This window comes from Solanum tuberosum, unplaced genomic scaffold (genome assembly GCF_000226075.1).
Source record: "Solanum tuberosum cultivar DM 1-3 516 R44 unplaced genomic scaffold, SolTub_3.0 scf00116, whole genome shotgun sequence".
NCBI classification, from domain to species: Eukaryota; Viridiplantae; Streptophyta; class Magnoliopsida; order Solanales; family Solanaceae; genus Solanum; species Solanum tuberosum.
In genome coordinates this window covers 1,171,814-1,236,245 of record NW_006239040.1, presented here as the reverse complement: position 1 = coordinate 1,236,245, position 64,432 = coordinate 1,171,814, and the positions used below count along the sequence as shown (strand labels likewise).

The following is a 64,432-nucleotide window of genomic DNA, read 5'->3' as shown; positions in this document are numbered from 1 at the left end:
TAATGAAATTGCGTAAAACAAATATTGCAAATTAACAAGTCATAATGAAAATGATCATAATTTAAAAGTACTAAATCATGCTAAAATTAAGTTTAATAAGTATTAGTTACATGACTAAATATTAAAGAAAATTAAAATTAGATTATGTATTTTAATTGTCTAAACCAATGTAAAACTAAAGAACAAATATTCAATATTATTGTCATTCTTAGTGTTGAATTGATTTTCTTTTTGCATTAGTATTAATTTGATTTTGATTTAAGCTTTATTATAATTACCAACATATGTGGACTATAATCTTTATTGGCCCATTTATAATTCTAAGTTTCAAACTTGAAATAATATATTAAAAGATAAAAACTATGGACAAGTATAAGAAATATTTAAAAATTATATCAAAGTAAATATTTTTATGTATAAAATAAAATTTTAAAATTATATATATAAATTCGGGTTGGTTTGGTCTCGGGTTGGTTTTTTTTAGTTAAAACCAAACCAACCCAAATATAGTCGGGTTTTTTTTTTCAAAACCAAACCAAGTCAAACCAAACCACTAGTCGGGTTTTTTTTCCGGGTTGACTCGGTTTGCGGTTTGGTTCGGTTCTCGATTCGGTTTTGTACACCCCTAGTTCCACCATCCAGTAACAGTAACAATAACATGGGTCTTTTTCAAATTGTTTGGCTTTTATCAAATCGCCCTTTTCAGTGTGCAGCAAGTTTGCTAATATGGTAAGGGAGTTTTTTTCTTTGATTGTTGGATTTAAGAAATCCCCAACCCCCTTACCCCCTTCTCCTCCTCCTCCTTTCCCAAATCTTCTTATTATCGTACACCGCACTACGCCCCTGATTTCTTCTTTGCTTGAGGTTTTTGTTGCATGTATCGATATCGTGAAACAATCAACTTTTTTCCCGAAATTGAAACCCCCAAACTATTTGGAACTCATCTTATCATTTCCCGATAGTAGGCAAGTGTCTTTGATAACATGGAGAGGCTTTTATCATTCAATAAAATATTATTACTTTATAATGTTGATTCAAAAGAACATACATGACATTTCTAATGAGTTTGTGGTTCCTGAACAAAATCCGACTAGATGTTATAATTCTCGCATCTTTTTAAAGCTTTTTTTGCGTATGGTCCATCGTACTAAGACGGAAAACTGGTACTCATCCATACAAGATATAGTTGTTTCTCATACTAGGAACGGTTTGCATGTTATGATGGAAGAATTGCCTGGTCATGCTGGTGATTGTGTTGAATTAAGAGGAAGAGGTAGAAAGTGGATGATGAATATTGTTAGAAAACCGCAGAAGAATGTTGAACTTAACGGAGTCACTTTGGTTATTTTTAAGGGTGAAGATTGTGCGGTTGAAGATAGGATTGATCATTCGACACACTTTTGAGGAAGATCCCATCCTGTTTGAAGCTACGTTGAGGGCTTATGATAGTATTCACACTGTGTTTTAGATATATAGTATTCTCTTCTTGTTGAAGGTTTTAGACTTGGTGAAGCTGCTACCTATGTTTTCCTATCTTTTTTGTTTTTGAGATTAATTAGGCTCTTAATTAATAATATGTTTTAGTTAGTCTTTTTGTTTGAATGCTGTTGTAAATACTTTCTGAAGTTTATATTTTAATATGTCATTTATTTTTTTGCTATAAAATAAAGTTTATGAAATTTGTAGTAAAGTTTATATTTTAATATGTCATTGTTTCTTATATTTATGTTTGGCTACTGATCATTCCATGCAAAAATCTAAAAGGGTCATTCACACACACACACACACACACATATATATATATATATATATATATATATATATATATTTATATATATTTGTCTCGTGGGATAGAGAGTAAAATATGGAGATTTTCTTTTCTGGTATTTGATTGATTATTTCGAAATTAATAATATATAGATTATATTATATTTATGATATTTTTTATACCCCTTTCAACATGGTATAACAACTTCCATTTTAATTATGGGGAACCAAAACACTACCAAATTGGGTTGTTTTAATTAATTAAGTAAAAGAAATGAGTCCACAAGAAAGAATTGACAAAAGGAGAGTGTGTGTGTAAGGAGTCGTTTGATAAGGTGTATAAAACTAGTGATCAATATGAGGAATTAATAATAATATTGATGAAATTATTTATTTAAAAGAGAAATTTAGAGCTTTGCATGCATGGAGCTATTTTTTGAACGTGGAAATCACTTTATTGCATGGAAATTATAAGTGGTTTGGATTGAATTATTTTTATGTGGTTTTTAACTTTTCTGCTATAAGCCACTTTAAAAAAAAGTCGGTTTAATTGCCACAAATTAATACTATATAGTAATAAGGAGTGGGACATTGGGGAATATTCAGTTTAATTATTGTTTGTGGTCCCACAACAAATCGGAATAATTAATTTTTTTCCAGATACAACAGGTGTATGTCTCCCTCACAGCACTCTGTTGCACAAAAACCCAATTTGATAGTACGGAAAAGGGCCTAAAATATCCATGAACTATTGAAAATGATATAAAATTACCCTCCATCGATCTATTGGCCCTAAAATACCCTTAACATCTAACTTTAGGTCCTATATTGCCCTTTTTTTTAACAGAATCCAATTTAAACCCAATTAATAAATTAATTAATGACGTGGCATTCATATATTGGTCATCCTATAATTAATCTAAACTAATTTAAAAATCCACCCATTCCCAAATCAAATCGACCCGCCCCAAATTTATTTAACCCATCTGTCCTTTCCCGTTTGAGTTCTCGCGAAAATTAAAGCATCTTCAACTTTCTGCATTATTTTTGCAGCTTCGAAACATTATCTAGATCATCAATATCATCGTAATTAAAAGCCAAAACTAAAAATTATCGTAATAATGATTTTCCGTGAACATCACGTGTATTATCGGATAATTCATCTAATTCCTCCAAATCTGCGAAGAATGAATCAATCAGAGTTGCCATTATGCGATTTATATTACTTTTGCTGCAAATTAAATAATATTGATTAACAATCTGCTCCGATAATCTGCAAGCAACTTAACCACTAAATGCTATAGATTAAAAATGGCTAATAATCTGAGATTTTGGTACGCATTGTGCCTCCACTCTTCCTTCATAATATGGAAATTCACTAAAAGAAAAAGGACTAACACCATTGAAAAGTTAATCTACAATAAAAATTCAGTATAAACCTTGACATAAAATATACCAAACAATTCAGAAAAGTTGAGCAGTGTTTGCCGGTTTCTTCCTCCAGATTTGGGTTATGAAATTGAAATGGCCAAATGAAAGTGAAGTGTTTGATGATATGTTCGCCGGATGCTTCTACCAGAGTTGTAAAATTCTCATTTTTCTGTCACACGCAAGTGGCCGGTGCAAGACGAGCCATGATCGTGAAGTGTGGGGACTTTTAAATTGGAATTTGATTTGGGGCGGGTCGATTTGATTTGGGAATGGTTGGATTTTTAAATTAGTTTAGATTAATTATAGGATGACCAATATATGAATGCCACGTCATTAATTAATTTATTAATTGGGTTTAAATTGGGGTCCGTTAAAAAGAAGGGCAATATAGGACCGGTAGATGTTAAGGGTATTTTGGGGCCAATAGATGGACGGAGGGTAATTTTGTACCATTTCCAATAGTTCAGGGGTATTTTAGGCCCTTTTCCATTGATAGTATTTGGTTTCGCCATTATTAATATGGAAGTTGTTATCCCTAAAAATAATATCATAATTATAATATATAATTTATAATTTATTAGTTTCCAAATATTCTTAAGTATTATATTATATTATTAGGCTGTAATGTTTGAGTTAAAGTTTTAGGACTATATCTTTAAACTTCTTTTAGTTATGCAGGCAAAATTATTTAATCATGTGAGTATGCTAGCAAAACAAAAGACGGCAAAATAATGTTTTTGTGCAAAATGAAAAGTTACCTATTAAGTATAATAGCTGTAAAACACAAACATAATATAATACCAAAAATGCCCTCATAGTGAAGAAACCATGTTGATCGGAAGTTATATGTTTATTCACATTTCTTAGATAAAAATATAACATTTCACTTGTGAGATCTTGTGATAAATAGCTAAAAATCACTTATTTTTTTAATCTCTGTTGAAAGATGAATAGATATCCTATAATTTTCAGCTTACTTCATGGATCAAAAGGTGGTCCCAACTCCCATGCATTCTTAAATAGTCTATTGATTTTTTTATTTTTTTTGTCTAACTTCAATTTAACAAGAAAAAGTAAAAGGAGTAATAATTTACGTCTTGTGATACTTAATTAATGGTAGAATATATTAAAATAAACATTATTACTAAAAAGTGGAATTACCAACCTGGAAGTATGTCCTTCTGATTCCATGCAAAAATCTAAAAGGGTCATTTCACATTTGTCTTGTGGGATAAAGAATATTACAAGAATAAGGTATGGGCATTCCCCCCCTCCCCCGGCTTTTGGTTGAATATTTGGAAACTAATAATATTATTTTTAGGGATAACAATTTACATTTTAATAATGGCGAAACAAAACACTAGTAAATTGGGTTTATTTAATTAATTAAAAGAAATGAGTCCACAAGAAACTGCAGAAGCGGAGCTAGGTGGGGGTTCATGAGTTCGGGCGAACCCACTAACTTTTTCGTAGACCTTATATTTGTATTAAAAAATTAAATAAATATATGTATATTAAGACATTGGGTCCATTCATAAAGTATTTATCCAGATTGCTTGATTAAAGTATTTATCAAATCTCATACTCTGGTTTTCCTTTGAGCACATCTGTGAGCTCAACTCCAGCATTTTGTTTCCACATTTGTAGTTATAATTTAAATAATTATTATGGGACAAATGATTTGAAGAATAGCAAAAAAAAAACCTGTAGAAGTTTTCAGAACCCCCAATAGCAACCAAAGAGTATGCATTGGTCAGCTTTGAAAAAACTCCAACTTCACATGAATTCTCAAATTGAAGCCCTGCAATAACATAAAAAGGTCATTAGAGAAATCACCCAATTTGACAATGAAGTAATTACTCACTAATAGCCATTGCAAGTGCTAGCTAGGTGCTTGTAAGATCTGTAAAAGCCAAAATGATATATCCTGTTTTCAATAATCAAACAATTCCCACAGTACAAAACGTCTGTCTCAAACCCACATCAGAAGCTACAAGTTTCGTTCTTGCCACCATAATGAAGCCCTATGCATAAAATTAACATGTTTAAAATTACTCCTTCCTTTGTTTTTTTTTATCGTTTTGCTTCCATTCGGATCGAAAAATAAATAACCACGAGTCAGACAAAAAAATCATAAGAAAAAAAAATACTATACACCAGATAATATTAAAGAATGAAGACAAAAACATGTTAAGAAATCATTATTTTTACACAGAAATTAGGGTTTCACGCGGACAGAGAAACTTTACCGAGTTTCGCGGCAGAGGTAGGTGTATTTAGTGAAAGTTTAGGTTATATATATGAGAGGATATAATTTGAGTTGGACTTGGGTTTGGTTTTAATGGACTATGAGATTTGGGCCTTACGTTCGAAACACTCATATTTTTCACTAGTAAAATTTTATAAGACGAGAAAGAGAGAAAGGTAAAAGAAAACTGGACAGGAAAATATGTGTATTGTATAATTATAAGTAGATAGGACGAAGATATATATATTTTTGTATGTGTTAATACAATTTTCTCTCGCTTTATACAAACAGAAGCGCAATTTATACATTTCGTTTCTGTTTGTATGGGCAAGAGAGGCGAGGGTGGCGAGCGAGATTTGGGAGAATGGCGAGCGAGATCTGGGAGAGGGGAACGAAAATATGTGTATATATACAATTTCCTTTCGCTTTATACAAACACAAACGCATTTTATACATTTGTGTTTGTATAAAATCGAGAGAGGTGAGCGAGACTGCCACCAAACGAGAGTGGCGAGCGAGATTCCACCAGGGAGAGTGGCGAAAATAGCAATAGTTTGCTATAGGGTGCAATTAAATCAAAGTATATTTATAACATTTAATTTGAATTAATAATTTGTCATTATATATAATTTTCCCTATATTATATACATGAGAGAGAATATAATTTGAGTTGGACTTGGATTTGGTTCTAATGGACTTTGAGATTTGGGCCTTACGTCTGAAACACTCTTATTTGCCATTATGTGAAATTTTATAAAAACACTACATAATAAGATATACTTCACTACCATATACTTTGTTTAAGAATTCATATAGTAAGACCAAGATGGTAAGATTATCCATCATATGAATATTTTTTTTGCTAAGGTCATCATATAAAAGTTCAGCTCCTTATCAAACATCAACCAATCTGAAAGCAAGGTCAACATGTCCAATAACATTGCTATGCAATCCAACACACTAGTCTTCAAGTCTCTATGAATATAACACTCCAACACACTAATCTTCAAGTCTCTATGAATTTAACACTTGATCTTCAGCATAATACGCTATGACACGTAGTGTATTCATTATAGTTAAGCAATCAGGATATATTCTGGCTTTCATTTATTCCGTATTGTTTATTGCTCTCTAGATTGACCAAAAACATGATGTAATAATATATTCTCAAACATTGTTCAACAAATTCAGAATTTTAATCTAATGGAACAATGGTTCAATTATAGTTAATACGTAATAATAATAATAGTAATAATTATACTGTTTTTAACTAATTCAAAGTCTTGTTGTATATTTGATTATTTATCAACTACTATTGGTTCTCAACGTTTTTATATGTAAAAACAATGTAGCAACAAAGCAAAGTTAATCGATTAAGAAAAGAAACACACCATCATAATCAAACTAATTAAAGTTCACATTTTAATATATAAAAAAAGAAGATATTTCACCAATATGGGTTGTGGTGCACTAGTGAGAGTGTTTCACCCTTAACCAGAGGTCTCGAGTTCAAACCCTAAGTATGGAGAAAATTCTGTTGAGAGAGTCACCCCCGAATGGATCCCGCGTGCAAGGATTTTAAGGAGATATTCACCAGGGGAGGCCCAGGCTTAAGGGCTAAGGTGAATAAGATGAACTAAAGCCCTTTGAAGGAAATTTGGTTTGGGCCAATGTACAAATTTCCCAATAAATTTCGAAGATTTTGCACAATTTTTTTAAATTTGGGGGTGATCTTTAATCTTTGCTCTAAAATATACTAATCTATATTTTTTCTTTTTGTTGTTAATTTAGTGGAAATTTGTGGGCCAAAATAGCCTTATTTATGACTTAGTTTTGTTTGGCATAAGTTTAGAAAACTTTCGCCTCATCCGATAAAAGTTTGGTAAAAATTAAGTTATCTTGCACAAGTTTGGTAGTATCGAATTTGCCCGGTAAAATTTAGAGAACTTTCGTCTTGTTCAACTCACGTTCTGTACAAATTAAATTATTTGGCATAAGTTGTATAATATCTAATTCACTCGACATAAAGGTTAGAATTTTTATCTCACTTGACATAATTAAGTTCCATATGAATGAGCTATGACTCTTATGACATAAACTTGTGAATTTTGAAATTGAACTTTTGTTTCACATTACGCAAGTCTTGTAGGAACTATCTATTTTTTTTTACATTATAACTTGTGAGTTTTGAACTGAATTTGTTCTCGATAAGCATAAATTCTACAGGAATAAAGCATAATTTGTTATGCATTTTAAGATATAACTTGTGTTATATTATGATATAAAAATATAAATTATGTCGAACAAAAAATATTTGTTATTTTAATGTTAGAGATATTTTTTACCACTTATTATTTTTCTTAAAATGTTGAAGAACAAAAAATTTAAAATCATCAAATCGGTAAAGACTAGGTTGTTCTAAATCGAACCTTTTTTTTTGGTAATTGGTTTTTGGTTCAGCGATTTTGGTAACAATTTAAACTTTTTTTTTTATATCGGATTATCAATTCTAAAAGGTTTGAAGTTTTTTCTTAACGGGTTAACAAATAACCCGATAGTAAATTAATAAATTATATTTATATCATTAGATATATAAAGTCAAGGTTTAGTTTCATACTTTCATTTCTAGCTGTGTCAAACTCTCGGCTATTCTATTCTCTTTAGAGCAAGATTCAGTTTGTCAACACATATGCACGATTCATTTTTTTTGTAGTCTTGTTTATAAGTGTTTTTCAATGTATAAAATCTTAACGGTTAAATCAAATAACCGAACCGATAACGACCGATACATAGCCCAACCAAAATAGTGGGATTGACCCATGAAATCCCTAGCTGGGCTCAGCCCATAAAATAATAAGCCCAACATCTCAACCCAAAGCAAGTCGGCCGAAGTCTTCTCCGGCAACCAACTTTGTTCTGAGAAAATACTTCATTGCTAGCTGTAGCTCGACGGACGGCGGTAAGCAGAACGGCCAGCGGTGACTCCATTTGCGGTAGAAAATCACAAAGTTCGTCTTTTGTAATCTCCATTTCTATATTTGCTTTTCTATTTATTTTGGGAATTTCGGCTTTTGATCATAACTTGTTTGATGAAATGCCTATGATGTGAGTATTAGAGGACTTTAATTTTTTACTTGTTTTGTGATACTGTATCTGTTAGATTGAATTGAAAAACTTGAAAATTGGTAGAACGATGATTGTTTGGATTTAGATGTGTAGTTAAGGATTGTATGCTGAATGATTGTTATTGAATTCATAGGTATTGCTGGCTTTTAGTTAAGGTGTATGTACTCTCTACCGTTTCCAGACGCCACTTTGTTGTTGTTAATCCCTATGTTTCAATTTATGTGAGGTGTTTGTGTGGGCACAAAGTTTATTTAAGAAATTGGAAACTTTTGGGAACGACTAAAAAGGAAAAAACGTGACATAAATTGGGATATAGGATCACAATTTGTATCCTTTGAGTGCATTCCACTCAATGCTGTAGATTTTACAGAGAGTTTTGAATCATTTGGAATGTTAAGGGAAAAGTGAAACCTTTTATTTCACTTTCGTCGGTCTAATTTCCATGTGAATGCTTTGTTCATCGAGATAAATTACTTTTCCTGTTATGGTAGAAAGTTGTTGCATTCAGTTACCATATTTTTGTCTAATGCAGAAGGTAAGTCTTACCCGTATCTTGTTATTCATGAATTAATGTCGCTATACACACTTTTTTCCAAGAAGGGAAGTGAAGTAAAAGTAATCCCAGGTATTGTATGCAAAAAGAACTTTCAATGCCATAAATGCAGACTGCAATTTTATCTTCCCAAATGTCATTCAGCTGGCTAGCATGTGAACTTGATTTTTCTGGTAATATGTTTTGATTACTAAGAGAAGTATTAAAGGAGCATTTGGACCAAGTAACGGGACGGAAAACAAGCTCTCTAAACTACTACTACTATTTAATTCATTCATGTCTTTTTTGAAGTACAGTCTCTCAATCTAAGATTTTCTTTTACTTTATGTAACAAAAATTATATGTTAGCCTCAATTGAAGAGGAAATGACTAAGTCTAATTCTGCTAAGAGGGGGCCTCTCTATTGTCATAAAGTTCTGAGATTTTCTGATGTGAGCTTTGACTTTAGATGCCAAGAATTTGTATCCTAGTCTCAGTAGTTTAAAAAAAAGAAAGAATTTATATCTTTTAGTCTCAGTAGAAGAGGAGTATGATTGCTCAGGTTCTCCTTTTCTTGATTTTTTTCTTTTCTTTTAAATCTTTCAAATCTAATGCTTCGAAGAATGATTCTTGTAGAATTAAATTTTCTTGTAAAAGTTGTTGTTCATTCAACTTAATAGCTTTTCTGCCGATGCCATGTTACAGTGTAACTGCTGTCAAGTTTCAAGTCGGTTAACGTTGTCTTACTTTGCACGGTATCTGCACTTTGCAGGACACCTTTATCGATTGTAATCTGAGAAAAATATGATTAGAGGCCTCCTTTTCTTTACCTTGTTTTCGGTGATACACATGAGCGACATTTAAGAAAATATAACAATTCTTGATGGTCCTTCTGGTTTAAGTGGAGAACTAGAAATTAGGATGATGTGGATTGCCCTTGCCAATAAAATAAACTTTTTATATGATTTTGGTTGTTCGAGGGATAGGGGAGCTATGAGGAGGATGTGGAGCAAAGATTTTTCAGTTTCTCTAAATGTGCTTCTATGACAAGAAATTACATATGAGGGAAATTCAGTGACTTAGTAGCATTATAGAGTGTTGCAAATAGCAAACGAACGAGAAATATCATGGATGTCTTTCCTCTTTCATCTTCTTCTTTTTTCCTTTTCTGTTTTTGGTTCTTCATAGTTTGTATAAAACATATGAGTAGATTTGATTGTGCTGCTTTCATGCCTGATTCGAAGTTCCAAATGATGTTATTTGCATGTTTAACCAATTTGTATCAGCAAGTAAACTTTGATTTGGCACAATTTGTTTCTATTGTGAACTGACTGGATACATTCAGTCACTGTAACTTGTGGATTTTCCTACTTTTGCTTTTAATTTTCAGATATTATATCTCTTATAACTTCTTCTCAGCTCCAAGCAAAGATTTGAAAGAGCATCGTCTGCCTTTTATTATCCGTTGCTCAATCAAGGAAGTGTTGTATCTACTACTAATCTTGGTCCTTCATTCACTTGAAATGTCTTTGCGTAGACCTCCACTTCCTCGACTTCTGCTGAACAATGTCTCGTGTATGAGAAATGCTCAACAAATTTTGCGCCACGTAAATGCTTCCCTCCATGATGGTGGTGCACTTGTACTAACAGGCACCAATGGCTCTGGTAAATCCACATTCTTGCGCATGTTGGCTGGTTTCTCAAAACCATCAGCTGGTGAGATACTCTGGAATGGCCATGACATTACTGATTCAGGTGTTTTTCAACAGTACAAACTTCAACTCAATTGGCTGTCTCTTAAGGACGCCATCAAAGAGAAGTTCACGGTCCTTGACAATGTTCAATGGTTTGAAGTTCTTGAAGGCAAGCAAGGAAAGTCTCTGCCAGCTTTGGAGCTTATGGGGCTTGGAAGATTAGTAAACGATAAAGCACGGATGCTTTCTATGGGTCAAAGGAAAAGGGTACAGCTCGCCAGATTGTTAGCAATTGATCGACCTATTTGGTTGCTCGATGAACCTTCAGTAGCATTGGATGACGATGGTGTGAAATTGCTCGAATATATCATTGCAGAGCACAGGAAGAAAGGTGGCATCGTCATTGTCGCCACCCATCTGCCTATTCAGATTGAGGATGCAATGTTTTTAAGGTTGCCACCAAGGTTCCCAAGAAGGATGACGTTAGTAGACATGCTCGATAGAGGCGGCCTCGACTGATCTTTAAGAAGATAAGAGTCCAATCTAAAGAAAGCTCTCCAATGAATTCAAAAGGGAGCACATGATGTTACAGAAACAACAAAAGTGTGTATGCAAGTTTTCTTGTAGTGGAATCAAAGTTTCCACTTTTCTTTCATTCTTGATGATTGCAAGAATTTCTCTATCTTTACTTTGTTAGTTCCTCCTCATTTTGCACTTCAGTTTGCCGCTAAAATGTGCCGACAACACATGCCCTCAGGCGTTGGTCTAATGGTAAGAGCCGCAACATTGGATGTGTGGATTAGACGTACATCACGAGTTTGAATTTGTTGCGGACAAAAACTTGGAATTTAAGCAGCAAAGGATAGAGGGGTAAGTCTATTATTCGTCGAGTTTCGACCCGTGTCGGCTGGCACTCGGGGATTTCTTGTTTTTTGTAAAAGAAATTTGTAGATAACACCTTGCATCAGATTATCAGATGTAGTGTTTCTCTTATACAACATTCCAAATAGCTTAATTGTTTGTATGCTAGTTTGAAGCAGAGAATTTAACACATTCAGTACTTATTTGGCTTTTGTAACAACTTTAGACATTACAACATAATATAAGTTTCAGCTTTGTTTCGTCAGCAAACTGGGTACAGATTGGATTAGTATTTTTTTTGTGAGAGTTCGATTTCCAATCTTGTAATCTCCTCCCTGTTTCACTTCCTATCCACATTTTTTGATATATAAAACTTAAAGTATTTATTCTTGATGCAATTATCGAACAAGCATGGTAGCGACCTACATAGTCTAATTCGTGATTGCAACAGTGCAATTACGAAACAAGAACATGTTAGTGAGTTTACTCAACACAAATTCAAATTAGTTATTTTTTCTAAACTTCAAAATTTAGGAATATACGAGGAGAAAGAAAGAAATTCAGGTTATGAATTAATAATCGGGAATTCATATTTATTTATTTATATATATATGGAAAAGTCCGATCAACACATGTATTAGATAATTGAATTCAAAAATGGATCAATAATACACTACTCCGTGACTTTTTATATAGCTCCATCTAGTTAACCATTAGTTTTATGAGCATTTTAATGCCAGAAAATAAAGTTGATGGCATTTTTGTTTCAAATAAATAGAGATAATAGTAGTATTTTCTTTTAGCCAAATTCAATAGATTTATTTTTAAGTTAAAAATAAATAAATTCCATTTTAGAAAAATCACGTGGTTACCATGTGCTTACACTAATTCCACAACATCTCTGAGTGGTTCAAAATTTTATTTCAAAATACAAATTTTCTGGGATTTTAGTATATAATCTGCCAAAAAAGAAAAATATCTGAATCTTGGGTTTACTGAAAAATGATGAAGAAATCATGGGTTTGTACTTTTATTACTCAATTTTGTTTATGTTTATCTCTTTTTCTTGTTCTCAACTTGTGTCAAAATCAGAAGCCAATGATAAGGAATGGAAATGTGAATAATCTTCCTATGGATATATGTTTTATAAGTGTTACAGGAGGTATTAGGACTCTTGAAGAACAGACCCTTCTTCTCAAACAGGTCAGTTTTTCAACCAATCTTGAAAAAAAAAAGTTTTTTTTTGGTTATTTGTGTAAAGGAATGATTTTTATTTGAATATTCCTTGTTGGAGCATGGAATCTTGAACTGTATTTTGGTTTGGTGAAGATTGGTAGTGTTAGTTCAGTCTGTAGTAGAAGAATGTCAACAATCAATCTTGAAAAAAAGAATGTTTTATTTGGTTATTTGTGTAAAGGAATGATTTTTACTTGAGTGTTCCTAGTTGGGGCATGGAATCTTGAACTGCATGGTTTGGTGAAGATTGTCAGTGTTAGTTCAGTCTGTAGTTGAAGAATGTACACTTAATAATCAATCTTGAAAAAAAATATCTATTGTTATTTGTGTAAAGGAATGATTTTTATTTGAATGTATGTTGTTGGGATATGTGTTTTGAGCTGAATTTTGGTTTGGTGAAGATTGTAAGTTAGTTCAGTCTATAGTAGAAGAATTAAGCAACTCTGGATTTCTATTTGGCATTAGTTAGTTAGATTTGCTACACTTGAGCCAAGGGTCTTTCGGAAATAGTCTTTCTTTCTCCACGAGGTAGTGGTAAGGTCTGCGTACACTCTACCCTTCCCAGACCCAACTTGTGGAATTCTACTGGGTATGTTGTTGTTGTTAGCATTAGTTGGTTGAGGAAAAGTAATCAGTTTCAGTATATAGTTTGGAGGTGTACTCATCCAAGATTGGATAAGATTTAAAATGATTAAAACATTTGGTAGAAGGTGCAAGTAGCACATGTTGATAAAATGAGAGAAAGTCACTTGAAATGGTTTAGCCATGTTATGCATCTACCTCCTACGTGTGGGTCAGTTGGTGTGAAATTATGGCGAGTGAAGGTGTTAAAAAGGGACGAGTTAGAGATAAAGTCACATGGAAGAAAGTGGAGAAATTCTGATGTTCAAATGAAATTGTTACCCGTGATGAAATTCATCTCCTTTGTATCATGTTCATTTTTGGCTGATTCAGTTTTGATGGAATCTGATATTGAATGAAGGTGGAGAAGGTAGCAAAAAAGTTCAATGCAAGATTCGTTATCAACATAAGCGAACTTGGGGAAGATGATCCTCTTATGCAAAATGTAAGCCCTCCAATGACTTTTATAAGTGCATAATCCAGTGGTTATATGAATTTGAGTACAATGATGCTAGTGTAGGATGTAACACATAGATACTTAATGAATTGTGTTCAAATTAGATAATTTACTAAGTTTTCTTGGTCACCTGCTTACCGACCAATGTTTGGTTTTGATTCATATTTTCAAGATACCTAAAGTTCTAAAGACATCTCGTTTTTTGTGTTGATTACATCTTGTTGCAAAAATTGGGTACTGATTGTATCACTCCGGCTTCACACAAGTTGTTTAAACCATGTGATTTAGACATTATGTAGCACACTAACTTGTCAACTTCTCTTCTTGTGCAAAAGATGTTTGGCTTGTGAACTTGCTTCTCTTTCAAGTGGCAAGCTCCCGGTAGTATTTACTACAAAAACATGTTCACTACTTTGTCTGATAAAAAGGAATCAATCGTAAATTTCCGATGAGGATTCAACGAAATGATAATCTTACATATCCACCGGTCCCTTCCTTGGCAGGCTACTTGGCATTTTCCTTCCGTGAAGATCCCATGGTATGCTCCTCTATGAATAAGCAGTTTGTTCCTCTTGGACTAACTTTTTTACTTTTAGATCTCGGTTTCATCATTTGAAATGATTTGTCTTTGCGGTTTCCCTTCAGCCATCCTCAACTTGTAGGTACTCTACTCGAGCTCTCAAAGGACAAGGGGTGAATCACTACCTTAAACAATTCAAATTTGCCCATGGAAGCTTAGATATTATAGTTGTGGATACAGGATTATATGAGGTAAATGTTTCTTTCTTTTATCTGATTAAATTGGCCTTTTACGCACGTTACCTAGATGGTGTCACTTCAGCTTTCTGCTCACTTGATTATCGCCTATCGTCTTTGTAAGATAGGCTTCTGTTTTCAGACTTTCCACCAGCTGATTACATATCGTGCTTTGTTTCTTTCTTTTAATATTGTAAGTTGGTTTGTGAAAAAAAGAATGGATCTTCCTGAAAACAGTTCTTATCATTCTGCCTATATTTGACAAAGACTTACGATTATATAAATGAGTTTCAATTATAGATGTAATTCTCCCATGTCATCCTTAATCTCAACCGGTCCTAGAGAAACAGTTCTCTTCTTCCCAGATAGGGATATCATTCTCATTCTTATTTACAAATTTCAAAATTTACTTTTTGCTTTTGCTGTAGATCACTTTCGACGTTTAACTTTGTTCTTCTTGTTTCTAGGTTGCTTCAAATGGTGCTGGAGATAGGCAGTCACAATGGCTGATAGACACGCTTGAAAACAGTGAAAGCAAATGGTACCTTCAGATTGCAATCTTTTACTCCAAAGAGAAAATATGTGACAAAAGTGATATCGTGTGACTAAAGTGATAGTGTAAATGCAGGTGCATTGCTATGGGACTTCATCCATTGGTAGCTTACGAAGAAGATACTCCTCAAACGAAACTAAAACACGAATTCCAGTCTTTACATGGCGTATTTCTGAAGTACGGGGTGGTAAGTCAAAATCTTAACGCTACATCTCCATTTCTTCAGCAACTTTTGAGAGCAAGGGACCTGAGGAATACCTGAACACCAGATACCATTTTTTCTGCAAAACCAGCTTTCTATATCTAAAATTTGATAACTTATAGCCCCCAAGGCTTTGGTGTAGTGGTAGAGCGCAGCACATGCTATGTGGGTTAGGCGCACGTCACGGGTTCAAATGTTGTTGTAGACAAAAAACTTGATACACAAGTGGAAAAGGATAGACGGACAGACCCATTATCCACCAAGTTTCTAACCGTGTGCTGTTGGTCCTAGAGAATTTCTCCGATATGAAAACGAAGATTTTTTACTGACATATGTTGTTTTTGTTTTGCTTTTTCCTGTTTAGGATGCATATATAAGTGCCCCTGCTTGTGCTGACAATGTTGAGGAAAGACATTGCAAAATCCAAAATTAGTATTGCCAGATATAAAGGACCTTTGCTGACTAAAGTGAATCAGAACTTGCCTTACTCTATGTGAGTAGTTTTCTTGAACATCAGTCAACTTTCAAGATTCAAGCGATGTTGCTCGGAACCTCCAAAAATGCTGCTCCACCCGTGTTGGATCCTCCAAAAATGAATTACAATTAGAGGATCCAACACACACCCGAGAACATTTTTGAAGGATCTGAACAACATAGGACTCAAGTGAACACGTTCCAACTGTCATTATTCATTTTTTTTCTAGGGAAAAAGTAAATGGATTCCTACTTCACAAAGTCGGTGCTCTAGAGATTGTGAGTTTTTTTTTTAAATCTTGTTTAATATTATACACAAGCCCCTTTATATTATGTTCTTGATGTTTTAACAATTATTATTTCTAACAGGTTTCCTATTTAGTCACCTTGGAAGGTGATGTTGTGCAGAAATTTTTTCTCCATCAAAGAGGCAAAGAAGTTATGTAGATATTCCTATAGCTTCAGACATCATTTAGGGGGAGCCATTTTCTTCCGATCGCCTTTTTTTCGTTCTAGTTATCGTCGTGGAAAAGAATGAAGAAGATCATAGATTCGATCAAATATTAGTGATGAATTGCCGTTCTCGTCTTTTTCTCCTTTTTATTTGCGGAGTAAGGGAAGAAAAAGAGAATGAATTACAAGAAAAGTAGATTCAACATTCATGCTTAAGTTCGGATTAACATATTCAACGTTCGTGCTCAAGTTGAAATTAGATCTTTTGCAAGATACTGATATTTATTTTGAATATAACTGGATCCTTTCCATGTTTTCTTGAGATGTTAATGGAAGCGGGATTGTTTGAGATTATAAGTTTTATGCACTGACGATAGAATTTATTTATTTATTTTTAAATATCATTAGATTACTATACAAACATTAATTGGTAACCTTAAAACTATACATTAAAGGATAGTATAAGAAAATTTAATACCATTAACTTAAATTCTTTGGACATATACTTCTACAAATACATTAATAAATAACTTATGTACTTTTTAGCGTTTCACATATCTAAGTGATAAGCAAGATATTATCTATTACAAGCTAAGCATCCGAAAGAAGGGTAACGATCGAAAGTTATCGAAATTAGTATACTAAAAGATAGTACCAAAATAAATATGGCCAATTTGTTATCGAGTGCAAGCAAGCAGTCAGCTGATGACCGATTAGTCTTATTCAAAACACATTCCTTGTTGTTACTATAGGTAGTAAACCACACATAGTCGTTCACTTCTTCGAAAAAGGAGTAATAGTTGAGCAAATGTGTTATCTTATATTATCGCAGATTTTATTGTACCCTCGTTAAGTTCTTCACAAAAATAGATTTGGGCAAAGAATATTAAAACAAATATCATTATTGCTATTTATTATATTTATAGTTATATATAAATAAAAATTGAAAAAAATTATTTTGTACCACGTTTTCAATGTACATTCAACTACACTAAATTGTGATTTTAGAAGGAAAAAAAGAATTAGATTTTAATATTAAAAGTGTAAGAAGTTGATGTTCATATTTTCACTAAAATATAAATCAAATTGTATCATTCTACTTATTTAGACCAAAATACCCTTCCATTTCGACACACACGAGGCTAAGCAACCGCATTAACAAACCGTAAATAAGTATTCACACGAGGGCAAAATTAGAAACATTGCTGCTTTTAAGATACTGAACTTCCATTGATGAACCAGAAGAAGAAAACTAAAGCTCAGAAAGAAAGAGAAGAATATAGCAGAGAAGAGGAATTTTTCTAAGGGTGGTTTACCTTTCTCTGCAACTCCAATGAAAAAAAAATTCAAACAACCCTTGAAGGTATAGACTAAAATGGTCCTTAATGTACGTAGTTGAGCTAAATTCATCTCTCAACGAAGAGATAGAGAGAGAAAGAGAGAATTTTGAGGCTGTAATTTGATACTTGCAAGAGAAACTAAGAGACCCATATCTTGGCGGGGCGACCCGGAACGTAACCCGATGTTAGCAGCCATGGTGATTGTCTTTATTTCTCTTGTTTTTATCAACAGATCTGAGCTTCAATTTTACTCTTGTAGCTTTAATTGTATTGTTATTCTAAAAGGGTGTGTTTGGTATGAAGAAAAATGTGATCTTTTTGTGATGAATTTCATCAGTTTAAACTAAGGGCCTGTTTGGACATGCGATATGGAATCATGAGGTTAATAGAGAGAAGGGATTTTTTTTTGTTAAGGGTGGTTGCTCCTCTCTATTGTGCCCATGATTTTCTTTCATAGCAATTAAAGCAACAGCCCTTGTTAATGAAATACTCAAACCAACAATAGTTCAGTGTGTGTGTCTATGTTGCTTTTTCGCCCTTTCGGTGTAATTGTGCAAAATAGGCTGTGATCATGACAATGTTCAACTTTCTGTGCTAACAAAATTGGGCATTGAAGATAGTCTGACCCCGTATCTTGGCTTGGCAAATCCCAGGATGGCCTGTAACTGAAGCTCAGTCTTTTGCATGCAACTGGTGTTTTGCAGCCATGGCGGGGTTGCCTTCTCTTTCTCCGAGCAAAAATATATTATCTGAGCCTCAAATTTCTGAAAATTGAACTGGGGAACTCATGTGCTTACATTTAAGTTTGCTCCAAGTAGAATGATGTATAGTTGCACACTGGTCATTTGCACTTTTGTCCTTATTTTGTTCCTAGTTTATATTTGCATATCATAATATCCCACTAGTTTTGCACTTACATGAGTTCATATCATAGTATCCCACAAGTGGGGCATAAGTTCGGTTGCTAAAGGGAAAAACATGCAATTTCATGTTGTACACTATCACAAAGATGGGTACTTTATCTACTTCTTAGATCTAAGCCTATGAAATCAGGGAGAGTTTAGCGGAAGAGACCCCAGTAAGTCTGCATTTAAACCAAAAGCACTTTGCTTTTTCAGTGAATGTTGTCGATAGATAGATATATAGATAGAGAATATGATGCTATGATGATAGTCTCTTCCCTTTTTCTTTTGAGCAACTCAATAGGGCACGAGACTAAAGGGACTGCATCTTGGCGGGGCAATCCGAATGGCTATGATTTTGTGTCATGCTAACAGTGTTTGCAGCCATGGTGTCGCCTTCACTCTCTTGTCTTGTCAACAGATCTGATCCTCAACCTTACTCTTAGGGTGTCTTTGGTATGATGGAAAACATTTTTCATGATGAAATCAGCACTTGGTTACCATCGTATCCCTATGAGAAGAGAAAAGTTGCGAAATTTTCAGGTGACAGCCAAGAATCCTAAAAGAAATCAACCAGAAAATGAAATGAGGTTAATAGAGAGAAGGGATTTCTTCTAAGGGTGGTTGCCCCTCTCTGTTGTGCCAATGATTTTTTATGGCTACTAAACCAATAGCCCTTCTTCATGCAATATTCAGAAGCAGAATATGATCCATAAATGATAATAGTTGTACTTTCTGGGTTAACAAAATGAGGCATTGAAGACAATCCGGCCTGTACCTTGGCCTGGCAAATCCCAGGATGCCAGCAACTGAGGCTCTTTCTTTTGCATGCAACCAGTGATTTTGCGGCCATGGCGTGGTGACATTCTCTTTAAGGGATTGTTTGGTTGCTGGTTAGGAAAGGAGTTGTTCATGTTAGGAGGTTTTTTTGAAGGGTGGTTGCCCCTATCTGCAACTCCAGTGATTTCTCATATGAAAAGAAAATGAAAAAAAAAATCAAACAATCCTTTAAATCTCAGGAATAATTATCCACACCCTGTTGAGATTTTTGAATCAAATTGTCGTTTATGTTATGGAGTTGAACTAAGTTCATCTCACAAAGAAGAGATAGAGATAGAGATGAATTTTGAGGCTTCAATGATACTTGACATGAGAAATTAAGAGACCGTATCTTGGTGGGCTGACCCAGAATGCAACCCGAGGTTTGCAGCCATGTCAATGTCTTCATTCTCTTGTTTTATCAACAGATTGAGCTACAATTCTACTCTTGTAGCTTGTTTGGATGGTTACCTATTGTGTTGTATTGTTATTCTAAAAGGGTGTGTTTGGTACAAAGGAAAATGTTTTTTATGATGAATTTCATCAGTAATTGGTTTCTAATGTAGCCTCTGAAAAGAAGAAAGTCGGGAAATTTTCTGGAGAAAATTTAGTATTTTCCTAAAGAAAGTTAGCACAGGAAGAAAAATGAGGAATAGAGAGAAGGGATTTTTGTTAAGGGTGGTTGCCCCTCTCTGTTGTGCCAATGATTTTCTTTTTAACAACTATAGCAACAGCCCTTGTTAATGAAATACTCAGACAAACAACAGCTTAGCCGTAGATCTCAGTGTGTGTGTGTATTGCCTTTCCCCCTTTGAAGTAATTGTGCAAAAGAGGCTGTGATGATGACAATGTTTTACTTTCTGGGCTAACAAAATTGGGCATTGAGGACAGTCCTACCCGTATCTTGGCTTGGCGAATCCCAGGATGGCCTGCAACTGAGGCTCACTCTTTTGAATGCAACTGGTGATTTTGCAGCCATGGTGTAGTTGCCTTCTCTTTGTCCAAGCAAAACTGCAGTATCTGAGCCTCAAATTTCTGTAAATTGAACTGTGGACCTCTTGTGTTTACATTTAAGTTTGCTCCAATTAGAATGATGCCGGGGGGTGCTTGTGGGAGGGGGTTGTGCCACGACGAAACAAGGGAATGAAAGGCCGCTTTGTGTTTGTACAGTTGTACACTGGGTCATTTGCACTTTTCCCTTATATTGTGCTGGTCTTTAATTTATGCCCCTCGTAACCAAAAATATTTTTGGCAGGGCAAGCTTATATTTTCTTGTCATTTTATCCGACAAGTTTTGCTAACATGACTTCAGTTTAAAAGAACTTCTGAGTTCTGCCTCACTAGGCATAAGTTCAGTTGCTAAAGGGCAAATTGTGCAATTTTATGTTGCACACTATCACAAAAAGATGGATACTGTATTTGCTTCTTAGATATAAGCCCATGATATCAGGGAGAACCATGAAGGTCCTTCAGATATAAAGGGAATAGGTGGTTGACTGGTTGTGTGTGGTTATGAAACTTCTCTTATTACTAGACACAATATTTTTAGGAATTTAAAGTTTCAAGGTATTGCAAGTCCGTGGTTCCATGCATTGGGGTTCCAATTTTAGTGTATAGGTCAAATCTAATTGATTTTTTTTTTTGTTTTGTTCTTGCAGCAGCTGACCATCTCAGACAAGTAAGGCTTTTGGTAAATTATTGTTAGGCTATTCTTTGATTTAATTATAATTATTAATTTTTTCTTGGGCCGAGCTAAGTTGCTCGGACTTGGGTGTTCAATACGGGTGTGGATGTCCAATACGGGTGCAGATCTAATTTTTAAGATTCGGGGATATGGATCCATGTGTGGACACGGGTGCGGGGATTCGCCTAAAAGTAATTAAAAAATTCTAATTTTTTGTTGGTTTTTCTCTGTAACTAACACTTTTGGAGGTGGCCAGCATAGCCCTTAATGCTGAGGAATACAATGTTACCAGTTTCAAAAAAAAAAAACCTAATTTACGAGATATTATGTGGAGAGCTTGAGGAGAATCCTGGAAGGAGATTAAAGGAGACGGAGTGACATAGAAATTTCTATATAAAAGGTATTCCATTTTCTTCAATTTCACCTTAACTTTTGTATTGATTACAGAAATTATTAAAACTGTCCCGACTTTCCCCATCGATTTTGGTCAAAGTACCCAAAATCGGTTGACCAAATCGGACATGGATCCCACACCCACTCCCATGTCGTATCGACACGGGTGCGGCACCAAAAGTGAAGAGTCCGAGCAACTTAGGGGCGAGGATCTATCGAGAGCAACCTTTTATCACACATAAATAGTAATAATAGAATAGGGATAAGTTCTACGTATACGTATGTTATGGTTGTTGTAACAGATATTAGATGTGCTTGTAGGCTGCTATAGTGGCTAGGGTTTTGCTTGAATGTCCATGTGCATATTCACCAACATTGAAAAGTGAAAGGTAGGCATCTTATATTTTTTTCCCAATATATGCACCTTGATTGACTCCATTAATTTATGTTATATCTTACATTTATAAACTAATTTTAGATGATCATTTATTGGGCAGGACATATAGCTTCTTTGTTTTTCAAATCAAATTCTAATTCTTTCCTTTTTGGGAGCTGATATATTTTCTTTCTTTTGTAATCTGTGCATCTGGTTGATGCTTTGTTAATGACATTCTTCTTACTTCATCAAAAAAAATAAAAAATTCTAATAAGTATTAATATTAGTAAGTGAAACTAAAGAAGTGAATGTAATTTACTCTAAATATCGAAATGCAAAAAGTAAACAAATAATAACATAATATGTCATCATCTAAAGAAAATTCAAGTGACTCATGGGACACAATATTTCTGGATGGAAATATCCATGAACAAATATTATTTTCGTATTGATTCATGTGATAGTTTAATCATGCAACCGGTTTTTGCATCCATGATGTTGCCTTCATTCTCTTGTCTTATCAACAGAGCTGAGCCTCAACTTTACTCTTAAAGCGTATTTGGTATGATGGAAAACCTTTTTCATGATAAAGTCAGCACTTCCTTACCATTGTATCCTCATGAGGAGAAATTTTAAGGTGAGAGCCAAGTATTCCTAAAAGAAGTCAGCCGGAAGGAGAAATGAGGTTAATTTCTTCTAAGGGTGGTTGTTCCTCTCTGTTGTGCCAATGATTTTCTGTAGCTACTACACCAACAGCCCTTGTTGATGCAATACTCAGAAGCAGAAGATGATCCATATATCTCAGTGAGTGTGTATTCTTAAGGAATTTGCACTGATGACCTTGTTTGAGGTAGTGATGATAATAATAGCACTTTCTGGGTTAACAAAATGGGGCATTGAATACAATCGGAGCCGTATCTTGGCCTGGAAAATCCCAAGGATGACCACTGACGTTCTCTCTTTTGCACCACCGGTGATTTTGCAGCCATGGTGTGGTTGCATTCTCTTTAAGGGGGTTGTTTGGTCATTGGATAGGAAATGAGTTGTTCCTGTTAGGAGGTTTTTTCGAAGGTGGTTGCCCCTCTCTGCAACTCTAGTGATTTCTCATATGAAAAGAAAATGAAATAAAAATCAAACCCCTTAATTCCCAGGGAAAAATTATCCACACCCTGTTGAGATTTTTGAATCAAATAGTCTTGCTATGTTATGGAGTTGAACTAAATTTTTCTCTCAAAGAAGAGAGAGAGAGAGAATTATGAGGCTTCAATGATACTTGACAAGAGAAATTACGAGACCCGTATCTTGGCGGGGCGAGCCGGAATGCAACCCGAGGTCTGCAGCCATGGCGATGTCTTCATTCTCTTGTTTTATCAACTGATGTCAGCTTCAGTGCTCTTGTTTGGATGGTTGTTACTAAAGTATTGTATTGTTATTAAGGGTGTCTTTGGTATGAAGGAAACTGTTTGTTTCATGAAGAATTTCATCAGTGTTTGGTTACTAATGTATCCCTCTGAGAAGAGGAAAGTTGGGAAATTTTCTGGTGAAAACTATGATTTTTCCTAAAGAAGTGTTGGCCCAGAAAGAAAATATAAGGTTATAGAGAGATGGGACTTTTCGTTAAGGGTGGTTGCCCCCTCTCTGTTGTACCAATGATTTTATGTTTAGCAACTAAACCAACAGCCCTTGTTCCTCAGACAAACATTAATCAACAACTATGATTATTGAAACATGTGCATGGGCCATGCAGTTTCTTGAATCTACAACTTAAGCCGTAGATCTCAGTGTGTGTGTGTATTTTTCCCTCCTTTTTGAGTAATTGTGCAATAGAGGCTGTGACGATGACAATGTTTTACTCTCTGGGCTACCAAAATTGGGCATTGAGGACAGTGTGACCCGTATCTTGGCTTGGCAAATTCCAGGTTGGTCTTCAATTGAGGCTCTCTCTCTTCCATGCAACTGGTGATTTTGCAGCCATAGCGTGGTTGCATCTCTTTGTCCAAATGCATTATCTGAGCCTCAAGTTTCTCAGAATCGAACTGGAGACCTCTTGTGCTTTGAAATACATTAAAGTTTGCTCTAACTACAAATAAAAAGAATGATGTATGACAGAAAGATGAGTACTTTATCTTCTTGATATAAGCCCATGATTTTATAGACAATAACCGAAGAGAGAAGGCTTGCAGAGAGGAGGAGTTTTTGAAGGGTGGTTGTCCCACTCTGTAACTTCTGTGATTTCTCATATGAAAAAGAAAAATCAAGCAACCTTTTATATCTCAGGGAATTATTGTTGACACCCAATTTTCGACTCAAATGGTCCTTTGTCTTATGGAGTTGAGCTAATTTTTTCTCACGAGGGAGAGGGAGGGAGGGAGAGAGAGAGAGAATTCCAAGGCTGTGATGATACTTTCTTCTTTGGGGCAAGACAAATTAAGAGATCCGTATCTTGGTGTGGCAACCCGGATGGCGACCCACTTTGTGTCATGCAACCGTTGGTTGCAGCCATGGCAATGTCTTCATTTTCTTGTCTCAACAACCGATCTGACCCTCAATTTTACTCTTATTCACATGTTTGGATGGTTGTTGCCTATTGTATTGTATTGCTATTCTAAAATGGTGTCTTTGGTATTAAGGAAAATGTTTTTCATGATGAAATCAGTGTTGGTTACTAAGGTGGCCCTCTGAGAAGAAGAAAGTTGGGAAATTTTCCAGTGAGTTCAAAAAGAGAAATGAGGTTAATTGAGAGAAGGGATTTTTTGTTAAGGGTGGTTGCCCCTCTCTGTTGTGCCAATGACTTTCCTTTTAGCAACTAAACCAACAGCCCTTGTTCATGAAATACTGAGACAAACATCAGTCAGCAGCTATGACAATTGAAACATATGCATGGATTTTCTTCAGTCTACAGCTTCAGCTGTAGATCTCAGTGTGGGTGTGATGATATTGCTGATCTGGGCTGATGTTTAGGGCATGGAGACAATATGACCCGTATCTTGGCATGGCAAACCCAGGTGGTTTGTGATTGAATCTTCTCTTTCACATGCTATTGGTTCCTTTGCAGCCATGGCGTTGTCGCATTCTCTTTGTTCCATTTACTGCAGATCTGAGCCTCAATTTCCTACTAGTCCTTCTGGACAGTCCAGGATACGAACCCAGGACCTGTGGTTTGGTGAACATCAATTGGGTTGTTCAGTTTTTCTTGAACACCTGATGGTGTTCTCCGTCAAATTTTTAGCTAAAAGAATGAGGCAGTTGGAGAAACCATCTTCATCACGCCTATGATTTCTATTATCTTTTAGCTCTAATCTATATTGAGGACCATTTTTGATCATTTTCTCTCCGTTTTCTGTTACTTCCGTACTCTGTTCCTCAGAGGCTGTGTTTTCCTGGTAAAGCAACAGCAAAAGCCTACAACAATCAATTGAAAAGGAAAATAATGGGGCTGTGATGATAATTTTAATGAGCAAATGGAATCAGGTATTGTTGATTCAGGCCCGTATCTTGGCAGGGCGACCCGTATTATAGGGTTTGCAGTCATGTCGGTTTCTAATAACCCAATACCTCAGATAAATTAAAGATCTGAGCCCCAGAAAGATGTACAAGGCCAATTAATAACCTTTTTTTTTCATAGGTATATTTTGGGGTGTTCATAGTTCGGTTTAGTTTTGACCAAAAAGAAGGCATTCTATTGCCATTGATGTGATGCTGATGTCAATCGTACTCCCCCTGTATCATTTTATTTGTCGTGTAACTGTCCGAATTGCTATGAAAAAAATTCCATCTTTCCAAAGCGGCTGTGATGATGTTGCTAATCTGGGTTGTTATTTGGGCGTAGAGAAAACTATCATGGCGGGGCAAACCCGGATCATGCAACCGGTTCAGTTTGCAGCCATGGTGTTGTCGTCTTCTCTAGGATCCAAGCCCAGAACCTCATTTGATGGAAACCCAGTTCACTTTATTTGCTCAAAAGGGTGAGGATTTTCCCTCCGATATGTCAATCATTTCTTCTCAGTTCTAACCAACAACCCTTTTAGTATTTGTATGTGGACGGAGTGCACAAATGCACATTTAAGACCATTTCCAAGGTCATTGGTGTGATTCCCTGGATTTTAGGGACTTACTACTTTACAGAGTACAGAGTAATGGAAGCTCAGCCCAGCATGAAGAATTAGGCCAACAGAGAGAAAACGGGAATTTCTTTGGAGGGTGATTGCCCCTTCTGGTTGGTTAATGATTTCTCCTTTAACCATACGAACAACCCTCTGCAAAAGTGGAAACAAGAAACAATATTTGTTGCCATCACCTTCAATGGTGGCTATTTGATGTTGAAGGCAAGTACTATTCAATTTTCTGATCATTCTGACCCAAGGTCTCATTTGTTTAATTATTTTTTCTTGTTAAAGTTGTTCAAACGGGCTCTTCTGGAAAAGTTCCCTTTTTTTTTCCGGAAGGGGCAGTATGATATTGCTAATACAGGCTGATGTTTGGGGCATGGAGACAATCTGACCCGTATCTTGGCATGGTGGATGGCTTGTGATTGAGTCTTCTCTTTCACATGCAACTGGTTCTTTTGCTGCCATGTCTCTTTTCCCCTTTTTTGCAGATCTGAGCCTCAATTCCAACTCAGCCAACTGGACGTCCTAGGACTTGAAGAGTTCTGAACCTAAATGATGAAAAACCCTCTGTATTCTCCAGTGTTGTCAAAGGCACGCTTAAGCCCTGAAATTAGGCTCAAAACGTGTTGAGCGCTTCACCTCTCATTATGTGTGCTTCAGTGTTGTCATCAAGGTTCTAAGACATATTTTTCCTTGCCAATGAGCCTCTTCTAAAGACGTGACACTAAAGAATTCATATTTCACTTTATCTTAATCTTTTTTCAATTTTTTTTTCCATATATTTGTCGTTCATGTTTATTATTATTATTCTTGGACTAAACATATATATTTGTATTTTTCTCCCTTTGTGCCTTTTTTTAAATCAAAGCCCACACTTTATTTGCGCTTTACGCTTAAAACCCCTACAGACCTTAGAGTTTTTTTGCGCTTTTCGCACACACAATCTCACATACCATGAGAAATGTCCAAGATGGTTCCTTATGGAGGCAGTGATGATCTATCTATCCCCTCAAGCTAGTACTTGAGCACTGATAGTACCCGATCGGTATCTTGGCGGGCAATGACCCGGATGCCTGTGATTTTGTTGCATGCAACTTGGGGATATTTGCAGCCATGGCGTGGCAGGACTTTATTTGCTTGAGCATAAATAGTGATCTGAGCCTCAATCGTCACTTATATCTTACTCTGGGTGTATTTGGTGTGGAGGAAAATATTTGAGTGAAGCAGCCGTAGATCTCAGTGTGTGTGTGTGTGTGTGTTTCTGTTTCCTCTTGGAGATATTGTGCAAAAGAGGCTGTGATGATGACAATGTTTTACTTACTGGGCTAACAAATGGGGCATTGAGGTCTGACCCGTATCTTGGCTTGGCGAATTCCAGGATGGCCTGCAACTGAGGTTCTCTCTTTTGCATGCAATGGTGTTTTAGCAGCCATGGCGATGTTGCCTTCTCTTTTTCCGACCAAAAATGCAGTATCTAAGCCTCAAATTTCTGAACTGGGGACCTCTTGTGCTTTGAGTTTGAAATACAATAAGGTTTTGCTCAGACCTCTTTATAACATCTGTCCTATGTGATAACATTTCAGTTTTCACTATAAGAGCCATATTTTCTCTGGAACTGATTTTCAAATTATTGCATATTATACGCTTCTATAATGTCGAGGGTCTATCAGAAACAACTTGTCTGCCTACACAAGGTAGGGGTAAGGTCTGTGTACACTCCACTCTCCCAGTCCCAAACCACACTTGTCGGATTATATTATGGGTATGTTGTTGTTTGTTTGTTGTAGTTTCATTTTTTATTCCTGTTCATTTTGTCTATAGGAAAGTGAAAAACATGATGAACTAGATGTTAGACTAGAATTCAGTGCCTGAGCTGCTTTAAGTTCACATTGGCTTCTTGTTTAACCTGATCTCCATTGCTATAAGAAAAATAAAGATTGCTTTAACTGGGAATTAATAGGAAATTTGTTTCTTTACATTGGCATTAGCATAAAAGGCCTGAGAAAGGTATGCTTGTGAAATGGAGGTCCTAATTGTGAGATGTAAAATGGAGGTTAAATTGAGACCAAAGTAATATGCATGTTCATGTGTTTGTCATTGTTGCCGTCTTCGGCTGCTTCTTAGTTGCTAACCCCACTTCCACCTGTCAGCATGGAGGCTCTGATGAGAAATATTTAAGCTACGCTATGGATCTAATAAAACTGTATCTTGGCTTGGCAATTCAAATGTTACTAAAATTGCAGCCATGGCAGTGACTTCCTTATTTCTCTGAGCATACGGATTGAAAAAGAAAATAAATACACGTGTATCTTGGCTGGGCAACCCTGTGGCAAGTGAATTTTATGTCATGCAACCGGTGTTTGCAGCCATGACAATGTCTTCATTTCTCTCGTCTTATTTTCCTCAACAGATCTGAGCCTCAAATTCTCTCTTAGGTTGTCTATGGTATACAACAAGTGAGCCTTAATCCCGAGTAAGTAGGGGTCAGCCATATTAATACTCACTGTCCATGTAATGTAACATATTTGGGACTGTAATGGATCGGGAATGTGAACTGAATGTCCACCAAACACACAACACAATCTTCTGGTCTGGAGTCAGACGCGCTACCATTGTGCCATGGATCCTTACGGTGTCTTTGTATGATTGAAAACACTTTTTTTCTGGATGAAATCAGTATTTAGTTAGCAATGAGGATAACGAGTGAAGGGATCTTCACAGATCACCTGACATCTGAATATAGGCTGTGATGATGATTGCTTCTTTCTGGGATAGCTACTTTACTGTGTGGAGAAAATCTTACCCATTCTTGGCAGGGAGACCTGGTATATCATCATCTGCTAGCCGTGTCTGCAGCCATGGCGTGGTCGCTTTCTCTTTCATGTTCATAAAAAAGCAAAATCTGAGCCGTAACAGTTTTACGACAACCATCTGCAAACCCAAACAGAATGCACCAGCTGGAATTGAACCCGGGTCTGTACTTCAGCAGGGTACTATTCTACCACTACACCACTAGGACCGAGAATTGATCATTTTTCCTCTGTTTTATGTTGTCAAGGCAACAGCAGAACCATACAACAAATTAAAGGAAAATTTAATGATGGGGCTGTGATGATTGCGTGTTATTGAGCATAAGGAACCTGACACTGAAGTTTAGGCCTGTATCATGGCGGGGTAACACCGTATTGTAGGGGTTGCAGCCATCGCAGTGTCAGAGAACTCATTGCCTGAGATAATTACTTATCTGAGCCTCAAGTCTTTTGAAATGGCTGAATACATTGATGGCACCTCAATTAGGTTCTTCACTGTTTTCCTGAACCCCATTTTAGATGCTGTTCTCCATCAACTTTTTAGCTCAAAATGAGGCAATTGGAGAAAAATGGGGATTTTTCAGGGTGGTTGACCATCTCCGGAATGCCAATGATTTCTTTTTTGCTCTAATCAACAGCCCCTTTTGCATATATATGTTGGTATATATATGTATTGTATGACTGTTTCTGTCTATCTATCTATCACAACTCTGCTCCTGCATTTTCAGACAAAGCAGCAGCAAAAGCATGAAAGGGGAGGATTAGTTTCTTAAATGCAGACTTAAGGGATCTCTTTGGTTAAATTTTCTCTTATAAATCAGACTTTATCAAAATAAAAACAAATCAGTGTGTGTTTTACTTCACAAAAATGGAGGTTCTGCACAGCATGAAGAATGAGGCCAACAGTGAGAAAAGGGATTTCTTGTGAGGGTAGATTCCCTCTCTGCTTGGACTATGATTTTTCCATCAACCAAACCAACAACCCTCTTCAAAAGTACTTACTACTACTACTTCTGGTTTCTGATTTCTCAGAGGTAAAACCAAACATCCTCTGATCTTAGCGTTTGTTTATCACATATTTCTTGAAATAGTCCAGAGTCTACTGCGGAAAAGTTCCCATATTTCAAAATAGTCTGTGATGATATTGCTAATACTGGGCTGATATACGGGGCATGGACAATCCAACCCGTATCTTGGCAGGGCAAACCTGGATGGTTTGTGATTAAGGCCTTCTCTATCACATGCAACCGGTTCTTTGCAGCTATTACATTGTCGCCTTCTCTTTGCCTCATTTTCTTGCAGGTCTGAGCCTCGGTGTCCAGCTAGTCTTGGTGGACTTTCTGAAAACTCAAGTCCTTGTTGTGTGGAAACCCTCATCATTTTTTTTGAAAATTGCATGTTGCTGCATCTTCTTCCTTTGCTTTGTTCAGGATGGTTATTTGTTGTATAATCAAATCAAACAGCAAGAAATCAATGTAATAACAGGGAGGATATATGGCTGTGATGATAATGCAATTTTTGAGCAATATGAATTGGGCATTGAGATGATAAGAGCCGTATCTTGGCGGGGTTACCAGGAGAGGTAGCAGCTATGTCGGTTTCTGGTGGACTCAATGCTTGATTATTAAATTGACATCTGAGCCTCGTTATGTACATGATGCACATGTATATTGTCTGTATCTTACACACACACACACACACAACCATACATATATATCATGAGAAAATGTTCAAAACTGTCTCTTATGTAGGCAGGAATGATTTTTCAATACGTGACTATTTTGGCTGGGCAATGACCAGGTTGCGTGTGATATTGTTGCATGCAACTAGAGGTATTTGCAGCCATGGCGTGTCTGGACTTTCTTTGTCAGCATAAATACAGATCTGAGCCTCAATTGTCCCTAATATTTTCTTTTGGGTGTATTGATATGGAGGAAACTATTTCAGTGAATAGATGAAGCAGCAAGGTAAAAAGAAAAATGGCAAACATTTCATTAGTTTAAGTCTGAGGCTGCTGAATTTAGAGAGTTGCGGGAGTTGTTTGAGTAGCTGCCCCCCTCTTTCATTCTCAGCAGCCAATGATCACTCAAAGTTAGTTTCCCAATTTCAAACCACTCTAGCAAAATAAGTTCAATGAATAGCTTATTTCTGAGGAAAAGTGAATTTGAGCCTCCCAAATTTCCGTTTTGTGTACAAAGGATGTGGGTTTTTATGGAATTCGAGAAAAGTTGAGATTTTAAAGGGTCGTTACTCTCTCTCTGATGTTCAATTTAGCTTTAAAAGCCAATGAATCCATCCCCCCTCCCCCCCAACAAAAATAAAATAAAATTGTACAGGTAAACCCGAATCCTAAACCCTAAACTTTGTGAATGAGGCTATGATGATATTGTCCGGGAAGGAAGCTTGCAACTTTGATGTTTGAGCCGATTCATATCTTGGCTAGGCAAAGGCAAGGAATTTGTGAGGTGGGTTTTATGTGCTCTCACAAAAAGGCCTCTGCTTTTTGCAGCCATGGTGGATTAGACTCTTTCTGATAGATCAGATGTGAGCCTCTTTTCTGTGTTTAAGTTTAGTTCTACAATGTTTGGTCTGTTTCTTTCGTTCTTTACTTCTTTTTATCATCATGTTGTATGATATTGGTTTGGGATGATTCTAAACAGAATTTGATCCCAGCTGTTTGGGTCCAAAACTTTGTGTTCCTTCTTATATTCATGTTCTTTTTTCTACTTTTGCGTAATATCTAGACGAATCCCAGTTTCAAAAGAAAACTGTTGTGTAACTACACATTTTCCAGGAGTGAAACTATTTGGTATTGATATGAAACAAGTTCGAAGGATATGGAGGTGAATGTTGATACTGAAGCTAGTTGGTGAAATTATCTACACAAGTCCAAGCTTTCTTGCCTTATTTAAATCTTGAAATCCCAAGTTTCAGAGGCAGTGAAGTTTAAGCATAATGATAAGTGAAAATTATTAGAGTTGAGTCATGGCCTGGGTTGGTGAGTCTAATCGGAAGGTCTTCGTTGTAAGGCAACCGATGATTGCAACCACAGCATGTTAACTCTACTATTTCCTTTGATTAAATAGTCGAAAATCTGGGCCTCATCCCCAACTTGGTTTATTTGCATTTTTTTTTTGACAAGTTTTTCTGTAAATAACTTTAAACTAGATATAATGTGTGGTTCTTTGGTCTATTATTTTGAATTTCAGGTTCTCCTTTATTTTGAGTAGCCACTAGTTTTTTAAGGATTGGAGAGAGCTATGGCTTCTCCAATTACCCAGGATCATCTGTCGTTGTTCAGAGCCAAATTTTAACTTTTTTCTGTGTTCTTTTATCTAATTTCATTTTCTTTTGGTAATTTTTATCCCAGTTAAAGCAGTACTTGGAACCTTGCTTTGACTTTCAAGTCTGTTCAACTCGTGGAACTTCAGATTGTGTCGATACAAGTTTGATGTTGGTGCGCTTTCATTCTCTTACACTCTTCGATGAGTGCATGCAGCAGTTCAAGAGATGCCTGTTTGCTCCAACACCTGCAGGTAAATGATTAAATTTGGTCAGTATAAGAACTAGACATATCCAGCAGCTGATTGACCTTTTCAAATTTGAATTTTGGCATCACAGAGAGAAATTTCAAGCAGTTGTATGGTGTTTAAAAACTAAGATTTTGTTGGTTATCTCTCATGCTAGTTGAAACTGAGATTTAAAGTCAGCATAGAGTTGAGCTTTCTAAGATTCTTGGAATAGTTTGTGATACAGTATGACAATAGGATGGATGTTCTTTAGAATTCTTAAAAGATCAAGAATTGTGTGCCTTAAGATCCTGATTTATCGATTGTGAATCAAGACGAAAGGTCGAATGTGCTTTTTCAACACGACCACACAAAATGAGACTTTTCATTGTTACCTAATGATGAAGCAATATGATACAATGAAATTTAAATAACAATCAAAACAAACATTGCATTTAAACTAATAACACAATACAATAAGTAACAACCATACAAACAAGTTGTTATGATAAAAAAAAAAGTTTGCAATATATGAGAACTTCGTGACCATCTTTGCGTACTAAAACAATAATGTCCTAATATGTTCGCTTGATAATTCAAACCTACAATAACCTTCCGTGGTATAGTATATTTCTTGAGATTTTCATAAAAGATAAAGAAAGAACTACTTTTTCATTCCCCAGTATGACCTTGGTCGGCCATAGCGAACTTGGGGATTTGGCTATATATTCTAGTGTTTAGCTGAAATCTTCAACCATTGTTTAGCCAAGAAAGGAAGAATGAGACATCAGAAGGAAAAAATGGGATTTTCTGTAAAGGGTAGTTGCCCCCTCTCTCTCTGTTATGTCAATGATTTCTTTCTTCTCCATTCATTAAAGAAAACAACAGCCCTTTGATTAAAAAAAATCAAGAATTATCTACACATTTGGCAATAGAATTCCAAATATTTTTATACATATGACCCAACAAAGATAGCTGCTTTTTCGAGACTTCGGAACCTAAAAATGGGCTGTGATGAAGATTTGCTTCTTTCTGGCTAACAATCTACTTCATCGTGTTGAGAAGATGCGACCGGTATCTTGGCAGGGCAACCTGGTAAGGCATCAATACGCTAACCAGTGTATCTGCAGCCATGGCCATGTCGATTTCTCTTTGCATGTTTGTAGAACAGCAAAATCTGAGCCCTAAAGTGTACGGCAACCATTTGATAGTTGTTCTTGGGAATTGAGATACCCAATTGCGTTTTTCAGTTTCTCTTGAACACCCCATTTCAGATGCAGTGCTCTATCAAATTTTTAGCTCAAAAATGAGGTAATCGGAGTAAAAAAAGGCTTTTCAGGGTGGTTGGCCATCTCCGGTATGCCAGTGATTTTATTTAGCTCTAATCAACAGCCTTTTTAGCATATGTATGAGGTCTAGACACCTCTGCTGTGTCAGTTGAATGCTCCAACTTACAAAATGATCATCTAGACACCTCTAGGATTTATGTGTTACGTGTGTGCACGAGACACAATGGGGATGAGTTGGAGTGTTTAGTTGCCATTTGAGATCAAGTTGATGTGTCTAGATGTGCACTCTCAAAGTTGGAGTGCTTACTTGTCAGCCGAGACCAAGTTTGGGTGTGTTTATGTATTATGCCATGTATGTGTGTATTGTATGTCTGTTTCTGTCTATCTGTGACTACTTTGCTCCTGGGTGGCTGCATTTTCAGATAAAGCAGCAGCAAAAGCATAGAAAAGGGACAGTTAAGCAGGCTTGCAGGGTTTCTGGTTAAATTATCTCTTATAAATAAGAGTGTTCTATAGAAAAGTGAAGGTTCAGCCTCAATATTAAGAATGAGGCCGACAGAGAGAAAGGGAATTCTTGGAGGGTGGTTGCCCCCTCTGTTTGGTCTATGATTTCCCCATAAACAAAATCAACAACCCTCTTTTGGAAGTACTAGTACTGGTTTCTTGTTTTCTCTAAGTTCTGACCAAACATCCCTCTAATTTTAGCTTATGTTAGTGGACTATATATGCTCTTCCTTTTTCTGCTTCTGTATATACTATAGCTGATTTTTGCAAATATCCACTTTTATGTCCCTGTAAATACAAAGCTAGCTGTTTTTTGTAAGAGTACTAAACCTTATGAGGTGTTCTATTGATGTTGGTTAATCTGAAATAGGAGCAATCCGTGCAAAAACTTGAAAAATAATGGGATGTGATGATGGGTAGCTTCTTTCTGAACTATAATCTACTTTATTGCGTTGAGAAAATCCAACCCGTATCTTTGGCGGAGCGACATGGTATGGCATCCATATGCAAAGCTGTGTCTTGCAGCCATGGCATGTGTTGCTTTCTCTTTGCATATTCATATACAGCAAAATCTGAGCCCTAAATGTTTTGGCTAAAAATGAGGCAATCGGAGAAGAAAATGAGACTTTTCAGGGTGGTCCATCTCCAGTATGCTAATGATTTTTTTCTTAGCTCCAATCAATAACCCTTGTGTATCTGTGACTACTTTGCTCTTGCGTGCCTTCTTTTTGAGGCAAAGCAGCAGCAAAAGCATAGAAAAATGGAGGTAACCCAGTATGAAGAACGGAAGAGGGCCAAATACACCCCTCTACTATGAAGAATGAGGCCAACAGAAAGAGAAGGAAATTCCTGGAGGGTGGTTGCCCCCTCTGATTGGCCTATCATTTCTCCTTCAACCAAATCAACAACCCTCTTGAGATGTACTACTACTGTTTTCTTGTTTCTCCGAGGTTAGCAAACATACTCTGATCTTATCTTATGTTTGTTAAAAACTACTTGGAATTGTCCAAACGCCTACTTGTGGGGAAGTTCCCATCTTTCAGAAGTGGCTATGATGATAATGCTTATGGCAGAATTCTCACAGTTTAGCCCAGAAAGGAAGAATGAGATATCAGAGTGATGGTATTTTTTGTAAAGGGTGGTTGCCCCCTCTCTGCCATGTCCATGATTTCTTCTCCATTCATAAAAAACCAACAGCCCTTTCAGAAGAAAAAAAGAACAAAAATGTTGATTTTTTATATATATATATATATGCATGCAATGACAAAACAAGGTAGCTGCTTTTAATGGGTGATTTACAAGAATGTTGATTGATCTCAAAAAATGGGCTGTGATGATGATTTGATTCTTTCTGGGCTATATCTACTTCACTGCATTGAGAAGATCCGATCCGTATCTTGGCAGGGCGACCCGGTACGGCATCATCTGCAAACCGGTATCTGCAGCCATGGCGATGTCGCTTTCTCTTTGCATGTTTGTAGAACAGCAAAATCTGAGCCCTAAAGTGTACGGCAAAAGCATTTATATGTGTGTGTTAGAGAGTGTCTGTATTTTCAGATAAAGCAGCAGCAAAAACATTGAAAAGGGACAGTTAAGTGGACTTACAGGGTCTCTGGTTAAATTGTCTCTTATAAATCAGAGTGTTCTAGGGAAATCTTAGTAGCTCAGTAGGTTGGTTGGCTAATGGCTACTTGAACTTTCACCTTGTTGGTGAGGGTTCGATTCTCCACCTTGTAATCCCCTCCCCCTTTCCGCTTCTCCTAACCCCAGTTTTTCAAAAAAAATCAGAGTGTTCTAGGGAAATCTTAGTAGCTCAGTAGGTTGGTTGGCTAATGGCTACTTGAACTTTCACCTTGTTGGTGAGGGTTCGATTCTCCACCTTGTAATCCCCTCCCCCTTTCCGCTTCTCCTAACCCCAGTTTTTCAAAAAAAAAATCAGAGTGTTCTACAGAAAAATGGAGGTTCACCCCACTGTTTAGAATGAGGCCAACAGAGAAAAGGGAACTCTTAGAGGGTGGTTGCCCCTCTGTTTAGCCTATGATTTCCCCGTAAACAAAATCAACAACCCTTTTCATAAGTACTAGTACTGTTTCTTGTTTTCTCTAAACTTAGACCAAACATCCCTCTAACTTTAGCTTATGTTTGTGGGATTTCACTGGGTAGGTTGTTGTTTGTCAAAAGTTGCTCGAAATTGTCCAAACACCTACTTGTAGGGAAGTTTCCGTCTTTCAAATGAGGTTGTGATGATAATGCTTATGGAAGAATCCTAACCATAGTTTAACCCAGAAAGGAAGAATGAGACATCAGAGAGATAGGATTTTCTGTAAAGGGTGGTTGTCCTCTCTCTGTTATGTCCATGATTTTTCCTCTGTTCATAAAACACCAACAACCCTTTGGGAAAAAGAAAAGATCAACAATTGTGTAGGCATTTTGCCATAGATTCCATATATATGTATGTGTGTGTGTGTGTGTGTGTGTATAATATATATGTCTATGCTTTTTTCCTTTTTATGCTTGTGCTTCTGCAAGGTAGAATTGATACAACAAGATAGCTGTTTTATTAGGAGTTCAGAACCTAAATAAGGTGTTTAATTGATATTGATTGATCTAAAAATGGGCTGTGATGATGAGTTTCTTCTTTCTGGGCTAATAATCTACTGCATTGAGAAGATCTGACTCGTATCTTGGTGCGACATCATCTGCAAATCGGTGTCTTGCAGCCATGGCGTGTGTTGGTTTCTCTTTGCATGTTCATATACAGCAAACTCTGAGCCCTTAAGTGTATGGCAAGCATGTGATGGTCTTAAATGTATGGTTGTTCTTGGGAACTGAGATACCCACTTCGGTTTTTCAGTTTTTGTTGAACCCCATTTTCAGATGCAGTTCTCCATCAAATTTTATCTTAAAAATGAGGTAATCGGAGTGAAAAGGTGATTTTTCTGGGTGGTTGACCATCTCCGGTATGCCAATGATTTTATCTTAGCTCTAATCAACAGCCCTTTTATCACATCTATATTATATTAAAAGCATGGAGGTCATTAGCGAAATGTTATTCGCTTTTTTTACCCGTTAAAACTAGATTTCACACTAGATGAAGTTGTCATTTTTACTATATTCCTAATACTTAGGACTTTAAATCAACTAAAATCTATGTAATATCCTTCTTAATATATTTAGGACTTCAAATCAACCAAATATGTGTTTGTGTTCTAGGAATGAGGCTTTTCTATGGAACTCGAGAAAGGTTGAGATTTTCTAAGGGTGGTTAGTCCCTTTCTCTGAAGTTCAATTTAGCCGATGAATTTTCCAGTACTTCCGTTACAAAGAGAGAGATTAACAACCCTTTTATCATCTAATGCCAATAATGATCTTGCTGTTGATGATGATTAACCATGGCTATGGTAGCAAACATCTAATTAGATTTTCAGAAAACAGAAGAAAAAAAAAGAACTACTTTTTCCTTCACTGATGTTCTCTTGGTCAGCCATGGCACGAGCAAAAGAACTTGTGAATTGGGTATTGTGCTATATATATATATATGTATAACATAGTGTGTTTTTGCAGTACCCTCATCATAGTTTTGCCCAGGAATGAAGAATGAGACATCAGAGAGCTGGGATTTTCTGTAAAGGGTGATTGCCCCCTCTCTACTATTTATGTCCATGATTTCTTTCTCCATTCAGAAAAAAACAACAGTCCTTTGAGAAAAAGAAAAGATCAAGAAACTGAAAACAAGACCATGCAGGCGTTTGGCCATAGATTCCAAATATATATATGCTTTTTCTGCTTGTGCTTCTGCAAGGTAGAAATGACACAACAAGGTAGCTGCTTTTTTTAAGAGTTCGGAACGTAAATGAGGTGTTTTATTGATGTTGATTGATCTGATAAAATGGGCTGTGATGATGATTTGCTTCTTTCTGGACTATAATCTGCTTGACTGCGTTGAGAAAATCCGACTCGTATCTTGGCAGGGCGACCCGGTAAGGCATCCATTTGCAAATCGGTGTATCTGCAGCCATGGCAATGTCGCTTTCTCTTTGCATGTTCTTATACAGCAAAATCTGAGCCCTTTAGTCTATGGCAAGCGTGTGATTATCTTAAATGGATGGTCGTTTCAGGAACTGAGATACGCAGTTGGATTTTCAGCTTTTGTTGAACCCCATTTTTCAGATGCAGTTCTCCATCAAAATTTTATCTCAAAAATGAGGTTATCGGAGTAAAAAGGGATTTTTCAGGGTGGTTGACCATCTCCGGTATACCAGTGATTTTATCTTATCTCTAATCAACAGCCTTTATATCATATATACAAATAATAATAATTGGATGTCTCTTTCTGTCTCTCAGTCTGTTACTGCTTTTACAGGAAAAGCAGCTGCAAAAGCATAGAAAAATGGAGGTTCAGCCCAGTATGAAGAATGAGGCCAACAGAGAAAAAGGGAATTCTTTGAGGGTGCCTCTGCTTGGCCTATGATTTCCCCATAAACAAAATTAACAACCCTCCTTAGAAGTACTAGTACTGTTTTTATTGTTTTCTCTAAATTCTTTGAGGGTAGTTGCCCTCTCTAATTGACCTATGATTTCTCTGACCAACCAAACCAACAATCCTCCGTTGGTATATGTTTCTATTGATGATTAGTTGATAGCAGCAGTAGTAATACTCCCTCTCTTCTAATTCACTTGTCTTGAACCTGTTCACTATTGATATGGAAAAGAATCCATCTTTCGAAGGAGGCAGTGATAATATTGCCAATTCTGGGCAAGGAGAAAATCCGACTCGTATCTTGGTGGGGCAAACCCAGATTATGTAACTGGTTGATTTTGCAGCCACGGTGTTGTCATCTTCTCTTTGCCCCATTTTACACAGATATGAGCCTCAACATCCAATGAGTTCCAGGATCCAAACCCCGAAATTCATTTGATGGAAACCTTGTTCATTTTAGCTCTAAAGGACAAGCCAATCGGAGGAAAATGGGCATTTTTACAGGGTGGTCGACCATCTCTGGTATGTCAATGATTTCTTTGCTCTAATCAACAATTCTTTTAGCTTTTGTATGTGGATGAAGTGCACAAATAGCCGCTTTTAGACCATTTCCAATGTCATTGGGTGTTGTAATTTCCTGTATTTTAGGACCCTGTTTAGAGAATAGCTGAAGTTTACAAAGTTGCAGGGACTTACAGTTTACAGAGTAATGGAAGCTTAGCCCAGTATGAAGAATGAGGCCAACAGGGATAGGGAAATTTTTTTGGAGGGTGGTTGTCCTCTCTGGCTGACCTATGATTTCTTGTTCAACCAAATCAACAACCCTCCATTGGTATATTTGTGAAACTTCCCAAAAATAAATAAATAAATCTGTTGCCATTGATGTAATGTTGCTAGCAGTAGTAGTAATGTCATACTCTCTCCATTTCAATATACTAGTCTGGAAAACTGTCCACAAATTGGTATAGAAAAGGTTCCATCTTTCTCAAAGACGCAGTGATGATATTGCTAATTCCGCGCTGAAAATCGGGGCATGGAGAAAACCCGACTCGTATCTTGGCAGGGCAAACCCGAATCACGTAACCCGTTCATTTTGCATCCATGGCGTTGTCGTCTTCTCTTTACCCCTTTTTTGCACCAATCTGAGCCTCAACTTCCAATGAGTCACTTCGAGTACGCCGGGATCGAAACCCAGAATCTCATTTGATGGAAACCCTGGTCCCTGTTCATTTTAGCTCGAAAACATGAGGCAGTCAGAGAAAAATGTGGATTTTTTCAGGGTGTTAGACCATCTCTGGTACGTCAATGATTTTTTCTTTGCTCTAATAAACAACCCTTTTAGCTTTGTTTGTGGACGAAGTGCAGAAATTGCTGTTTTAGACCAGTTCCAAGTTCATTGGGTGTAATTTCCTGGATTTACACTGTAATGGAAGCTCAGCCCAGTGTGAAGAATGAGACCAACAGTGAGAAAAAGGGAATTTCTTTGGAGGGTGGTTGCCCCCTCTGATTGGTCTATGATTTCTCCTTTAACCAAACAAACAACCCTCTGGAAAAGTAGAAACAACCAACAATATTTGTTGTCATTGCCTTCAATGGTGGTAATATGATGCTGATGTAAGTAATACTATTCAATTTTCTGATCATTCCGAGATAGCTTAGACCAAATGCTTTTGGTATGAAATACTCAGAGATCTGAAGGTCTCATTTGTTTCATTAATATTTCTTGTTAAAGTTATTCAAACGGACACTTATGGAAAAGTTTCCATATTTTCTGAAAGAGGCAGTGATGATATTGCTTATCTGGGCTGCTGTTTGGGGCATGGAGACTATTTGACCCGTATCTTGGCATGGCAAACCTGGATGGCTTGTGATCGAGTCTTCTCTTTCACATGCAACTGGTTCTTTTGCAGCCATGGTGTTGTCGCCTTCTCTTTGCCCCCATTTTTTGCTAGTCTGAGCCTCAATTTCCAACTAGTCCAACTGGACGTCCCAGGACTCAAAGAGTTCTGAACCTAAATGATGAAAAAATCTCTGCATGCACGCACACACATATCATGAGAAAATGTCCAAAATAGTCCCTTATTGAGGCAGTGATGATCTTTCAGTCTATCCTCTTGAGCTAGTTATTGAGCATTGAGGGTACCCGATGGCAACCTGGCGTGGCAATTACCCGGATGCCTGTGATTTTGTTGCATGCAACTTGGGGATATTTGCAGCCATGACATGGCAGGACTTTCTTTACCTGATCATGAATAGAAGAACTGAGCCTCAATTGTCACATTCATCTTACTCTGGATGTTTTAGTATGGAGGAAAATATTTTAGTGAAGCCGCCCTAAAGTGGCTAAATGGTGTCATATCTACAACGAAGACCTTTGACATGAGGACCATAATGAGGCTGTGATGATTTTTTGTCTTTACTCATCAGATGGTTGAGCCTTGCTATATCTTGGCGTGGCAGTTTTGTTGGGGTATTGTGAGATAGTGGAGCTATTTTTGTTTCTGTGTCTCACAAAGCATCCTTAAGCTTGCAGCCATAGTGGGGTTTAGCTTATGTATGAGAAAAGGCAAATCTGAGCCTCCCAAATCTCTGTTTGTGTTGGAAAAATGAGGCTTTTTATGGAAACTCGAGGAAGGTTGAGATTTTCCAAGGGTTTTTGCTCCCTTCTAAAGTTCAATTTAGCGAAGTGATTTCCCTATTCCTTTGTTACACAGGAAAGTACACCCAATGACCTTGATAATGGATGGTCTTGACCCCGCTTCCCCCATGGCAAACCTTCAAAGTCGAAGTCAGAAGTCAAAAGTTTCCATGGAGTAAGTGGGTCAAAAACCACACACATCTACAGGCCATTCTTGTAAAACACCCTACTTTAGTGCATTGAGAAAACCTGACCCGTATCTTGGCAGGGCGACCAGGTATGGCATCATTTGCAAACTGGTGTCAGCAGCCATGGCGTTGTCCCTTTCTCTTTGCATGTTCATGTACAACAAAATATAAGTCCTAAAGTCTGTGGTTAATATCTCAAATGGTCACTCAACTGATGGGGATTGGCATGGCAGCTTTAAGGCTCTGTGAGATATGGGAACTATATTGGTTGTCTCACTGGACTATTGATGCTTGCAGCCATGCGCCCACGTCCATTGTTTAGCTTTTTGAATGAGAAAAGGCAAATCTGAGCCTCCAAGTATCTCTGTGTTCAGTAAATGAGGCTTTTTATTGAACTCGAGAAAGGTAGTGATTTTCTGAGGGTGGTTATTCTCTTTTCTCTTACGTTCAATTTAGCCAATGAATTTTCTTATGCTTTTGTTAGACAGATATAGTTTAACAGCCCTTTCATCAGCAAAATGTTCTTGATGATGATGATGATTGCCATGTTTATGATAATAATAATATTAATAATAAGGGAACATACATTTTCCCGCCTTCAACTTGTGTAGAAAACCCCGAATCCTCAACCCTAAACTTTGTGAATGAGGCTGTGATGATATTCTCCAGGAAGTTTGAAAATCAGTTTTTTAAGCTGATTCATATCTTGGCTAGGCAAAGGCAGGGGAATTCATGAGTTTTGTTCTTACTTGCTCTGTCACAAAGGTATCTGCTTTTTGCAGCCATGGTGAATTAGCCCTTTTTTCTGATTGATTTTCACTCAAAATCTGAGCCTCTTTTCTGTTTAAAGTTTGGTTCTACAATATGTAGTCTGTTTTTTTCATCCTTCGTACGATCAGCACATATAGGAAGAGTCCCCTTTGAGAAAAAAACTTCTTATGTATCCATCTACACAATTTCCATAAATTGTTAGGTACTGATACGAAACAAGTTCAAAGGGAATGGAAGTGGATATTTAGGATCCATTTACTGTCTTTAACCAATTTGATATTGAAGCTGGTTGTTGCTGCATTTATCTACACTACTCAAACTTTCATGCCTTTTTAGATCCTGAATGCACCAAGTTTCCGAGGCAATGAAGATTATTTATAATGAAAATGAAAAGTGAATAAGATGAGAGTTGATTCATTGCCTGGCTTGGCTAAGCCCAATTGGAAGGTCTTGTAAGGCAATTGTTGCTTGCAACTGCAGCAGTGTTAACTCTGCTCTTCCTCCTCCATTTTGGATTAAATAAGCGAAAATCTGAGCCTCATTCTTAACATAGTTCATTTTCTTTTTTAAACTAGTCTTTCTGGAAAGAGATTTAGATTGCCATCATTATGGAACCATTGAATCAACAGCTTCGGCTGCCACTGCCAAAACCCTAAAGAAAAAATTCTTTTCTCGGTTGAGTACATGCATTTGTTATCTGATGAAGGTGAATCCATACCTAAACATGAGTATGTCAGCTAACAGTCCGTTCTACAGTTCATGTCGCGGCTGCAGGATCAGCGGCATTCTTTTCAGGTGAACAATGTTGCATTTCATCTTTGCTGTGCGGTGGACCGGTGTCATTTCAATTGTTGGTGGTACTAATGGTAAAGATTGCTGGTTCAATCATGATTTGGTTGAACGAAAATTGGATCTGCCCTCATGAAAAGGTAAAAAATGTACCTTCAATTTGCTTGTGTTATTTAAGGTCATTTTGGCCAGTACTTTGAATTACATCTTGGAATATCATCAAACTTGACATGAATTATATCCCAGTACTACTTTATAACTAATATGCCTATGTTGCGCTTAAATCTTGATTTACCATCTTCTATAATTGAACTGCTATCCCAAAGCATGTTACTAAGTAAATTTGTGCATTATTCTTAAATGCCAATGAATGCATCCACAAATACAAGAAGGAAAAACCAGCTTATATTGAACCTGAGGATGAAGTGTAGTCGCCAGTCGGTGACAGAAGAGAATGTAGCCTCAAGAATGAGGCAAGCCCACCCACCCCTCGTGTTGTCGCTGAGCATTTCCAGGGGCCATAACGCCCGTGTATCACATTGCCTCAGCTTGCCTACTTTGCATGAGACCTCAATGATGCAATTCTCTGATTCTTGACTACTGAAGTTCTGCTAATGCTTAATGCACCATGTTTGTATTTTTCTCACCCAAGAATGTTGATTAATATGGACAATATTTCTGTTGACAAATTTTATGCCTTCTTTGAAGTCAAATTTTTCATCTTGTAATTGCAGCATCCACTGGATGATGATCATCAGATCAATCATATCATTTGAATTAGTTGAAATATGGAATATTGTACAGCTAACTCTATTTGCTTTTTGTTAATCTGTTATATATGCTCTCTCATTTCAATTTATTTGTCAGATTTTGACTTGACATAAAGTTTAAAAATGTAAAGAAGATTTTTGAATTATGTGGTTTTAAACTTCAGATATGTGGAAAGTTAGAATTAAAGATTTGCTAAAAAGGAAATGCATTCTTCTGAAACAAATTAAAAAGGAAAGTAAGATTAACAAATTGAAATTGAATTTAAAACTAGCTCGAGTACTTTTTCTCGATTAAAAAAAAGCTCTTCTACTTCACTACAACACATCTAGTGAAGATGCAGATTTTACCCTAACAAGATAGAGAAGTTATATTCGATTTTTCTAAAAAGGGATCGTAATGAATTGCTAAGGGAAGACATTTGTGCCCCCAAGGCCTAGCTTGAGTGGCAAAAGGTGGAGGATTTGTGGCTTAGGTCGCAGGTTCAAGCCCCACACCATGCAAAGCAAAGCCCGGTATTTAAGTGGAGAAGAGTAGAGGGGCGGGCCCATTATCCACCGAGTTTAGAAGACTGTGATTGGTTCAATGGACGGGTCACAGATAGATTTCTCGGTTAAAAAGCTTTATAAAAAAAAAGGGAAGACATTTGTTGCTTAGTCGATAAATAATAGTGAGGTGATAACAATTTAAACTCATTTAGGATAGAAAAATTTGTCCTAACTTTTATTTACGCATTAACTACATGACATATACTTACATATTCATTTTTTATCATTAAATCATAATTAGTTCATACAAAGGAAAAAGATACAAGTTAATACATTGATAATATATTTGTGAATTTTTAACTTATATAAATTGTATTTATAATTATCTTATGAGTGATGTAATTGTGCAAATATTTCTTATAAATCCATAAAAAAAATAAACAGAATACATAATGTAGACACCTATACAAGAAAATTGTTGATAAAATTCTCAAAAGGCACAACTGAATATAAATGTCATGATAGTGAGGTGCGTGATACATGCCGAGAAATTCAAACAATTACTTCAAAATATGTCCCACTCGCTAGCGTATCCAAGTTTTCGATACCAAAAAATATATTTTCGCGATAGAAAAAAGAGATATAAAAATAGAAATAGCTTCCAAAATAAAAAGAACTAAATATGAACAATATCGAATGAATTGGATTTATCTTGTTTCGTTTAAACGAACTTGAATACGTAATATATACTCTCTCCGTTCTATATTAATTGATCATTTTCCTTTTTATACACATTAAAAAATCATAAATAAGAATACAATTTTACTAGTTGACTCCTTGAAAAAATTTCTTAGAATTTTACAAATAAATGTGAACTCTTTCAAAAAAATTAATTGCAAGAGTAATATAAATAATGTTTTCTTGATTTAGTAAAATGAATAATTAATATGAGATAACTATTATTAGTAAGATGATAACGGCGAGCACGGAAAATAAATTGGTTAATTGTTAAAGAAAGTTCCCAAAAAAATTACTTTAAAAATGTAAGGTCCTTAAATATCCACGTCCATCCCATAACATGAATTTTTCTTGTATATATACACATTCACACTCTCTAGAAACCAAAATCCTAAAATCAAAGAAAATCCTCCCTGTATAAAGATTCCATTTTTATCAAAATCTCCCAAATTTTGAAAACCCCATTTGTTAAAACTTCAAAAAAAAAATGGCTACAAAAGTAATGGAAGTGGTAAAGAATTTTGATTTGAAGAGGTATATGGGTAGATGGTATGAAATTGCTTCATTCCCATCAAGATTTCAGCCTAAAGATGGAGTGGACACAAGGGCTACTTATACATTGAACTCAGATGGCACTGTACATGTGCTTAATGAGACATGGTGTAATGGCAAAAGAGGGTTTATTGAAGGCACTGCTTATAAGGCTGATCCTAATAGTGATGAGGCAAAATTGAAAGTCAGGTTTTATGTTCCACCATTTTTGCCTATTATTCCTGTAACTGGTGATTATTGGGTTTTGTATATTGATGAGGATTATCAGTATGCTTTGATTGGTCAACCTAGCAGGAGGTATTTATGGGTAAGTTCCCTTTTCCTAACTTTTGACATTCAAAGTTGTTGTCTTGTCATTTGTATTGACAAGTGGATGAGTTATGGTAGCCTTGGAACGGCGGTAAAGTTGTCGTCTTGTGATCGTGGTGATTATTGGGTTTTGTATATTGATGAGGATTATCAGTATGCTTTGATTGGTCAACCTAGCAGGAGGTATTTATGGGTAAGTTCCCTTTTCCCTAACTTTTGACATTCAAAGTTGTTGTCTTTGTCATTTGTTATTGAACAATGGATGAGTTATGGTAGCCTTGGAACGGCGGTAAAGTTGTCGTCTTGTGATCGGGGGGGCAGCAGGATGGTGTTAACTATATATGTATAAGATAATTTTTTGATTTTTTTATGTACATAGATAGATGGTCAGCCTAGTAGGAAGTATCTATGGGTAAGTTCCCTGTTTCTAACTTTTGACATTCAAAGTTGTTGTCTTTGTCATTATTGTAGAAAAATGGATGAGTTATGGTAGCCTTGGTACAACGGTAAAGTTGTCGTCTAGGGGAAAGGATGGTGTTAACTATATATGTATAAGATAATTTTTTGATTTTTTTATGTACATAGATAGATGGTCAGCCTAGTAGGAAGTATCTATGGGTAAGTTCCCTGTTTCTAACTTTTGACATTCAAAGTTGTTGTCTTTGTCATTTGTTGTAAAAAAATGGATGAGTTATGGTAGCCTTGGAACAATGGTAAAGTTGTCGTCTTGTGATCAGGGGGTGGGATGGTGTTCACTATAAAATGTATAAGATAATTTTTTAATTTTTTATGTACATAGATAGATGGTCAGACTAGTAGGAAGTATTTATGGGTAAGTTTCTTTGTTATCCTTTAATGTTATTGTCTTTTACCATTTTATATGAAAATTGGATGAGTTTTTAGTTGGTAGAGAGAGGCAGAGTCGGGATTTTTAGTGTAGAAGTTCAGGACTACTTTGCTTATTAGGTGTTGGATAGATTAGTTATAGACTCCCTCTGTGCCAATTTTTAAGTGTCTTAGTTTGATTGAGTATGAAGTTTAAGGAACAAAGGGAGGTTTTTGAATCTTGTGGTTTTGTAGTCTTTGAAATGGATGAGTTTTTAGTACATAGATGTGAAATCATGATGAAGGTGAGCCTTGAAATAACTGTAAAGTTTTTTCGGTGTGATCGATGGGTTAGGCTATGTACATCACACACCCTTGGGTTGTAGCCCTTCCCCGGACCTTACATGAAGACTGAAAGCTTTGTGCATCAGGCGACCCGTTTAGATGTGAAATCATGGCCAGTGACTGAGTCTATCAACATGCTAGTTTTTCTGTCATTGTTATGTTGATCTGCTCTCATTTGTAACTTTCTTGAAGAATTATATCAAGTCTTTGATACTTTTAGTTCTTTCAAGCCTGTTATACCTTATTTGCATGAGACTATTTATAATTTGTGGCATCTCAGTTTGCTGTTTATGTTAAATGTCGTGAATGATCCTCGCATTGAGCATGTTCATCCCATTAGAGCTTTTGCTTTCCTAAGATCCTGTACGTTTCATTAACGCTCAGCTGATTAGATTTTGTGGAAAACCATATTTCCCTACCTTTCTCTTCCTCTTCGTATTGAAACTAATATTGTTTACTAATAGAACATTAGGATTATCCCTCCATATCCAATTCCTAAACTTTTGTTCCATGTAAACTAAAGAAGTCAGTAGTATATTTAGTTACACAAACTCCATATTTTATTTCAAGCCTTCAGTTTGTTGGGCTATCAAATGTGCATTTTTTTTTATTTGACTGTGGTGTCTTGGCCAAGTTTGCACACACGTCAATTAGTACCTCCCTCTCACTAAGGCTTGGACAAGTCGAAAGAAATCTCCTAGTGTTTTTGCATGTTATTTCCAGCGGATTCTTGTTTTCCGGCTTAACAAAATGTGTTCTGTTGGCAGATATTAAGTAGGCGAACATGTCTTGATGATGAGATTTACAACCAGCTTTTTGAGAAGGCTAAAGAAGAAGGCTACGACGTGAGTAAGCTCCACAAGACACCACAATCTGATTCCCCACCAGAGAGTGAAGATAGCCCCGAAGACACCAAAGGAATTTGGTGGATCAAATCAATCCTTGGAAAATAGGCAAAAACAGTACAATGGCCAAAAAAGAAAACTATCCAAAGACCAATGAAATAAGGTGTTTAAAACAGTCTTTAGTGTGTTAAATCCTACATGTTTAAATCTTTTATGTTTTTACAAGTCTTTTTCCTATGAAACTATGTATAGTTGATAGTATTAAAATTTTGTGGTTTGTCTTTCAATCCTCTGTCAAATGTTGTGAATAAGTTTTGATTGTTCCCCTTTTTTATGTCCCCGTGTCCCCCTCCGGCTACATGAGGACGAAAAAAGGGAAGGAAAGTATGGTGTTTCTTGCGCTTTTGGCATATCGGGTCCAGTGTGAGGCTTGCACGACAGGTTATTAACTACGTTTTCTTTGACACGAAGTTTCTTGGATACAAACAAACTGGGATTTCACATCAATTGTTGGTATTGATAACTTTGTGTTGAAGCAATAAAGCATAGGGGACCATATGTTTGTTGGATTAGACATTTGGATGCACAGTACATTGTACGTGTTTGGTAGAATTCAGCAATTTCAATTTCTTAGCCACTGATCAAGCAACCTGTTAAAGGCCGTTGCGAGTCGGAGGACAGTTTAGTCATAAATTATCAAAAACCATATTACTGAATCGAATTGGAATTTATCGTACCAAAGTTTATCGGACCTATGAACATATTAAGTCAAATTATACGGTATCAAAATTTATCAGACCTAAGTTCGATTTAGCAGACTAAACTTGTATTAGATATCTACTTTCAATTATCGATTACTAAATTAACGAAACTTATTTTGAAAATACCGAATTGCCAAACCTTAGTCCAGTTAGACCCATGAATTGAACTAAAACCTAAGAGTCGTTCAATGTAAAGTATGAGCATTTTGATAAATAATTCTATAAAAAGAAACATTATTCAGTAATTTATTTTATAACCTACGTAAAATTTAATATTGCTTATACCGTGTTTGGTTGTAAATGTAAGATTGTATATTTTATTTTGTAGAAAGTAAGACATGAAATAAAAATACAAATGACTAAAAAGCAAAAAAGATCAAACTAACTCTTATAATAGGTTTTTAATTTGCTTAAAAAGTCAACAATACAAGATTAAAAATAAAACATCTCTTACATAAAATTCAAAATAACATTCAAACATATAGAAAGAAAAGTTATCAACAGGTCAAATAAAAGACAGTGTACTGGCTACTACAAGGCCAAGGCAGAAACCTCTTCAGCAAGGACTTGATAAAATCCGCATTGAAGCGAGTTGGAGCATTTGCTTTCAACTCTCTAAGCGTCTGTAAGATTTTTTCATAAAACAAAAAAAGTTAGTAAAATATATGCAATTACATACTATTATTGAACTAGATTAGTGTCTGTGTTATTGAGAAATATACCTGATAAGAATGAGATAGACCTCCAACATAATACATTGACCAAACTACCCATTGCATGAAAATATACTTAAGCGTGTTTCGCTGCAACATATAACAAGAATTATTGAAGTAAATTGAACGGTCATATACCATATAAAAAATAAATATAGTTTTAAGTTACATATTGCCGAACATTAACGTGCTATCAAGTATAAAAAACTATGCATATCTTTAATCTTCCTAGATAAAACCCCACTATACCTATAATTGTTTCAACTTAGACCTTTTTAAGCTTCATGCTTTAAGTTTGCATTTTTTATTTTTTTATTTTTAATTACAGTAGAAAGAGTTCTAAAGAAGAATCTTACACTTTGTCAGACTATCAAATATAACTTTACAAGAAGAATTCAACAAAATTGAATTTATTTATATTACCTCTTCCTCTTCTTTTGTTGGTACCGAATCCAATGCAGTTTGAATTTGATGTTCTAGAGGACCATCTGCTTGTAGTTCTGTCATCGCCTGGACCACTGTTTCTACCACCTGACCAAATATACAGTTAAATACTTTTGTTCAAGATGGTGTACTAAAACCAAAAACAATCTCACCTTCTCGGTTTCATTCATATTTCCAATATGAATCAGGAAGTATAGCATTCCGGGACTCATAGAGTCGCTGGATGACCATTGATCATGTGGATTGAATGAGCACACTTCAATAAAATACACCTGAAAAATAAACTAATTAGAAAATATTACCTAACAAATAAAAGGAGATTTACTTCTAAAGAATATATGACGTACCATTCTTTTTTGGTGACGAAGAATGTGCATCACTTTAATTCTCATGAGTGACCTCAAAATATTCAAGAAACAGCGATCTTCATCCTGTCATAAATACATATCCTTTTAAAGTAGAATATTGATTTGTTGAATAATTTATGAAGTTTATATTGTCATACCAATGTCTCCCTCTCTAGATAAAGAGGAAAACTTATACAAATATAAGCTCCATTCCCACTGTCCATGGCCATAGGCACTTTCCTCCTGTGGAGGTTGAACTTTGTTTAGAAATTGATTAAACTCATGTATAGGGACCTAAAAAAAGAGCCGATAGAAAAACAACTCCCCATATTTGGCCACATCAACAACAGTAAGCATGATATCTAGAAAGTACAATAGCAAGACTAAAGTAATGTCATTTCAGAACGACAAGACTAAGGCAAATGTTCAACATGAAATTAAATTAAAGTACAAGTACTTCAAACAAGTATCTTTCAGATTTAGATAAAATGATATGCAAATGCAATGCTCACATTGTCACAGCCGGAGGGAAATGGAAAGGTGCTGGTGTGAGCTTCCCACGTTGAAATTCCATTATAGGCATAGAAGGCCTTGGTATTCCACCCTAAGAACAGAATTTTCTCAAAAAACATAACATACAAATATGACATTACAAGAATGAAAATTCCAAAAGAAACTTATGCCTCAAACAAAAAGAGAAAAACCAACCAAATAACGGGACAGAAGAGAATCAACAGAAGCAGAATCGAACTTCCCAACCATAATAACTCGAAAGCTTGATGGATCTCTAAAGCAATTTTTGAAGTAATTCCATGCCTTTGATGTATCAACTTGGGAAAGATCCTCAGCTTTGAGTGGCTGATAAGAGAGGTTTATTAGCAAGAAAGCACACAAATAAACTAGATTCAAACTTAGCCACTGCCCACATGCCATGATAACAAATCTGATTTAAGCATTTTCCTCTTACAACATGTCAGTCTTTTTGTTCCTCAAAAAGTTTAACAGAACTTATATGTCAAGTATTTATACTTAACTTGAAGGTACACAGCAAAAGACAATCACCATAGCTGTTCAACATAACTCCCTATTCAGCCACCGGGGTAAATTCATATCCTCTAGTTCCATGTATACCATACTATAAATATTCCACAATATTTTGCAACTTAACAAAATATCTTGTAACTTAAGTAAATTTTGAACACCAATGTAAAAGGTGTTTGATGCTCAGATACTAAAAACAGCAACTTATGATGTATGAAGGTTTTCCTTGTTAAAGAAATTGCACATAATTATGAAATGGCACAAAAACAGTAGAATGATATAAAAAGAGAAGTAGGATATGAAATTGAGAAAAGGCTAGCAGAAAGCACAGTTCCTAAATCTTAAGATAACTTGGTAAGACTGTAATGCAAATGCAATGCAGCCACTTTATCTTCAAAGTTAATAGTGGAATGGGGAGGAGTGAAGCTAAGATAGTTATAGGAAATAAACCAAAACTATCTTTCATCATAATTCAAGATTTTAGCAACTTATTGAAGACTAAATATATTATTCATCAAACTTGGAAAGAATTGAAAATTCATTTGGTAATACAGACCTTGTAAATGCAAGATCCACCGCTATTGATCTCCTTGGCAGTATTCACTAGGATATCCTGCAGGCGTTGATGTCTGGGAGACAGACGCTCTCTTAGGTCATCAACTACAGCTTGCAAATCTTCTTCTTCAGGTTCTAGGTCACTTGTGAATAGAAAATATACAATCTGTAGGCATCCATGATCAAACAGAACCATGACTAAACAATAAACCCAACTAAAACATTGAATCAGAATAAGCATGTTAATTTTCTTAAACCATGTGAAACTGGAAAACTTTGTGAAGTAGAGATCCCCCACCACAAAGTTTTCATGAAGAAGAGACCCCCCTCCCAAAACAGTATACAAGGAAAACAGCACAAAAGCAAAGCACCTGCTAGAATAAAATATAAATTGGAACATGAAATGTGGATTTTGGGTAACACAAAGGCAAAGGTAGGCCTAATTCTGGCTCAAATGCACCAACTTTTTTTGTAGAGAACACTGACTGAACTTAATAAGCATGAATCTTGGAAGTTGAATACGAATAACAGATCTACCAACAAACCTGAAGTGCAAGTTTGATATACGATGAGTCAACAAAATTCGCACTGAAAGCTCTTTTATACTCGTCCACCACAACGTTGAAACCGACTTTATCACGTGCAGTAAAAAATCTCTCAAAGCTCTTACACAAGACATTTTGCCCGATTTCACATGAGAACAAGCAACTGAGGAGATCTTCTTTTGCCAGTTCTGAGAGACCTCCATATGAGAATCCACTCAAGCGCACCTGTAAATATTTGAAAGAAAAAAAGAAAAAGAAAACTGAACAAGCAGGACTAGGTGGAGCATTATTTTCCTAAACGATGCAACATTTCCCACATCATCACCTAAGACAATAATAGAATAGATATTTCAACTATGTACCAAATAAATCCCATCTATACAGCTATCAGTACTTTGTAAACCTTCAACACCAAAACATTTAGATTAATTGATGTTTCCCATTTCAAAATCCTAGTGTGTGCGCTTTTGAAACTTGATTGAAAAGGTTGTTAATTGCACTCTAACATGGATGAAAATTTAATTATCCTCTCAGCACACTATCTTTCTGTATTTTGACATGAAAGCAGGTGAAAAAGAAGATGAGAGATCTCACGAAAAAGAAACAGGGAAGAACATGTGGAAGTATAAAATCTAGACTAAATTAATTTATTTTCACCCCTCTGAGAAGGGGGTTTATCATTTGCTCCTGCTGAATTTTGCTGGGTGTTTTCATTTCAACGTGCATACAATGCTTTGATGTATATGCAAGGATGGGAACATCACTTGCAACATTTTAAAATTAAGGTAAAAGGAATTCCAATACTCTGGACAATGCAGGGGATTTTCAAATAACTGAAAAATGAATTAGGGAGATCCGGAAAGAGATTTTATCAGAACTCACATCCTCTATTTCATTTATCTCCCCACAAGCGCTAGAATAACAATTGCATTTTCTTCATCTCTCATCACCACTAGTACTAGAAAAGATACAAGACAAAAAATAGATACAAGCATAGATGCTGGAAAAAGCACTACAATTTACAGAAGAAAATGGGTGCAATGCATATTCTACAAGTGATGCTTCTCAATGTGTCTAGAGCATGGGTCCCCAATAGATACAACTATACTGCATTGGCCTTTATCATAATTTCAAATATTTGGGGTGGTTGCTATGTAAAATGCATAAAGAATTAGGGGGGAAATCTATGTATAAGTATTAGACTTATACAGTCAAAACATTGATTAATTTTCACCCCCATTGAAATGGAATTCGGTCATTCGCTGGATTTTGATGGGTGTTTTATAACTACATGCATGCAATGCTTTCACGTTTATAGGCATCTATGGAAGGATGAATCATCAACTTTCATTATCAGTATATTATTAAGGTATTAAGGTAAAAGGAGTCTCAATACTCTGGAATGATGCAGAGGAGTTCCAATACTTGTAAAAATGAATTCGGGAAATTGGGAAACAGATAATATCAGATCATACATCCTCTTTTTATCTCCCATCAGCACTAGAATAACTTAATTTAGTTTTTCTTTATCTTGCATCACCATAAGCACTAGAAAAGATGCAAGTCGAACATGGTATTCTGTATTCAAAAACATACTCCTAAAATTTCACAGAAACAGTCATTTGTCTAGCAGGCCGCCCAACTAAACGTAAGCAACGGGGCGAATGGAGGGCTACTCTTTTTGCGACAACCCTGGAACATCTATTGCTGAGATGTGGTCTCAGCAAGGGTGGAATATAACCCTTAGGAGGCTCTTAAATGACTGGGAGGTGGATAGAGTAGCCAATTTACTGCAAAGGTTGGAAGATTTTCCGGGACTCAACACTAATCCTGATGCAATCAGATGGAAACATGATAGGGATGGGGAATTTTCTGTTGGAAGAATGTACAAAAGAGACCTGGCAACACACCCGGGGGGCATTTTTGGACCTTGGAAACAAATTTGGAAATCCAACACCCCAACCAAGATAAAGTGTTTCACATGGTTAGTGTGCAGAAGAGCATGTCTGACTCAGGAGAGACTGAAAAAAAGAGGATTTCAGATTGTTTCTAGGTGCTTCTTTTGCCATGAGAAGGAGGAAACAAACAATCATTTGTTCCTTCACTGTAGAGTGACTTCCCAGATATGGTATATGCTTCAAAGCATTATTCAAGATCCTTGGGTGGTGCCTGAGCATACTGCTGACCTACTAAACTGTTGCATGAGAAGAGGGGGGAGTAAAACACAGAAAAAATGGTGGAATCTAGTTCCATCTTGCATATGGTGGTCAATTTGGAAGGAAAGAAACAATAGGTGCTTTAAGAATATTACTAACCCAATGCAGAAAGTTAAAGAAAACTGCATTAATACTTTATATTTTTGGTGTAAAGAAGAGGGTATATATGAAGTAGATCAATTAGTAGATTTCATAGGCTCTTTGTAATCATGACTATTTGGCCTTTGAATGTTTTTTTTGTTTGGTTGCCAGCATACCCTCATTGCTGATGAATACAACTTTACCATTCTCAAAAAAAAATATGACCTAATTCGTTTACCTATACATACACACACAAAAGCATGGCGTTAATGCCTAATTGAGCACAAGATCTAACTAAATTAGGAAACGAGTTTGGTTCATTTGTAAAATAAGTGGATAGGATCTGAGAGTTCCCATGCTTTGTAGTTGAAGCCAGTATGTATGCAACTCTTGATTACAAGATGTACCGCTGAATGCTGCATTGATTAAAAATTACATCAAGACAGCAAGATACATTTAGTAAAAGGATATTCACCCTGATTCAGGCTCCATCTCTAGTATCAGATTGTTTGAACCCTCCACTTCTTCATCTGACCATTGAGCAAGGGATCCCTCTTTTTCCAAATCAGTAATCTTCTGCAATGACCCCTTCATATCCTCTTGTGTCACGAAATTCTTGCTTTGAAGTATGATAACTGATAAATTAGATGCTTTACATTGCAACTCACAGAAGCTCTTCATCTTTTCCAAATTGATACCTGAAAAATGGAGTCTAATTACATCCTGCAGCTGTTAAACAAATCTGTCAATTACATGATGAAGTAAACTACAAAAACTTACTTTTAGTAAGAGCTACTATAAGCTGTGCCTGCAGCTTAGGACACAAATCACATTCACGATAATTGAAGTGCTGCATGGGAAAAGAGAGAGTGAGTTCTTGACACTAATCTAAGAAATAAACAAGTACAAGCCATTTGAGACATACTCTGGTGTAGTTATTTTGAAGTTCCTCTGAAGAATGATCAAGACGATTCCGGTATTCGGCCCCAGCGATTCTCAGCCAATAGACACGTCCTTCACTTAGTTCGTTTTCTTCTATCCCGTGGACTCTCAATCGTGCAATCTAAATAATATGTGCAAAACAATATTTATTGTGCAGTTATGTGCTTCATTGCAGAATAACTTTAATCGATTTATTGATCAAGAACACACCTGCTCTAAAAGATAAAAAGAATAAAGGAAATACTGGTGAATTACCTCCATAAGGAATGTCTCCAACACCTTAATTGTTTCACATCCTTCACACTCCACCCAAACCACAAAATTGCTATACATCTGTGAATCATTTTCTCTAGAGTACTGAATTTCTTTTGAGTTGGTCATGCTTAAAAAAAATTTCTTCAACCTTTCAACAATGACTTTCTGAAGAAGTATTTGTTGAAAGTGTATGAACACCTCATTCACATGTTTACCCCCTTGTTTCTCAAACATAAAGGAGACATATACCTGAGACTTCCCCCACTTCACAAACCAAAGAAGAAGAAATGCATGCATTAGCGATGATTTTCCAGAAATTTGACAATAAGAAGATACCTCATGAAGGAGTTCAACATTGCTAAAACCAAAGACTCTACAATGAGCATGCAGTAAAGAGACAAATTAGGTCTTAACGACTACCTTCAGAATTTCACTATTGACGTGTGTGGTCAATCTAGGCTCACATTGTTTGAGAAGAGGGAACTCCAAATGTTGTGGCGCGCCTCTTGGTTGCCTTTCAAAGTAGGTTCTAATCAAACCAATTATACTCTACAAAAGGAAATCGAAAGGAAAACGAAAAGAAGATGAGTAATTTATGACTGTTGAATCAATACATAAACCTAGAGAAAGTTTATGACAAACCTGTGTTTCAGTTACATCACCCACAACAATAACAGCCATATTGTTTGGGACATACCACTTCAGGTAAAACCCCTTTACAATATCCACGGAGAGATCTCGTACATTTTTTTCTGTGCCACCCAGAGGCTCAGCGTACTAGAACACAATATGGACAGCATCAGTTGACAAGTAGCTTATAGTACATTTAATGAACCAAAACAGGAAAAAGTTCAAGTAAAGATCAGAAGACACATGCAACATGTCCTTCAATCTATATTAAGAAACCGTAATGTGTAGTAACATACATGTTGCATATCTCCCCTTCATGTACTTTAAGAAGATGCAAACTAATCATAAACTGTCTCAAATTCCACATTTCAAGTCAATGTTATACCCTAATTAACAGTCTAAACAGTACATTTAGGGATTGTACATGTAAATAGAGATTCACACAACCTTTGTTCCTTGATATAATTGAGCACTAAAAATGCGACTATGTTGTTTCTCAACAATCTGAGAACCATGCCAAAGCTCATCTATTACGATTAATTTCTCTTTCTCAAGTTCATCAGACGTGACAACAAGCTGCAAAATAAGTTTTTAAATTAGGAGAATAACCAAAACACAAAAAACAAAAAAAAAAACAAGGACGATATGAAGTAAGAACCTCTCGAGAGATTGCAGCAGTTAATGCAAGTGCTTTCCTCAAATCCTCCGTGTTGGTCACAGAAAAGTTATAACTTGTATGGTCCCAATATGTTTTGGCCTGTTGATGAGCACCACACTGATGTTTGAAAGCTTTTAAATATTCAGTCGCATCCGAATTGGTATATCCATATCCCTCCAGAACTAGATGCTCAATAATGTGCGCGACACCACGTTCATTTTCCTCTTCACAAACAGCCCTAGTCAAGAGTCATGAAAAATTATATCATAGGGCAAATCCAAATGCAACTATTATACATTTACAGTTCAATTATTTTTCAAAATAGATAATAAATCCTCCATATTCTTTTATTTACTTAGACATTGGATATGCTGAAGCAGTAACTAGAGTATGATGTAAAAGTTCGTAATAAGCAACAAACTATTTGGAAATGTCATTGTTACTTTGAAAGAAAACAAAACCACAGCATGACACTATCCAACTCAACCCTCCCCTGTGACAAAGAATAACTGATCACCATGATCCAATCACCTCAACAGATGTTAGCTAGTTACTAGAGTTTAGTTACATTCAAACTCAAAATATATACATCCATGTATATTCCCTGTACTTGTCCTCTTTTCAAGTTCAAATCTCTAGTAAACACCAAATAAATCTATATATATCTAGATTTAGCACAGTGTGCAGAACTGTTAACCTTAGTTAAGACACAACCTACCAATCCACATCCAACCTACATGTACATCTACAGATTTAGCACCATGGCTGGTGCACCATCCTCCTCTACAGAAGAAAACCTCCCAATCCACATCCAACCTACAAGTAGATCCAAACCGACGAGCCTGCTGCCTCAACTTCACAGGTCACCATCAAACTATTTTGTGACCCATAGGCCCATTGTAAGAAAATAAAATCATAGTATCTCACAGCACTTGATAAAGCAAAAACAAAAAATTACAGGAAGCTCGAAAATAGTACTATATTTATAAATACACTACACAAATGCTAGTTATTCTGAGAATGAAAGCTTCAAAACAATAAAAAATCACAAATAACTCCTATAAATCGAAATACTCAGAGGAACGAGATTACATACCCTGCTTTTACGATCAAGTTCACAAGTATTATATCTTTAGGTATGCTATTTTTCTTGACATAGTATGTTAACCCATTTTGTAGGACGCCATGATGTTCTACTTGGAATGGAGCACTGGACAACTCTTGCTCATAATCCAGCTTCTCTATGGGCTCTAAAAGTTCAAACTCATCCGGCTCATCATAAGACTCGACTTCCCATTCTTCGTCTTCTTCTTCCTTATGCTCCGAAGGTTCCGGCGATGGTTCCATATTCACCGATTCAAAGCAAATTGTAACTTAGCTCAATGTTTTTTTTGTGCTGCTCTTCTTATTCACTTTCTCTCCCTCTCTGCTCACACACTAAGTACCTCTACTTTTATATGTAGCATTTTAATTTTGTGTAGAAAAGATTTTCGTAAATATAAATTTAATTTGTTCAAATGGATAGTACAACAGCTATTTCTTTGCCACTGAGGAGGCCTGCCCCTGCACCTGCACTGCACTGCAGTGTACTGGGGGCTAGTCATCTTGTTGCACAAGAAAATCATACACTAGTGTCACATATATTATTATTATTCCACGTAACCACTTTGATTAAGTATTCGTTTGGACTCGAGATTTTGGTATGGATATATAACATTTGAGAAAGTTAAAAGAGGTTATTCGAAAGATGCGAAGGGAGAGAGTGAGGAGACTGAGTGTGTCTACTATCGAGAATTAATTTGTTCAACGGCAAAAGTTATTCATCTCGTAAGGGAATTAGTGAATAGAAGGAGAAAGTGTCACTTATTCATTGATCAAGAAGATCGCATATGACAAAGGGGTTCTTTAAAGATGTTTGGAGACTAAAGGACTACCCATACCTTACGTTCAAATGTCATTTTTCAATTTTAATTCAAACACTAATTCTTTTTTTTCAAGCCTACTAATTATGAATAGAAAAAGGCTCAGATAATTTATTGAATTTTGAGAAGAGGTTTATTATGTCATTTTTATTTGAGAAAAGGTTCGTACGTGTCATTATTTGTTTATTGAAAATAGTTTCGATTTTATAAAATTATTTTTCACACGTGTTCAATTATGATTCAGTCACGTCATTAATTACATTATTTTTTTAAAGAGAAAAGGCTCGGATTAAATATGCTATTGAACTTTGAGAAAATGTACAAATATGTTATCGAACTTTGAGAAAAGACTCATATGTCATGCATTAAAGTTTTAATCGGAAATGTTTTAAGTTAACGAAAAAAATAATATTAATAAGCCTTTTTTCAAATGAATGTGACATAGATGAGTCAAACTCCTAATATATAGATTATATAAATGAGAGTTTCCCATTTTTCAATGTTTTTTTCCTATTATGAATTTATGACTTTGTTTCTTGCATTAGTGGATTACTCGAGCTGTCTAGCAGATTAAATAAGTTGCCTTCGTCAACTTATAAAGAAGTGGACTCGTTACAAGATGTTATTAATGTTATGTCAAATTTCTCATTGAATGTTTGTTTTTTATATATAAAAAAGTTGGAAACAAAAAACATAATACTAGCATTTATTCGCATAGCTATTTCTTTTATTCAAATTTTAAACTACTGCGTACGTTGGCTCCTATTATTTATTTTTTTCTTTCAAATCAAAGTCTTGCATCAAATTAAACATGAAGTACTTAAAAAATAAACCCAGTAATCTTTTTTTTTATTTCACAATATTTTTTTTCTTTATCCTATATTAATCCAAACAACCCTTTTTACGTCTTGCATGCATGGTGGTGCTCTTTCTTGGACGTGCCATACTTGTTTAACAAAAAAAAAGAGATTAAAATAAATAAATGAAGAGTAGGACACATTCTTTAATGTTGGAAATATTTAACAAGAGGGTATTTTTGGAATTTAACAAGAGGGTATTTTTGCATGCATGGTGGTGCTCTTCTTTATTCTAATGTATATTTATAGAAAGTTAGGGAATTAATAATATAAAAAAAATTATATGCTTTTTGAAAGATTTGAAGTTTGTTATAAATTTATTGAATCAGTGGGTTGTCCATTTACTTAATACATGAACTACTTATGTATACATATTTTAATTTCTAGGTTATATGAATCATGTATTTATTAATATTTAACCTGGTGACTTTTAAAGTGATTTCTCAACCTATTAATTGAGTTGTTACCTATTATTGTAGGCAAATACATCGGTGGCCCCTAAAAGTTGGCATCAAGTTTCACTTAGACACCTCAACTGGACGATGTTCATTTAGACACCTCATGTAGAATCTCATTATATCATTTTGACACTTTTTGCTAACATGTGAAAGTGAGTGTGATACACTCAACAATAGCATGTGAAAGACTTAATTTAGTCATCTTTATTTTAGGAAAAAAGGACAAATATACCCCCCGAACTGATGTAAATGGTATGTGGATACCCTTCGTCATATATACTTTTGGGACATAATTGGTCCTCCTGCCGTCAAAAAATTAGAGCATATATGCCCTTCACTCTAACGGAAGACTAAACAGGACACGTGACACAATCTTATCCGTTGATCTGATATTTAATAAATGTCGGGTCGGTAGATAGCATTATGACATGTGTATGTCCGTTAGTATAAATGGTATATATGTTTTAGTTTTTGAACGACTGGGGCACCAATGTCCCAAAAGTATGATGGAGGGTATCTGCATACCATTTACTACAGTTCAGGGGTATATTTGTCCTTTTTCCCTTTATTTTATTCTCTTCTTCTTCTCTATTTTTCAAGTCACCGCCTTCCACCATTTTCAAGCTTAAACTCCTTCAATGGAGGTAGATTTTTTTTATAAAAATTCGTTTTCAAGTCATTTTTTTCTTCATTGTATATTGCTTCTTTAAATCTATCATCACCTCCCTCCACTTTTTTTGCCAGTAAAATGAATAGCAACACTTGTATTTCATATTTATTCTCTCTTTCTTTCTTCCTCTCTCTCTTTTCTTCCCACAAAACAACACTAAAAAGAAAGAAAAATAATAAATATGAAAAATAGTAAAAGAAATAATTTTTTTTTTTAAAAGCACAAAAGAGATTTTGACATGTAACGAAAGAGACGATTTCCGATGGAAAATGAGGATGAGGTACCACCGCTCCCCATTTTTTCCCCTAAAAAATAATACCAACACTCATATTTTATATTTTTTTTTCTTTCTTTCCCTCCCTCCCTCTTTCTCTCTCAAAACAACACTAGAATAGAAAGAAAAAAAAGATTTGATACAATGTTAAAAAGTAGATTAAAAAAAATTAAAAAAATTATTGGGTGTAGAGGAGAAGACAACTATCATGGTGGGTGGGGGGGGGGCAAATTGATTTTTTAGAATATTATTTTTATTTTATTTACTAAATAGATTTTAAAATTATTTTAACTTAAAATAACACATGTAATCATTTTTTGCTTGTATTACATTCACGTCATCAACGAGTGTATTACATTCTCCTTCAGCTTTTTTGCTTATTGTCAAAATAATACAGCGAAACCCTACATGAGTTGTCTAAAATGAACAACGCCTAGTTGAGATGTCTAAATGAAACTTGATGCCAACTTTAAGGGGGCATCGATTGAACATATTTGCAACATATGATAAGATGATCTCTATACTCTAGCTATTCTCCATGTATTTGGCTCATCTTTCTTGTAATATATTGCTTATATTTTGTAACAAAGTTGATAATTATTGGGTACTATGTTTATAGTACTTTTTATGTCATTCATAATATGTGTTATTCTTTTTGTCTCAATTTATATGGCACAATTTTGAAAAAATCAGTCAAAAAAAATTAAAAGCTTTTGGAATATTTGAATTTGTTAATTATTGAGATTTATAATACTTTTTTTTATGTAATTTTCAAATAATATATGATTCTCCTTTTATTTCAATTAATGTGACATTGATCAACCAAATTTTTATATTTTAAAAATATTTAAGTTGTTAATTATTTTAAATATATAGTACTTTATGTTTTTTTTAAGTATGAAATTGATTTTTTTTAAGTTGTTAATTATTGTGATGTAATATTATATCATGAGTCATCATTACTGAATACAACAACAACAACAAGAAGGTTTTTATACCAATAGTCACTCAAAGTAAGGTTAGAAAAAGTAGTTTGTATATAGAATGTATTTCTATTTCACAGATAAAATGATTGTTTCCAATAGATCTTTATTTTGAGATGGAATATTTTAAAATAGTCTAGAACTTTTTTTAATAAAAGTACAAAAAATAATCAACAAATAGTAACAAAATAATATAATAGCAAGAGAATCAACAGATAGAAATGGCAACAGGGCGGGATGAGGTGGGTTTAAGGTTGTGAGGGGCGGGAGGAATGCAAGACAAGTTGAAGTGATTTTTTTTTAAAGCTAATGTGGTCGGGCGGGTTGCGAGTATATGTGTTTTTATGCGGGTTCAAATTTAATTTTAATTTTTTATATGTTGTAAGAGTAATAGAATATTAATTTATTAATATAATTTCTTTAAAACTAGTAAAATATTTAAGATAGTAAATGAAAATAGTTCAATGAAAAAATAAAATATTTTTATTGAATGGTTAAATAAAAAAACACCTCGATATACCTCAAATTCTCTTGAAATCAGACATATACCCTCTGATCCATATAATAAGATATTTTTATTTGGACATACATGTTAAGAATTTACTTCTCTATATAAACTATAAGATTTTTTTTTTAAAAAAAAAAAGAATGGGAGGGAAGGAAAAATAGGAAAGAGAATTATAATCTAGAGAATGAAACTCTCATAATAAGATGAAAATTTACAAAGTCAATTAACTAGGATATTAAGATTTCCTGCAGAGTAAGATGGAGCTTTTTTTTTAATTCAATAAGTAGCTACATTAAAATATGCTTATGTGGAATCTGAATTTTTATTAAGTTGATTCAAAAAGTAAAAAAAGTTAAAAAGGAGAGTTCAAAATCAATTATATAATATACATAAAAAATAATTTTAAGCGCAATAAATAATATAATTTCTCTCAAAAAGTGATTCATATGACCCCTCTATCCAACCTGAGTCCATCACTAAATATGTTGTACTTTGTTTTACAATAAATATGCGCATAAATGTATCATAATTATTAATTATTTTACCATATGATTATTCATATAGTATATCAATATGTATTGTTATTTTATATTTGCCCATTAAGATAACTCAAAATAGAATTCAAACACACAGAAAATATAAATTGAAAAAGAATTAGACAAAAAAAACAGCCAATGGAAAATTGTCACTTGGAATATTCTTCCTTATCTTTTTTCTAACAAACTCACAAGTCACATTTGATTTCCCTCACGTCACTTTCACCCGTACAAACACTCTCCATTAATAAAAGAGCACAGGCACACTCACATAAGGTATCAGTTATTTTGAATAAATTATTTTATTTAGGAGCTGTTTAATTAAAAATAAATTATTTCAGATTATTTTGAGATAAGTTATTCAACTAGAATAACTTATTCAGTCCCACTAACAAACAAAAATAATAAAATAAATAATTTAAAAACTACCTAATACCTTTAATCAAATATAAAATAAAACAAACCTACATTTTATTTCTAAAAAAGTAGTCAAGTATAAAATAATAACAATAATATCTATAATTATTATTATATTACTTACTATTAAAATATGACAAAACAGTGTTTTATTAACTAGTGAAGAACAAAAATACATAAAAGGAGAAAAATGTACATGAAGCAACAAGATGATCGAAGCATTGAAATCCAACGGTTCACGTTTATTTCGTAGCCATATAGATATAAAATAAGAAACCCTCGAGATACATTCACATCAAACGTTTTTGCCCTAATCATCAACCAAAGAAGAACGGCGATGGAGATGCAGAAGGAGGAGGAGAAGGAGAAGCAGGAACAGAATGAAGAACATCACATTGACAAGAAGCAGAAGACGGAGAATCAACAGGTTTTCTTCGTTTTTTTCGATTTCATCTCTGATATAGAGTTCTTCTTCAATTTTAATCTGAATTTTCCCCCTTTTTAAAACTTAGGATGAGGTTGTTAAAGCTCGTCGGCCTTTGAAACCGTCTCGCAAAACACTCTGCATCCCAAAGAGGTGATTATGCTCTATTTTGTTTTGTTTTTAATTGCCAATCACTTATTTCTGTAACTGATTTTCTATTCAAATTTGTTTATGTTTCAGAGCATCCATGACCTCCTCAGATTCGGATGCAGCGAAAAGTGAGTTTTTTTGTTTTTTTTAGATGATTGTTATT

At 35.4% G+C, this 64,432-nt stretch overlaps 7 protein-coding genes across 23 annotated transcripts in view; 5 read left to right on the top strand and 2 right to left on the bottom strand.

The window, feature by feature from the left end:
• Positions 1–8,305: 8,305 nt before the first annotated feature.
• LOC102589782 (ABC transporter I family member 1) lies at positions 8,306–11,924 on the top strand. The gene is made up of 2 exons (XM_006350022.2): positions 8,306–8,454; positions 10,524–11,924. Exon 2 carries the CDS (start codon positions 10,628–10,630, stop codon positions 11,315–11,317), a length of 690 nt encoding a protein of 229 aa, XP_006350084.1. The 5' UTR covers positions 8,306–8,454; positions 10,524–10,627; the 3' UTR covers positions 11,318–11,924.
• A 695-nt stretch (positions 11,925–12,619) lies between these two features.
• Positions 12,620–16,684, top strand: LOC102584287 (uncharacterized). Of its 4 annotated transcripts, XR_001473758.1 has the most exons (9): positions 12,620–12,862; positions 13,878–13,961; positions 14,477–14,511; positions 14,636–14,744; positions 15,197–15,270; positions 15,358–15,469; positions 15,849–15,977; positions 16,189–16,237; positions 16,328–16,684. XR_001473758.1 is itself a non-coding variant. In XM_015309872.1 (7 exons), the coding sequence occupies exons 1-7, from the start codon at positions 12,662–12,664 to the stop codon at positions 15,915–15,917; spliced, it is 684 nt and encodes a 227-aa protein (XP_015165358.1). In that variant the 5' UTR covers positions 12,620–12,661; the 3' UTR covers positions 15,918–15,978. The 4 variants fall into 4 exon arrangements, 2 of the variants coding, with proteins under 2 accessions (XP_015165358.1, XP_015165357.1); XR_001473759.1 differs by lacking the exon at positions 16,189–16,237; XM_015309872.1 differs by lacking the exons at positions 16,189–16,237; positions 16,328–16,684 and having other exon boundaries at positions 15,849–15,978.
• A 979-nt stretch (positions 16,685–17,663) lies between these two features.
• On the top strand, positions 17,664–43,820 carry LOC102589232 (uncharacterized). 12 transcript variants are annotated; one of them, XR_001473748.1, is made up of 4 exons: positions 17,664–17,948; positions 32,215–32,380; positions 37,711–43,152; positions 43,402–43,820. XR_001473748.1 is itself a non-coding variant. In XM_006350020.2 (4 exons), exons 1-4 carry the CDS (start codon positions 17,934–17,936, stop codon positions 43,441–43,443), a joined length of 396 nt encoding a protein of 131 aa, XP_006350082.1. In that variant the 5' UTR covers positions 17,664–17,933; the 3' UTR covers positions 43,444–43,820. The 12 variants fall into 12 exon arrangements, 1 of the variants encoding a protein (XP_006350082.1); XM_006350020.2 differs by having other exon boundaries at positions 42,980–43,152; XR_001473756.1 differs by lacking the exons at positions 17,664–17,948; positions 32,215–32,380 and having other exon boundaries at positions 35,936–37,967; positions 38,118–38,126; positions 38,265–43,152.
• Positions 43,821–45,376: 1,556 nt separating this feature from the next.
• Positions 45,377–48,169, top strand: LOC102588695 (temperature-induced lipocalin-1). 2 transcript variants are annotated; one of them, XM_006350018.2, is made up of 3 exons: positions 45,377–45,788; positions 45,984–46,060; positions 47,805–48,169. In XM_006350018.2, exons 1-3 carry the CDS (start codon positions 45,494–45,496, stop codon positions 47,988–47,990), a joined length of 558 nt encoding a protein of 185 aa, XP_006350080.1. In that variant the 5' UTR covers positions 45,377–45,493; the 3' UTR covers positions 47,991–48,169. The 2 variants fall into 2 exon arrangements, with proteins under 2 accessions (XP_006350080.1, XP_006350081.1); XM_006350019.2 differs by lacking the exon at positions 45,984–46,060 and having other exon boundaries at positions 45,377–45,865.
• A 935-nt stretch (positions 48,170–49,104) lies between these two features.
• On the bottom strand, positions 49,105–50,062 carry LOC107061096 (uncharacterized). The gene is made up of 4 exons (XM_015309841.1): positions 49,953–50,062; positions 49,780–49,887; positions 49,366–49,446; positions 49,105–49,266 (listed from the first exon to the last, which is right to left on the bottom strand). The coding sequence occupies exons 1-4, from the start codon at positions 50,010–50,012 to the stop codon at positions 49,141–49,143; spliced, it is 375 nt and encodes a 124-aa protein (XP_015165327.1). The 5' UTR covers positions 50,013–50,062; the 3' UTR covers positions 49,105–49,140.
• Positions 50,063–51,726: 1,664 nt separating this feature from the next.
• Positions 51,727–58,417, bottom strand: LOC107061085 (uncharacterized). The gene is made up of 13 exons (XM_015309827.1): positions 58,167–58,417; positions 57,071–57,308; positions 56,860–56,988; positions 56,425–56,559; positions 56,297–56,331; positions 56,032–56,155; positions 55,783–55,947; positions 55,511–55,648; positions 55,366–55,435; positions 55,061–55,283; positions 53,829–53,886; positions 52,289–52,513; positions 51,727–51,909 (listed from the first exon to the last, which is right to left on the bottom strand). The coding sequence occupies exons 1-13, from the start codon at positions 58,415–58,417 to the stop codon at positions 51,727–51,729; spliced, it is 1,974 nt and encodes a 657-aa protein (XP_015165313.1).
• A 5,519-nt stretch (positions 58,418–63,936) lies between these two features.
• Positions 63,937–64,432, top strand: part of LOC102588364 (uncharacterized) — a 5,010-nt gene continuing 4,514 nt past the window's right edge. The window contains exon 1 of one of the 2 annotated variants that reach the window (XM_006350017.2): positions 63,937–64,059. In XM_006350017.2, the coding sequence (XP_006350079.1) occupies positions 64,033–64,059 (27 nt within the window). In that variant the 5' untranslated portion in view covers positions 63,937–64,032. Of the gene's footprint in view, positions 64,123–64,432 lie in introns of both variants that reach the window. The other variant, XM_015309870.1, reaches the window with a different exon arrangement.

What these genes read in the sequence shown, in the direction of transcription:
- LOC102589232 (XM_006350020.2), top strand. An exon ending in GTTTGCTCCAACACCTGCAG is followed by an intron (nt 32,381 to 42,979) that starts GTAAATGATTAA and finishes TCCGTTCTACAG; the next exon opens with TTCATGTCGCGGCTGCAGGA. An exon ending in GGATCTGCCCTCATGAAAAG is followed by an intron (nt 43,153 to 43,401) that starts GTAAAAAATGTA and finishes CACAAATACAAG; the next exon opens with AAGGAAAAACCAGCTTATAT.
- LOC102588695 (XM_006350018.2), top strand. Translation starts at nt 45,494, where the DNA reads ATGGCTACAAAAGTAATGGAAGTGGTAAAGAATTTTGATTTGAAGAGG. An exon ending in GCCTATTATTCCTGTAACTG is followed by an intron (nt 45,789 to 45,983) that starts GTGATTATTGGG and finishes CTTGTGATCGTG; the next exon opens with GTGATTATTGGGTTTTGTAT. An exon ending in CTAGCAGGAGGTATTTATGG is followed by an intron (nt 46,061 to 47,804) that starts GTAAGTTCCCTT and finishes TTCTGTTGGCAG; the next exon opens with ATATTAAGTAGGCGAACATG.
- LOC107061096 (XM_015309841.1), bottom strand. Translation starts at nt 50,012, where the DNA reads ATGAGTCCCGGAATGCTATACTTCCTGATTCATATTGGAAATATGAAT. An exon ending in CAACAAAAGAAGAGGAAGAG is followed by an intron (nt 49,447 to 49,779) that starts GTAATATAAATA and finishes TATATGTTGCAG; the next exon opens with CGAAACACGCTTAAGTATAT. An exon ending in GTCTATCTCATTCTTATCAG is followed by an intron (nt 49,267 to 49,365) that starts GTATATTTCTCA and finishes AAAATCTTACAG; the next exon opens with ACGCTTAGAGAGTTGAAAGC.
- LOC102589782 (XM_006350022.2), top strand. Translation starts at nt 10,628, where the DNA reads ATGTCTTTGCGTAGACCTCCACTTCCTCGACTTCTGCTGAACAATGTC.
- LOC107061085 (XM_015309827.1), bottom strand. Translation starts at nt 58,417, where the DNA reads ATGGAACCATCGCCGGAACCTTCGGAGCATAAGGAAGAAGAAGACGAA. An exon ending in TGGAGACATTCCTTATGGAG is followed by an intron (nt 55,649 to 55,782) that starts GTAATTCACCAG and finishes CATATTATTTAG; the next exon opens with ATTGCACGATTGAGAGTCCA. An exon ending in TATAGTAGCTCTTACTAAAA is followed by an intron (nt 55,284 to 55,365) that starts GTAAGTTTTTGT and finishes TCCATTTTTCAG; the next exon opens with GTATCAATTTGGAAAAGATG.
- LOC102584287 (XM_015309871.1), top strand. Translation starts at nt 12,662, where the DNA reads ATGATGAAGAAATCATGGGTTTGTACTTTTATTACTCAATTTTGTTTA. An exon ending in AGACCCTTCTTCTCAAACAG is followed by an intron (nt 12,863 to 13,877) that starts GTCAGTTTTTCA and finishes TATTGAATGAAG; the next exon opens with GTGGAGAAGGTAGCAAAAAA. An exon ending in GAAAACAGTGAAAGCAAATG is followed by an intron (nt 15,271 to 15,357) that starts GTACCTTCAGAT and finishes GTGTAAATGCAG; the next exon opens with GTGCATTGCTATGGGACTTC.